Source organism: Ictidomys tridecemlineatus, chromosome 5 (assembly GCF_052094955.1).
Source record: "Ictidomys tridecemlineatus isolate mIctTri1 chromosome 5, mIctTri1.hap1, whole genome shotgun sequence".
NCBI classification, from domain to species: domain Eukaryota; kingdom Metazoa; phylum Chordata; class Mammalia; order Rodentia; family Sciuridae; genus Ictidomys; species Ictidomys tridecemlineatus.
The window spans coordinates 55,910,356-55,972,578 of record NC_135481.1 but is presented as its reverse complement, the minus strand read 5'-3'; the positions used below and the strand labels follow the sequence as shown (position 1 = coordinate 55,972,578).

General features: G+C 36.3%; 1 protein-coding gene and 1 long non-coding RNA gene across 2 annotated transcripts; both read right to left on the bottom strand.

The window, feature by feature from the left end:
* Positions 1-21,081: 21,081 nt before the first annotated feature.
* Positions 21,082-21,975, bottom strand: LOC101957706 (V-type proton ATPase 16 kDa proteolipid subunit c). The gene is given in 3 exon segments (XM_078049040.1): positions 21,082-21,285; positions 21,287-21,636; positions 21,928-21,975. Coding segments are annotated over 3 exon segments (531 nt in total). The 3' UTR covers positions 21,082-21,152.
* A 5,232-nt stretch (positions 21,976-27,207) lies between these two features.
* LOC144377542 (uncharacterized) lies at positions 27,208-31,405 on the bottom strand. The gene is made up of 2 exons (XR_013438533.1): positions 30,996-31,405; positions 27,208-30,745 (listed from the first exon to the last, which is right to left on the bottom strand). It is a non-coding gene; the product is annotated as an uncharacterized LOC144377542 (long non-coding RNA).
* Between the last annotated feature and the right edge of the window lie 30,818 nt (positions 31,406-62,223).

Below are 62,223 nucleotides of genomic sequence, written 5' to 3'. Positions count from 1 at the left end.
GAACACCTGTAATCCCAGCAGCTAGGAAGCCTAAGGCAGGAAGATCCAGAGTTTAAAGCTAGCCTCAGCAAAAGCAATGTGCTAAGCCACCTGTCTCTAAATGAAATACAAAATAGGGCTGGGGATGTGACTCAGCAGTCAAATGGCCCTGAGTTCAATTCCAAGTACCAAAACAATAACAACAACAACAACAACAACAAAAAACAAAGTCACACACACAAGTAGGTATATGAAATAATAAGCAGTCTTCTCTTCCCTACCTGTGTCCTACCCCCACTGAATCTTGTCTCCTAACCCCCATCACCACTGAGGATAAATGCCATTCTGTTATCTTTACAACCTGATATTTTGATAGATGTATACTTGTGAAATGATTACCCAAATCAAGCTAATTAGCATATATATCATCATAGATATTTATATTCTTTTTCATGATGAAAAAATTTAAAATCAATACTTTTAGCAAATCCAGGTTTACAATGCAGTGTTATTAACTATAGTCATTATGTTGTAGATTAGATCTCCAGAACTTTTCATCTTGCCTAACTGTAACTTTGTGTACCCTTTAACCAATATCTCCCGGTGTTCCCCACACCCCAGCCCCTGGTAACTGCCATTCTAATCTCTGTTTCTATGAATTTTACTGTTTTATATTCCACATATAGATAAGATGATTTTGTCTTTCTGTGCCTAGCTTATTTCCCTTAGCATTATTTCCCTTAGTCTTCCAGGTTCACCCATGCTGTTGCAAATGCAGAAATGACAGGATTTTCTTCTTTTTAAAAGATGAATAATTGTGTGTGTGTATCACCTTTTCTTTATTCATTCATCTGTCATAAAACATTTAGATAGTTTCCATATCTTGACTATTGTCAACAACACTACAGTGAACATGGGAATGCAGATATCTCTTGACATGCTGATTTCATTTGCTCTCTGTGTGTGTGTGTGTGTGTGTGTGTGTAAAAGAGAGAGAGAGAGAGAGAGAGAAAGAGAGAGAGAGAGAGATAGATTGATTGCTAGATCACCTGGTAGTTCTATTTTTAATTTTTTGAGGAATCTCTATACTGTTTTCCATACTGACTATACTAGTTTACATTACCATTTTTCACAATGACTGTACTAGTTTACAGCGAAAACAGGTCCCCTTTCTCTAATTATTTGCTTACATTTGTTATCTTTTGTTTTTTAGTTAATAGATAAGCCTTGGCAGGCTTGAATGGCCTGGAGCCTGGGGTTGTGGGTACCACTGGCCTGGTGCTAAGTAGACTTGGAGCCTGAGTCCAAGATGGGCTGTGAGTCTATGGCTGCAGGGGTAGGCCTGGAGCCTGGGTCTTGGGGGAGCCTGGGGTTAGAACAAATCTTCAGAAGTGGAAGTCCTGTGGTCAGTACCAAAATTGAGTGCTGAATTCCCATGCACAAAGTATCTCTCTGCGCTGTGAAACTTAGGCTTGGGAGTAGAATGACAAGGGCAATGCGTTTTTTTCTTATTTCTGTGCTTCACCCAGGTACTGTAATCTCCCATCTGGATTCCTTTGCTCTTGTGAAGCTGTTTTCTTAGATAGTTGTTCAAATTGATAATTCTGTGCAAGGGCCAGCATTGGAAACTCCTGTTGTCTTACAAGAAATATTTATCTTTGACATTGAAATTTAGACAGTATTTTGAACCTCTTAAAGATACTTATTTAAATTGAATTGACTTTCTTAAGCATTCTCAAATTGTACCATCACTATGCAGAAATCACTTGACTTGTTGTGGAGTGTTTGATTTAGTGTAGGTATTCACACAATTCACCATTAAACTGACTACTTTTTTCAGTGTTCTATTAGATTTTTAATCATGTAATTTATATCAAATATAAAGCTAAGGGAATAGAATAACTCTGTACTTGTATGTTGTAACATCAGTGTTCTTAAGCATAGTCAGAAGATATAAGATAGTCATAGCTATACTGATTAGAACAGATTGCAATGTGTAGATTCACATTATAAAAAGCAGTACACAAAAAAATAAATAAACAACAGTAAGCAGTTTAATACCGTGCTGATTTAGAGTTGTAAATCCTTTTGATAAATGAAAAGTAAAAAATTGACTTTTAAATTTTTTAATTGGTACATAATAGTGGGATTCATTATACTATATTTGCACATGTATATAACATAATTTGATCAATCTCATTCCTCAGTACCTTCCCTTTTACTCTCCACTCCCCTTCCCCATCTGATTGTTCTACTGTACTGATCTCTATTCTATTGTTGCTATTTTAATTAGTGTGCTATAATTATATAAATACACATAAATATATATGGCATTCATTGAGATACACAGAGCATAATTTGGTAGATTTTAATTTTGTGCCTTCCTATGTCCTCCCTCTCATTCCTTTTCCTGTACTCTATTGGTCTTCCTTCTATTTTTGTGAGGTCTTCCCCTGATTTTTTATTTGTTTATTTTTTTCTCTCTCTCTAGCTTCTGCATAGACCCTTGATTTCTTTTTTTTCTTTTTCTTTTTTTTTTTTTTTGCAGTGCTGGGGATTGAACCCAGGACCTGTGCATGCGAGACAAGCACTCTACCAACTGAACTACATCCCCAGCCCCTTGACCCTTGATTTCTGACTTTATTTCTCTTAGCATAATGTTCCATCCATTTACCCACAAGTGACATAATTCTTCTTTATGATGGAATAAAACTCCATTGTGTAAATATACCACCTTTTCTTTATTCATTCATCTGTTGACAGATACCCAAACTGGTTCTGTAACTTGGCTATTATGAATGGTGCTGCTATAGATATTGGTTTATATTTATCTCTGTACTATGCTGATTTTAGATCTTTTGGATAAATACCAAAGAGTGAAATACCTGGGTTATAGGGTGGTTCCATTCCTAATCTTTTAAGTAATATAAAGATTATTTTTTTTGTTTTTTCCAACTGTGTAGCTATTAGAGTTTCAGGGGCTTGAATAGGTAACTGACTAGAGCATTTATTATTGCTAAAAGAACAGAGTGTTAGTAATTTTAAAGGGCTATTATTGCAATTTTAAAAACAAAAATTTCTGACCTTTTGAAGAAATGAATGGACAAGTGATGTATAATTTAAAGATGGTAAACCTGGCATGTTAATACATGGCATTCCCTTTGACTTTCAATTGTAGTCATATAACTTGCCTTAGAGGCTGAATGGCTCATTTAGAAACATCTCCATTGCCTTGCTTTACATTTTGCCCTTGATTTCTCCAAAGTTGACACAAGTCACATGTAATCAAATTTATTTTCCTGGTGGACAGGCTTGTCCTAATATTCTCTGACTCACACCCATGTTCTTTGCAGCTCAGCAGTTCTGCTTTGAAACCATCATTTTAATTTTTAAAAGCATATTTAATAATACCATCAGATTTGTGTTATATCCTATTGGTCAGAAAAAAAATTTTTTTTAGAGCTAAAATGTATTTTATGTGTAATGTGTGTTCAACTATGTCAAAAAATAAAAATGTAAAAAGATGGCTATGAAATGCCAAAATATTAAAAGTAAGTGTATTCTGTATAATAATGTTACTGTTTTAATTTTATTTGTTTTAATTTATAATATAAATTGTATATCAGATAATATTTTTATTTCAGTATTATATTTCTTAAGTGTGATAATGGTATTATGGTTACACATGAGAATATTCATATTAAAAAATACATATGTGTACTTTTAAATGGCTTTTTATTGGCATTAATTTCTACTTTTTTTGGTGTGTGTGCAGAAAAGTGAATCCTGGGTCCCATGCATACTAGACAAATGCTGTACCACTAAAATATATCATCAGCCCCTTTTATTTTAGTTTTGAGACATGGTCTCGATAATTGCTGAGGCTGGCTTCAAACTTGCAATCTTCCTGCTTCAGCCTCCTGAACAGCCCAGATTATGGGTATGTGTCACCATGACTGACTTCCCCCATTTTTTTTTATTGTGTTAAAATACACATAAAATTTACTATCTTAACCAACATTTTCCGCCTCATTATTTATGATTTCACTTTCCATGCCAACACAATTGAAACTGTGTGGACATTACCAGAAATAATTCATAAACTTTAAATTGTACTCCCCCATTCTGAATAGCTTAAAATTCACACCATCCTGCTGTTTCACCCAGGGCCTAAATCATCCCTTTGTCCAGTGTATCCATGCTATATATGCTAACTGCCTATTAGTCACTTAGTAGTCATCTTAGGAAAAAAGAGTCCATATTTGTGTAACATTTATTATAATACATGGTTGTAATTGTTTTTATTGTTATTGCTAGTGTTAATGCCTTGGTGTGATTAATTTATAAGTTAAACTTTACCATGTGTATGTACATATAGGAAAAAGCATAATGTATAAGGTTCAGTAGTACTTTGTAGTCTCAGACATCTCAGTCATATACTGGAGATCTTGGAACATATTCCCCTGGGTGAGGGGAAACTACTTCATTGTAAGTGTACAGTTCAATGGTATTAAATTAATGGATAATGTGTAACCATTACCTTCATCATTTTCCATAATTCTTCATAATGTGAAACTCTATACTCATTAAGCAATAACTCCCAATTTTACCCACCTACAGCCTCTGATAACCTCCATTCTGTTTTCTGTTTCTCTGATTTTTGACTACTTTAAGTACCTTATATAAGTAGAATCATAATAGTATTTGTCCTTTTGTGACTAGCTTATTTTACTTGGCTTAATGTCTTATCCATGTTGTAGCATATATCAGCATTTTTTTCCTTTTTAGGATTTAATAATATTCCATTGTATGTATATACCATATTTTGTAATCAATTTATCTATTGATGGATACTGGGGTAGTATATCTTGATTAATATACTTTTATGGTAATTTTGAAATTCGGTAGGGTGAGTCTTCTAGCCTTGTTCTTTTTCAATATTGTTTTAAGCTATTTTTGGTCCATTGAAATTCCATGTGAATTTTAGTATAGTTTTTTCTGTTTACATGAAAAAGTCATTGGGATTTTGATTGGGATTTCAATTGATCTGAAGATCATTTTAGATAGTACTAATGCCTTAACAATATTGAGTCTTCCAATCCATGAATGTGGGATGTATTCTCATTTATTTACATCTTCTGTAATTTCTTTCATTAATGTTTGTAGTTTTTAGTGTAACCTCTTTGGTAAGGTTTATTCGTAAGTATCTGATCTTTATTGATGCTATAAATGGAATTGTTTTCTTAATTTACTTTTGGATTGTTCATGTTAGTGTGCAGAAATACAACTGATTGTTACATGTTGATTTTTGTATTCTGCTACTTTGCTGAATTCATTTATTAGTTCTTATAGTTTTTTGTAATATTTAGGGTTTTCTATATATAAGATCATATAACATATAAATAGATAGTTTTACTTCTTTTTTTCCAATTTGGATGCATGCATTTCTTTCTTTATTTCTCTCTTTTACTCTTTCCTAACTGTTTTGACTTGAATTTCTGGTGCTGTTTTGAATAGCAGTCTTATTTTGTTCTTGATTTTAGAGTATATACATTCAGTCTCTTGTTACTAAGTATGATGTTCCTATGGGCTTTTCAATACAAGCCTTTTTTTACATTTAAGTAGTTTCATTCTACTCCTGGTTTATTGAGTTCTCTCTCTCTCTTTTTTAAATCATGAAAGTGTTGAATTTTGTTATTTGCTTTTTCTGCATTAATTGAGATGATCATGTAGTTTTTGTTCTTTATTCTGTTAATGTGGCTTGTTACCTTGACTCTTTTTTTTTTTTTTTTCTCCATTGATTGGTTCATTGTAGGTTGAACTGTCTATGCACTCCAGAATAAACCCCATTTGGTCATAGTGTATAATCTTTTCATTATGTTGCTGAATTTGGTTTGATGGTATTTTTATGATTTTTACATCAGTGTTCTTAAGAGACATTGGTTAGAGCAGTGTCTTTGTCTGGCTTTGGTGTCAGGGTAATTGGGGCTTCATAAAATGAGTTAGGAAGTGTTTCCTCCTCCTTCTCCTCCCCCTCGCCCTCCCCCCTCCTCCTCCTTTTTTTTTTTTTTTTTTTGCAAAAATTTGAGAAATATTGGTGTTAGTTCTTTAAATATTTGATAGAATTTACCAGTGAAGGCATTGTATCCAGTGGGCCTGTTCTTTGTTGGCAGATTTGATTGCTGATTTAATCTCCTTACTATTTTTAAGTCTATTCAGATTTTCTATTTCTTTGTGATTTCGTCTTGGTAGACTTTGCATTTCTAGGAATTTGTCCATTTCTTCTAGTTTATACAATTTATTGGCATAAAATTGTTCGTAATACTATCAAAGGATTATCAATCATTTTTGTCTGTAGAGTCAACAGTAATGTCTCTGCTCTCATTTTAGATTTTAATATTTGAATCTTCTTTCATGTTTTTTTAGTTTATCTAGCTAAAGTTTTGACAATTTTTGTCAACTTTTGATTTAATTGATTTCCTCTATAGTCTGTCTTTTCTTTATTTATTTCTGCTCTAATCTTTATTATTTCCTTCCTTATGCTAGATTTTGATTTTGTTTCTTCATAAGGTGTTAAATTAGGTTGTTGATTTGAGTTATTCTTGAGCATTTATAGCTATTAATTTTCCTCTTGTACTATTTTCTCTGAGTCCCATAAGTTTTGGTATGATTTATTTTCATTTTTCTCTAATTACTTTCTAATTTCTCTTATGATTTCTTCTTTCACCCATTGGTTGAACCTTCAATAAGTTTATCAGCAAATTTCTCATCAGTAACCTCAGAGGCCAGAAGGCAGTGGGCTAATATATAAAAATGCTATAGGAAAAAATCTTATCAACCAAGACTCTTATATCTAGTGAGACTTTGTTTTAACATTGAGGAAGAAACTAAAATATTTCCAGATAAATAAAAGCTGAGGGAGATTGTTATACCACTACATCTACACTGCAAGAAATGTTCAAGGGAGTCTTGAAGGGTAAAATGAAAGGACACAGCTGGGCATGGTGGTGCACACCTGTAATCCCAGCAACTCATGAGGCTGAGGCAGGAGGATCATAAGTGTGGTACCAGACTCAGCACCTTAGTGCCCTATGCAACTTAGTGAAACCCTGACTCAAAATAAAATGTAAGGGCTGTGGATGTGACTCAGTGGTTAAACCTCTGGGTTCCATCCCCAGTACCAAAACAAAATGACACTGGACAGTAACTTGAAGCCATATGAAGAGAAGATCTCAATAAGGATAAATACATGGCAATTATAAAAGCTATTATTATTTTTTGATATATCAAATATTTTTAGTTTTTATTTATTTTTTTATTTGTAATTGAACACAATACCTTTATTTTATTTATTTATTTTTATGTGGTGCTGAGTGTCGAACCCAGAGCCTTGCATGTGATAGGTGAGCACTCTACTGCTGAGCCACACCCCCAGCCCCTCAAATGTTTTTAAAAGCTAATATTATAACTGGTTTGTAACTCAACTTTTTTTGTTTTCTACATGATTGAAGAGACAAACATATTAAAAAGACAAATAATACAATAATATTAGCTAAAAGCTAATATTATTATAATTTATTTGGAACTCCACATGTATTTTCTACACATTTTAAGAGATTAATGCATTTCAAAGAATTATTGGTTTGTGTTTTGGGGCACACAACATATAAAAATGTAATGTCCTATATATATTTTTTATGATTTGTTTTATTGTGGGGGGTCTCACAGTGTTGTCCATGCTGCCTTGAACTTGTGAACTCAAGAGATTTTCCTGCTTTAGTCTACCAAGTAGCTAGAACTACAGACATACCACTGCACTGGCTTGTATTGTTTCTTCTTTAAATTTGCTAATATCTCCTTCTGCCTGCTCATATCTGCCACTGAATCCCTTTAAAGAATTTTTCATTTCAACTATTATACTCTTATATTCCAAAAAGTCTCTTTTGGTTTATTTCTGGGTTTTCTCTTTATTGGTACTTCCATTTTATTCATACAATGTTGACTTTCTTAACTTCTTAATTCTTTGGGCATTTTTAGGACAATTGCTTTAAAATATTTGTCTAATAAACCTGTCATCAAGTTTTTTTCAGGGACAGTCCCTATTTATTTATTTTCCCTTTGTGTGGGCCATATTTTCCTACTTCCTTGTATGACTTGTGACTTTTTTTTTTTTTTTGGTCAAAAACTAGATATTTGAATCTAATTAGGTGATAACTCTGGAAATTAGATTCTTCCTTTCTTGGGTTTGCTATACTTTGTGATTGTTTTGTTTTTCTGATTATTATAGGCTGTCTCATTCCAAGGATCAGTGTGAGATAAAAACTTAAGATTTTCTCAGGTCTTTTCTAAGGTTCTACCTTTCTCTAGGCATGCATGTTTGCTTTCTAATTTTCCCCATATATGTGGTTGTTTTAAATATCCTGGTCTTTAATTTCTGGTTCCCAGAGGGGCAAAAGAGAAAAATGATACTGATCTCAAGTCTCACTTCATGGTCAGTAAAGATACTTGGATCTAAGACTTGCTTTGTGATTTAACATGCCATCTGTACTTGAGAAAGTTTGGTATATTCTTAAGAATATGTATTGCTTTTAGGTTGGATATTCTGCATGTCTATTATTAATTTTATATTTTATTTGTCGTTAAATGGCATGTTGATTAAGATTCTGAGATGGAAGGAAGAGACACCCAATTTGGACTGGTTTATACATGAAAGTAACCATAGATTTGGTGTCAGGTCTGGGGAAAACCATAGACTTTACTAGTATTTTCACTGGATTTATGTGACTTCCTCAAAAAGCCCTTCTGTCTCTCAGATTGCTAGTATGCCTCCTCTACACTGACATAATACTCTGCATACCTCCTTCATATAATTGATCACAATTTTAATTATACAATAATATATGCTTTAATGTTTGTATCTACTACTAGACCACAAGTTCCGAATGTAAAGGGAAAAGTCTGTCTCATTCACTACTATTTCCAAAACATCTAACAAGATTTTTCACATAATATTATGTGAAATACTCTATAAATATTTACATAAGTTATTAATTTTTTTATAAAAATTACCAAAACCTATAGACCAGAAAAACCTAGGGAAATATGCTTTAGAAATTACCATTTAATTGTTTTTTAATAATGGAGCGAGTTCTTCTGTTTTTGTTTTTGTTTTTTTTTTAAATTTTTTAGTTGCCATTGGGCCTTTATTTTATTTATTGATACGTGGTGCTGAGAATCGAACCCAGTGCCTCACATATGCTAGGCAAGTGCTCTGCCACTGAGCCACAATCCCAACCCTCTTCTGTTTTATTTAACAAGAAAAACATGTGACTATGGGCAAGCCTTTTCTTTATATTAGAAGAATTATGCCTTTTTGGAAAGTACAAGTGACCTGAACCAAATAAAGAGTATAGAAATTACAATGATGCACTCTCTTCATATATACTGCTACAGTTTACTTTTTTATCATGTCTTCTTTCTTTTTCTTTTTTTATATTTATTTTTAGTTATAGGTGGACACAATATCTTTGTTTTATTTTTATGTGGTGCTGAGGATCAAACCCAGTGCCCCATGCATGCGGCGCGAGTGCTCTCTCTCTGAGCCACAATCCTAGCACCTACAGTTTACTTCTTAAAAACTTTCACCTAGTACATGTATGAAGACTTGAATTGGGTGTCAACATACCTTATATACAGAGATATGAAAAATTGTGGTATATATGTGTATTAAGAATTGTAATGCAAAAAAAGTACATGTATAATGGCATAAGTTGATGTGAACATACTTTATATACAGAGATACAAAAAAGTGTGCTCTATATGTGTAATAAGGATTGTAATGCACTCCAATGTTGTCATGTATTTTTAAAAAATAAAATAAATTTAAAAAATAAAAAAATAAAAAATAAAAAAAATGATTTAAATTTAAAAAGAAAAACCTTTCACCTGTACTTAAAAACTTTCACCTGAGTATTATTTGGTTTAGAAAACAAGGAGAAATTTTTTAAAGCTCTATAAGAGGATTCATTTACATAAATTAATATTTTTCATGTTCTGATTCTTCCTTTTCTTTTTTTTTAATATTTTTTTTCAGTTATACATGGGAACAATATCTTTATTTGGTTTATTTATTTTTATATGCTGCTGAGGATTGAACCTAGTGCCTCACATATGCGAGGCAAGCGCTCTGTCACTGAGCTACAACCCCAGCCCTCTGATTCTTCCTTTTCTTAAAACTAAGACCAATCCATAATAACTATTTGAAATTTCATGAGGCCTTATATTTTTTTCCTTTAGTTCCTAGAGGAAATTATATCTTAGAATTAAGATCATCAGAGACTAAACACAGAGGGTAAATCAATTGTAAGTACTAGCATAACATAACACTATTTGTATTTCTGGTTTTTGTCATTTATTGCTGCTTGTTAGTCACAATGATTCCTTTGACAAGGGAATGCTGAAGGCTTAGCAATTTTTTCCAGGACTTCAAATATAGTTATCTTTTGTCTAGACTATCATTATATGAGAGATGACATTTGATGGTCAATGCTTTTACCACATCTTTGTAAGTTATGAAATTGGATACAAATGCATGCATTTTTATTATGTTAATAAGCACAGATTTTTATCTCTAAGCCTAACACTATAAACACATAAAATGGAAAATCATACCAAATGTGACCAGAATTAGTTTTATATACAAGTAGTTTAAATCAATCTCTCTCTCTCTCTCTCTCTCTCTCTCTCTCTCTCTCTCTCTCTTTCTATTATGAGTCAACTATGAGAACTGTTTTGGGGTAGGATATTTTTGAAAACAATGAATTGGCTATACCTAGGAGTTAGAAGTAAAATATTATAATGTATTTTTTCAGATTAATATTCAAGAAGGTTATATTCAATTTAAGTAAATGTTAATCTACTAGCTTGAGAAATGCCTGATTATTGTTTTCCAAAATGAAATGCTTACTTAAATTTTTTTCAGAAAACAGTAGACAATATTGTATTGTATCTTTTACTGTATCTTTTACTCCCCTCACTCCTCTCTTTCTTCAACTCTGGAGTCAAATCCAGGGCCTTGCACATATAGTCAAGAGCTCTATCAATTTTGTACATCTTATCTAACTGTTACATTACAGCATATATATAGTCAAATTTAATATATGTTGCAGTTATATTTATGCTATCTACTTGCTGTAACTTTATTGATGTACATAAAATAATACATATGTATCAATAGCAGTTATACACTAAAATAGTTGGTATATGAGTACTAAATTAACTATTATGAAGGATATAAATTTAGCTTACCAATCAAAGAAGGGAGAGTTTGAATTTCATATATCACAACTTTCCTCTTTGTTAATTTCCACTCGTTCAGGTAAGAAAATCTAGAAACAACCTTTCTCTTCTCTTTTACACGTATATCTTAGATTTCTAAGCAATAGCAAGTGACTTCAACAATATTAAGCCAAAACCAGATTGAGGGTAAAGATTTATTGGAGAGCTGGGGATGAGGCTCAAGCGGTAGTGCACTTGCCTGGCATGCACGGGGCACTGGGTTCGAACCTCAGCACCACATAAAAAATAAAATAAAGATGTTGTGTCCACCGAAAACTAAAAAATAAATATTAAAAAATAATTCTCTCTCTCTCTCTTAAAAAAAGATTTATTGGAAAAGTGGGAGTAGCTTGTAAAATTCAAGTAAAAATTGAACAAATTAAACCTTTGTAAGAAAAGAAACCAGTTTACTACAGTTTACTTTTTTTTATCATGTCTTCTTTCTTTTTCTTTTTTTATATTTATTTTTAGTTATAGGTGGATACAATATCTTTGTTTTATTTTTAAAACAGGGATCTAAGTCTATTCAGGGTTCTGATAATGAAATGAATGAGATCCAGTCATTTTCCCATCTTATATTACTTACCTAAGATACAAAATTCCAGGAAAAACTGTTAGCATAACCTGGTTCATATATTCTCCTTTGCATCTGATTGATAGTTCTAATAAGATAGCATGGAGTTGGTAGCAGTTATTTCCAAAAGGAAAAGTGAATTGCCATTCTAAAAGAAAGAAAAATAGTTGGATTAGCAAAAACATTACATATCCATGACAATATATAGCACACATGAATTCTTGCTAGTAGAAACTTTTCCCAAACAGCATTTTGTTCTTGTTAGAATTTACTTGTATATGGTAGGCCATTCAAGGTGTAAGGGATAACAGAATAAGCAAATAAACAATTTGTTTCTACATGGTACAATAAGTGCAAAAATATCCATCTGGCAAATTAGAGAAAGAAGAGATGTATTGAACATGCTCCATCAACTCTCCCTTAGTCCTGTATTTAGTTTCAGGATAGCTGTTGCTGATCTTACACAAGACATAGCTTTAACTATGCCCTATTTGTCCAAGAGTAGTAAACTGGAGATCTGAAGATCCTGTTGGTCCTATGCATCACTATAAGCAATTTGCTAACATTAAAAAAATCAGAACAAATAAGATATGACTAAACACATTGCGGAATCTGGATCTTGTCTTAAAGAATATTAGTGAAACAATTGGATAAATTCAAAGAAAGCCTGCAAATTAGCTAATAACATCATATCAATATTAATTTCTGGCTTTAATTATTATACTATAGTTATATAAGATTTTAACATTAATATGAATCCAAAATTATTTTTAATAAAGGGAGTACTAATAAAACTTAATTTCTGGATTCTCCTGAAAATGGGAAGATCTTGACAAGACTATTTGATGGAATGAATGATTTTCTAGGAAAATATAATTTACTAAAATTGACTCAAAATAAAAATGATCATGTAACAAGTTGAATTTTTATTAAAATTTACCTCTATAGGATGTTTCAGGCCTTAAGCATTTGAATGATTATTGCTATCAAATTATAAAGAAATAACTCATATGCTTTTCAAAACATTTCTGAGCACAGAAAATATAAGAGCACCTCATCTCATGTTAATAATCCTGATATGAAAATCTGACAAAATTCACAAAGAGAAAACTACAGAAAAATCCATGAACATGTAATACCTTTTAAATAAAATATTAACCAATTAAACTCAGAACTATAGTGAATAAATAAGCAATGCCAGTAGGGAGTTTGTTTTCTAAAATGCAATGATGGTTTGATATTAAAGAAATCTATTCATATGCTATATCATGTTAACAGGTCAAAGAATTAAATGTTATGTTTATAGATGTCAAAAAAAGACCCATTAGTATTCAGAATATTTTTCCTATAAACTATACAAACATACCTCTGAAACAAATCTCAGATGTGTAACCCACACTGTAGTCAACTGTAAACCCTAGAAATATTAAAGAAATAAAATATGGATGACTGAGAAAACCAGTATTCTTTAATATTATTTTGAAAGCTGAAATTTCAAGCTGTAATCAAAGGAGACAAAAATAAAAGAAATAACAAACATACAAATTATAAAATGGAACCCAGAGTTTTATTTTCAACTTATATGATTGTTTACCCAAGAAAATCAATGCAAAGCCTATCAGAAATAATAAGACATTTCAGTATGGGGACCAGATATAAACAGAAATTAAAAATGTACATCTTACTGAGCACAGTTGCTCACGCCTGTATCCTAATGGCTCAGGTGCCCCTGAGTTCAATCCCCAATACCCAAAAGAAAAAAAAAATCTTACATATTACATCTATTAGAAAATGTAGGGCTGGAGATGTGATTCAGTGGTAGCACGCTCACCTGGCATGCGTGCAGCCCGGGTTCGATCCTCAGCACCACATACAAACAAAGATTTTTGTGTCCGCCAATAACTAAAAAATAAAATATTAAAATTCTCTCTCTCTCTCTCTCTCTCTCTCTCCTCTCTCTCTTTAAAAAAAAAAGAAAATGTAATGAACCTTAAAGAGGATATGAGATAGCAAATTCAAACAGTGAAAGAACACATTGAAAACAAATTACATAAACAGATAAAAGAAGAAGTTAAGCATCTTTATCAGGAGATAGAGATTATAAAAAAATCAAACAATAATTCTAGAAATGAAGGAAACTATAAACCAAATTAAAAACTCAAATGAGAGTATCACTAACAGAGTGGAGCAAGTAGAAGCCAGAACGTCAGATAATGAAGACAAAATATATCATCTTGAAAAGAGTCTAGCCAACTCAGAAAGGCAGGTAAAAAATCATGAGAAAAACATCCAAGAGATATGGGATAACATAAAAAAAAACAAACTTAAGAGTCAGTGGGATAGAGGAAGGAATAGAGATTCAAACCAAGGGAATGAGTAGCCTGCTGAATGAAATAATTACAGAAAACTTTCCAGAAATAAAAAAGGAAACAGATATACAAATTGTAGATGCATACAGGACTGAGCATACAAAATCACAGTAGACCAATGCCAAGACACATTGTTATGAAGATATCCAATATACAGAACAAAGAGAAAATATTAAAAGCTACAAGAGAAAGGAGGCAGATTATATTCAGGGGTAAACCAATAGGATAACAATGGATTTTTCATCATAGACACTGAAAGCAAGAAGGTCCTGGAACAATGTATTTCAAACACTGAAAGACAATGGATGCCAACCAAGAATTCTGTTATCCAGCAAAATTAAGCTTCAGGTATGACAATGAAATAAAAATCTTTCATGATAAACAAAAGTTAAAAGAATTTGCAGCCAGAAAACCAGCATTGCAAAGCATCTTGAGCAAAACACTACATGAGGAAGAAATGAAAAACAATAACAAAAACCATCAGTGGGAAGTGCCTGGGTAAAGACAGAGTGCGGGGGGGAAAGATAATCATGGAGAAACAAACTAAATTTTAAAAAAAGGATAAATAATCAAATATGGCTGGAAGTACAAACCATATATCAATAGTAACTCTAAATGTTAATGGCTTAAACTCTCCAATAAAGCGACATAGGCTGGTATCATGAATTAAAAAAACAAATCCAACAATATGCTGCCTCCAGGAGACACATCTGATTGGAAAAGACATACACAGGATGAAGGTGAAAGGATGGGAAAAATATACCACGCACACGGACCTTGTAAGCAAGCAGGGGTGGCCATTCTCATATCAAATAAAATCGACTTCAAGACTAAGTTAATCAAAAGGGATAAGGAAGGACATTATATACTGTTAAAAGGAACCATTCACCAACAAGACATAACAATTATCAATATTTATGCACCAAATAATGGTGCTGTGACATTCAACATTCATAAAACAAATTCTCCTCAAGTTCAAGAATCAAATAGACCACAACACAATAATTATGGGTGACTTCAACACACCTCTCTCACCATTGGACAGATCCTCCAAAAAAAGTTGAATAAAGAAACTATAGAACTCAATACCACAATCAATAACCTAGACTTAACTGACATATATAGAATAAGTGGATATACTTTTTTCTCAGCAGCACGTGGATCCTTCTCAAAAATAGACCATATATTATGCCATAGGGCAACCCTTAGTAAATATAAAGGGGTGGATATAATACCATGCATTTTATCCAATCATAATGGAATGAAACTGGAAATCAATGATAAAAGAAGGAAGGAAAAATCCTACATCACATGGAAAATGAACAATATGTTACTGAATGATCGATGGGTTACAGAAGACATAAAGGAGGAAATAAAAAAATTCTTAGAGATAAATGAAAATACAGACACAACATATCGAAATCTATGGGACACAATGAAAGCAGTTTTAAGAGGGAAATTCATCGCCTGGAGGTCATTCCTCAAAAAAAAGAAAAAAACCAACAAATAAATGAGCACACACTTCGTCTCAAAGCCCTAGAAAAGGAAGAGCAAAACAACAGCAAATGTAGCAGAAGGCAAGAAATAATTAAAATCAGAGCGGAAATCAATGAAATTGAAACAAAAGAAACTATTGAAAAAATTAACAAAACTAAAAGTTGGTTCTTCGAAAAAATAAATAAGATCGACAGACCTTTAGCCATGCTAACGAAGAGAAGAAGAGAGAGAACTCAAATTACTAACATACGGGATGAAAAAGGCAATATCACAACAGATGCTACAGAAATACAGAAGATAATCAGAAATTATTTTGAAAACCTATATTCCAATAAAATAGAAGATAGTGAAGACATTAATAAATTTCTTAAGTCATATGATTTGCCCAGACTGAGTCAGGAGGATACACACAATTTGAACAGACCAATATCAATGGATGAAATTGAAGAAGCAATCAAACGACTATCAACCAAGAAAAGCCCAGGACCGGATGGGTATACAGCGGAGTTTTACAAAACCTTTAAAGAAGAATTAATACCAATACTTTTTAAGTTATTTTAGGAAATAGAAAAAGAGGGAGCTCTTCCATATTCATTCTATGAGGCCAACATCACCTTGATTCCGAAACCAGACAACAAAGACACCTCAAAGAAAGAAAACTACAGACCTATATCTCTAATGAACCTAGATGCAAAAATCCTCAATAAAATTCTGGCGAATCGAATACAAAAACACATCAAAAAAATTGTGCACCATGATCAAGTAGGATTCATCCCTGGGATGCAAGGATGGTTCAATATATGGAATCAATAAATGTTATTCACCACATCAATAGACTTAAAGATAAGAACCATATGATCATCTCGATAGACACAGAAAAAGCATTCGACAAAGTACAGCATCCCTTTATATTCAAAACATTAGAAAAACTAGGGATAACAGGAACTTACCTCGACATTGTAAAAGCTATCTATGCTAAGCCTCAGGCTAGCATCATTCTGAATGGAGAAAAATTGAAGGTATTCCCTCTAAAACCTGGAACAAGACAGGGATGCCCTCTATCACCACTTCTATTCAATATAGTTCTCGAAACACTGGCCAGAGCAATTAGACAGACAAAAGAAATTAAAGGCATAAAAATAGGAAAAGAAGAACTTAAATTATCACTATTTGCAGATGACATGATTCTATACCTAGAAGACCCAAAAGGGTCTACAAAGAAACTACTAGAAATAATAAATGAATTCAGCAAAGTGGCAGGATATAAAATCAACACGCATAAATCAAAGGCATTCCTGTATATCAGCGACAAAACTTCTGAAACAGAAATGAGGAAAAACACTCCATTCACAATATCCTCAAAAAAAAAAAAATACTTGGGAATCAACCTAACAAAAGAGGTGAAAGACTTATACAATGAAAACTACAGAACCCTAAAGAGAGAAGTAGAAGAAGATCTTAGAAGATAGAAAAATATACCCTGTTCATGGATAGGCAGAACTAACATCATCAAAATGGCGATATTACCAAAAGTTCTCTATAGGTTTAATGAAATGCCAATCAAGATCCCAACGGCATTTCTTGTAGAAATAGAGAAAGCAATCATGAACTTCATATGGAAAAATAAAAGACCCAGAATAGCAAAAGCAATTCTAAGCAGGAAGTGTGAATCAGGTGGTATAGCAATAACAGATTTCAAACTATATTACAGAGCAATAGTGACAAAAACAGCATGGTACTGGTACCAAAACAGGTAGGTGGACCAATGGTACAGAATAGAGGACACAGAGACTAATCCACAAAGTTTCAACTATCTTATATTTGATAAAGGGGCTAAAAGCATGCAATGGAGGAAGGATAGCATCTTCAACAAATGGTGTTGGGAAAACTGGAAATCCATATGCAACAAAATGAAACTGAATCCCTTTCTCTCGCCATGCACAAAAGTTTACTCAAAATGGATCAAGGAGCTTGATATCAAATCAGAGACTCTGCGTCTGATAGAAGAAAAAGTTGGCTCCGATCTACATATTGTGGGGTTGGGCTCCAAATTCCTTAATAGGACACCCATAGCACAAGAGTTAATAACAAGAATCAATAAATGGGACTTACTTAAACTAAAAAGTTTTTTTCTCAGCAAGAGAAACAATAAGAGAGATAAATAGGGAGCCTACATCCTGGGAACAAATCTTTACTCCTCACACTTCAGATAGAGCCCTAATATCCAGAGTATACAAAGAACTCAAAAAATTAGACAATAAGATAACAAATAACCCAATCAACAAATGGGCCAAGGACCTGAACAGACACTTCTCAGAGGAGGTTATACAATCAATTAACAAGTACATGAAAAAATGCTCCCCATCTCTAGCAGTCAGAGAAATGCAAATCAAAGCCACCCTAAGATACCATCTCACTCCAGTAAGATTGGCAGCCACTATGAAGTCAAACAACAACAAGTGCTGGCGAGGATGTGGGGAAAAGGGTACTCTTGTACATTGCTGGTGGAACTGCAAACTGGTGCGGCCAATTTGGAAAGCAGTATGGAGATTCCTGGGAAAGCTGGGAATGGAACCACCATTTGACCCAGCTATTGCCCTTCTCAGACTATTCCCTGAAGACCTTAAAAGAGCATACTACAGGGATACTGCCACATCGATGTTCATAGCAGCACAATTCACAATAGCTAGACTGTGGAACCAACCCAGATGCCCTTCAATATATGAATGGATAAAAAAAAAATGTGGCATTTATACACCATGGAGTATTACGCAGCACTAAAAAATGACAAAATCATGGAATTTGCAGGGAAATGGATGGCACTAGAGCAGATTATGCTTAGTGAAGCTAGCCAATCCCTAAAAAACAAATACCAAATGTCTTCTTTGATATAATGAGAGCAACTATGAACAGAGCAGGGAGGAAGAGCAGGAAGAAAAGATTAACATTAAATAGAGACATGAGATCGGAGGGAAAGGGAGAGAAAAGGGAAATTGCATGGAAATGAAGGGAGACCCTCATTGCTATACAAAATTACATGTAAGAGGTTGTGAGGGGAATGGAAAAATAAACAAGGAGAGAAATGAATTACAGTAGATGGGGTAGAGTGAGAAGATGGGAGGGAAGGAGAGGGGGGATAATAGAAGATAGGAAAAAAAAAGAAAATGTAATGAAAAAAGTACCAATTGAAATATTGTTTTGCATAATACATAATATTCATCATATGCATATTAATGCAATCTAACTTTTAAAAATTTCCTTCTTCTTTGCTCTGCCATTCTTATTTCACCACATTGATGTCTTCAAGCCCCTTTTCTCCCCAGGGGAGATAATTAACAACCTGATAGTATCCTTCTTTACATTTTTCCAAGCTCATGTACTAATAAAAAGGCATATAAATTCACATATATTGATGTTGTACATCTTTTCATTTGATTATTTACATCTGTATATATTCTTCAGTAAAATATGTTTTCTGACTAAACTGTTTATGGTTGAGTTTTGAGAGTTCTTTATATAATTGTAGATACTACTAGTCCTTTTTTTGGATATGTGGAAAATATTTTCTCTTAGTCTAGTTTCCCCTCCTCCTCCGCCTCCTCCTCCTCCCTTTTTTTTTTTTTTTTTTGTACTAGGGATTGAACTCAGAGACACTCAACCACTGAGCCACATCCCCAGTTCTATTTTTTTAAAAATATTTTTTAGTTATTGATGTACCTTTATTTTTTATTAATTTATATGTGGTGCACATGCAAGGTGAAATACATATATATCATTTTACTGAATATTTGCAAATATTCTCAGTGAATTAATATATACTCTTTTTTAGATTATATAGTCCAAATACCTAATTGTGTGAAATCAAGTTCCTTTTCTACTTGTGCATTGTCAGTGTATAGAATCTAACTGATTTGTGTGTTTGCATGTTAATTTTGTTTCCTGCAACTGTTGCATTCATTTATTAGTTCTAGTAGTTAGTTTTGTAGAATCTTTAGAGCTTTCTATAGATAAGCTAATGTCATTTGTGAACAGAGATAATTTTACTTCTTCATTTCCAATTTGGATGCCTTTATTTTTTATTTTTTTCTTGTCTAATTGTCTGGCTCAGACTCACAATGCTATGTTAAATAGAGATAGTGAAAGCAGGTATCTTTGTCTTGTTCCTGATATTAGAGGAAAAGCTTTTAGTCTTTTGGCATTAATTATGATGTTACCTGTAGGATTTTCACATATGCCATTTATTATGCTAAGGTAGTTTTATTCTAGCTCTAGTTTGTTGAATGTTTGTTTTTTTTTAAATCATGAAATGTTGAGTTTTTAAAAAAGAAATTGTATATTGAGATGATCCTCTGCTTATTTTGTTTGTTTTGTTTTTCATTCTGTTAATGTAGTATGTTACATTTATCAGTGTCCACATATTGAACTGTCTTTGCATTCCAGGATTAAATCCCATCTGGTGATGGGGTATGATCCTTCCAAGGTGCTGTTAGATTTGATATGCTAATATTTTATTAAGGATTTTTGCATGAATATTTACTAGGGATATTGGTCTGTAGTTTACTTGTAGTTTCTTTGTCTGATGTCAGTGTAATGCTGACCTCATAGAGGAAGGAAGTGTTCCCTCCTCTTCAACTCTTTGAAACATATCAGAAGTTTAGATGTTAATTCTTTCTGAATGTAGAACAGAATTCTCTAGCAAAGCCATCTGGTCCTGAGGTTTTCTTTGGTGGCAAGTTTTTGATTATTGATTCTACCTCCTTACTAGTTATTGATCTGCTCAGATTATCTTTTCTTTTCTTCTCTTCTCTCTCTCTCTCTCTCTCTCTCTCTCTCTCTCTCTCTCTCTCTCCCCCCCCCTCTCTCTCTTTCCTTCACATCAGAGAACTTTATTGGACACAGCTGGGCGCCAAAACCTGGTGGCTGGCTTTCTGCCCCCAACCGGATACCAGGCGCAAGGGGAGGTTCCATCCAAAAAGTCTCAGCAGGGGGGGCCCACAGGGCAACATGTTACCTAAAGTGTACTATATAATTGGGAGATGAAGTTGCTCCACAGACACAGGAAGAGGTCAAAACTTTTATAAATAAACATCCAGTGAAGAGAAAAATGACAACTCTAATTCATCCTTACACACAGAGCACTCCAGGGCAGAGGGCGGGGGCCGGAGGCTGGCATGCTCACTGGTCAGGGGCCTGGATGGGATATGAGTGGGCCAAATGTCCACAGCATGGGGAAGAAGGAGCCAGGCCGGGCAACAGATGATGGGCACTAGGACACTGCGCATTTACAAGACCAACTATGGAGGGGGTGGCTGCCCTAGCGTGTGCCAGGCTGTTCATTCTGGAATGAGGAGGGGGTGGTCTTTACATCGTGTTCTGTGGCTGGTGAGCTTGAGGCACTACTTTGTGGAAAGTATGAAGGCCACCATGACACCATCGAGGCCAAGCAGCTCAGCGAAGATGAGGATCAGGATCATGCCCACAAACAGGCAGGGCTGCTGGGCAGTGCCCCGAACACGGGCATCCCCCACAGCCAATGGCAAAGCCAGCTGCCAGACCACTCAGGCCCACGCTCAAGCCTGCACCCAGCTGGAAGAAATTCCTGGAGCGGTTAATACCATCATTCAGGGAGTTGGCGATGAGGACTGCCACCACCAAGCCGTAGATGGCCATGAGCCCAGCCATGACCACTGCGATGACGGACTTCATGATCAGGTCCAGCCTCATGACTGACATGGCTGCAATGCCGGTGCCACTCTTGGCCTTGCCATAGGAGGCACCCAGGGCGCTGAAGATTATGGCAGACGAAGCGCCCATGACCGCCAAGGACCAAGCGTACTCGGGGCTGTTCTTGGTCTCGGACTGTCTGCGGGCGGGGTGGGTCTCGGCAAGGTGAAAACAAGGTGGCGCAGAAGCGAGCCAAGGCCTCAGATTATCTATTTCTTTATGTCTCAGTTTTGGTAGATTGTATACCTCTAGTCACCCCTTTCTAAGAATTTATCCATTTCATCTAGGTTATCTAATTTGTTGGCCTACAGTAGCTCATAGTATTGTATTATTATCGTTTTTATTTCTGTGGCATCAGATCTCACTAAATTGCTAAGTTGCTGAGGCTGACCTGAAACCTGCAATTCTCTGCCTCAGCCTCCTGAGTCAGAAAGATTATAGACATACACCACTGTGCCTGGCTTTGGTTTGTGGTTTCACAGACTTAAAGTCCATGGTTGGCTGGCTCCACTTCTTTAGGTCTAAAGTGAGGCAGAACTTTATGGCAGAAGGGCATGGCAGAGGAATATTGCTCAGCTCTTGGCAGCCAGAAAGCAGAAGAGAGAGGGAAAGCAGCCAGGGACAAGGTGAAGTACCCAAGGGTATGCCGCCAGTGACCCACTTCCTCTAACCACACCTCATTTGCCTACTATACCACCCAGTAGTCCATTCAAATAATAATGCATCAAGTAGATTAATCCACTGATGAGGTTGTAGTCCTCATATCCAGTCGCTTCCTAAAAGTCCTACCTCTAGACATTGCTGCATTTCTCTTAACACATGAGCTTTTGGGAAACATTACAGATTCAAAAAGCACTTTGTTTTATACATTGTGGATTTTCTGCTTTCAAATTCTATTTCAATTCCATTGTGATTGGAAAATATATTCTATATAATTTCAGTCATCTTGAATTTTGAAAGACGTGGCTTAACATGAGATTTATCTTATAGTATCCTTTGTCTCTTGTAATATTTTTTTACTTGAAGTCTATTCTTATATTAATATAACAACCCTGATTCCTTTATTTATTTATTTTTTAACATTTGCCTGGAATCTATTTCTGTCTTTTCAACTTTCAGCCTATGTGTATCCTTAGATCTAAAGTGAGCTTTATAGATAGCCCATATAGTAAGTTTTTTTTAAGAGCGAGAGAGAGAGAGAGAGAGAGAGAGAGAGAGAGAGAGAGAGAGAATTTTTAATATTTATTTATTTATTTATTTTAGTTTTTGGCAGACACAACATCTTAGTTTGTATGTGATGCTGAGGATCAAACCCGGGCCGCACGCATGCCAGGTGAGCGCGCTACCGCTTGAGCCACATCCCCAGCCCAAGATGTTGTTTTGCTTAACCCATTTAGCCAATCTTATATTGGGAAATAAATTCATTTGCATTTAAAGTAATTACTGATAGAGAAGGACTTACTGTTGGCACTTTGCTTATTGTTTTCTCTATGTCTTGTTTCTTTTTTGTCCTTTCTTTTTGCCTTCTTATGTTTCACTGATATTTTGTAGTGACAAGCTTTATTTTTCTTATTTTCTTTTTTTTTGTGTGTGTGTGTGTGTCTATCTCTGAGATATTCTTCTAGTTACTATTTTTCTTTAACTTTTGAAGGAGAGTTTTGTTGAACACTGCAAACTTTCTTGGTTGAAAGATTTTTGTTTTTCCCTTCAGGCCTTTGAATGTCTCATACTATTATTCTGGCCTGCAAGGTTGGAAATCCTCTGATAATTTTATGGAAGTTCATATATATATTCATATATGTGTATATTAGGATGTTGATGAAACTTTATTTTATTTATTTATATATATGCAGTGCTGAGAATCAAACCTAGTGCCTCACACATGCTAGGCAAGCACTCTATCACTGAGCTACAGCTCCCCATTATATATTGATGAATTGCTTTTCTTTTGCTGCTTTTCTTTTGCTCTTTGTCTTTGACTTTAAGCAGGTTACAATGTATCTTGATATGATTTTGGGGGGTGTTTTATCCTCCTTGATGTTCTTTGAACTTCTTGAATTTGTTATGTGCTTTTCTTGGATTTTAGAAGTTTTGCTGGATGTGGTAGTACACACATATAATCCCAGCCTCTTGGGAAGCTGGGGCAGGAGGATCCCAAGTTCAAGGTCAGTTTAGGATACTTAGCAAGAGCTTGTCTCAAAATAAAAAATAAAAAGGGTCATCTGGGTGTTGGCACCCACTGGTAATCCCAGGAGCTCAGGAGCCTGAGGCAGGAGGGTTATAAATTCAAAGCCAGTCTCAGCAACTTACTGAGGACCTAAACAACTTAGTTAGACCCTGTTTCTAAATAAAAAATACAAAGGGCTGGGTATGTGGCTCAGTCATTAAACACCCCTGGGTTAATTCGTGATTACCAAAAAATAAAAATATAGCCAGGCACGGTGACACATACCTGTAATCCCAGCAGCTCAGGAGGATGAGGCAGGAGGATCCAGAGTTCAAAGGCAGCCTCAGCAAAAGCGAGGTACTAAACAACTCAGTGAGACCTGTCTCTAAAATACAAAATAGGACTGAGGATGTGGCTCAGTGGTCGAGTGCCTCTGAGTTCAATCCCTAGTACCCCCCCAAAAATAAAACTATAAAAAATAAATTAAAAGGGCTGGGGATGTATCTCAATTGTAGAGCACCCTTGAGTTCAATCCCCAGCACTATAAAAAAAATGTGTAAAGATGGGTGTTAGTAGCTATGCATTTTTGTATTATTAGTGTGTTTTTCTGTGTATTTGGATTGTATTATAATAAAATTACATTGAGAATACATGGGAGATTAGAATATAAAGATGTGGTATGCTGAGAACTCTAGAGAAGTTTTGCTATGTAGGAGAAGAAATGAAACAATAGCTAAGGAATGATATGGAGACAAAGGTCTTTTTCCCCCTTTTTGCTTCTTCCTTTATTTATTTTTATTTTTAATCTTATTAATAATATGTTTTATTCTTTTTTAGATATACATGACAGTAGAGTGTATTCATGTATGTACACAGGAAAGTTATGTCCAATACATTCTATTGTCTTTCTTATTCCTAGCACCCCTCCTTTCTCTTCATTCCCCTTTGTCCGATTCACTGAACTTCTGTTCTTCCCCTCCATCACTTGTTGTGTGTTAACATTTGCATATCAGCCTTTGGTCTTTTGGTATTGTCTTATTTCACTTATACAATAGTCTATAGAGCCATCCATTTACTGGCATATATCATAAAGTCATTCTTTTTATGGCTGATTAATATTCCATTGTGTGTGTGTGTGTGTGTGTGTGTGTGTGTGTGTATATATATATATTCATCATCCATTCATCTGTTGAAGGGCACCTAGATTGGTTCCATAGCTCAGCTATTGTGAATTGAGCTGCTATAAACATTGATGTGGCTGTGTCACTGTAGTGTGCTGATTTTAACTCCTTTGGATATAGACCAAGGAGTGGGATTACTGTGGTTATCAAATGGTGGTTCCATTCCTAGTTTTTTGAGAAATCTCCATACTGCCTTCCAGAGTGGTGGTTTCACCAATTTGCAGCCCTACCATCAATGTATGAGTGTACCTTTTCCCCCATATCCTCGCCAACATTTATTGTTACTTGTATTCTTGATAATTGCCATTCTGATTGGAATGAGATAGAATCTCAGTTTAGTTTTAATTTGCATTTCTCTAATTGCTAAAAATGTTGAACATTTTTTCATATATTTGTTGACTTTTCATATTTCTTTTTCTGTGAAGTGCCTGTTCAGTTCCTTAGTCCTTTTATTGACTAAGTTTTGTTTTGTTTTTAATAAATAAACCCCAACCCAAACAAACAAACAAAAAAACCCCAACACTTTCTTGACTCTTAGTCTTTGCAACTGTACCTTTAGGATTAAGACTCTTTTCCTAAAATTAATAGCAGTCCCAGATTAGTATTGGTTTCCATTTTTGATCAGTAAATTTCCATAATATGAAACCACATGTAATATGTTGTAGTATTAAAAGAACAGAACAATTTTGAAACATTTCCCTAAACTCTTCTTTAGCTTTTTGAGAGAGATTGGCTTACTTAAACTTAAATCACAGTGATTTTTCAGGAACTTAAATGCAGCAATGAAAACTGATCTTCAAAGCAATTTCTAAATTTTACCTCCTTGGGCTGGGGATGTGGCTCAAGCGGTAGCGCGCTCGCCTGGCATGCGTGCGGCCCGGGTTCGATCCTCAGCACCACATACCAACAAAGATGTTGTGTCCGCCAAGAACTAAAAAATAAATATTAAAAATTCTCTCTCTCTCTCTCTCTCTCTCTCCTCTCTCATTCTCTCTTAAAAAAAAAAAAATAAATAAATAAATAAATTTTACCTCCTTTGTAACATTTTTTTCTGGATCAACCTGATCAGTAAAGGAAGTCTTTTGCTCAAAGGCTGATTTATGATGGAATTACTGAAGTTTAAGTGTTCTTTGACCTTCTTCAGGTGTATTCACAAAGTTATACTATTATAAAATTTGCAAGAATAAGATATATTAACTGCAGTCAGTTAAAGTCAGTTGTATAAGGTTTTATTGGAGTGGCCAGTGGTACTTTGATGAGGACAGTTGAGTTTGGGCACCCATTTTCTCTGAGTTTAATGGATTGTGTGGAAGTTACTTGCATCCCTATCTAAGGCATCGTCAGTGTGTTCCAGTGGCCCACTGTGCCTGCTCAGCCAGCAGTAAGACTGGAAGGTTCAAGACCAGAGTCCAGAGCACCATATGAAGGGACTTTGAAGACAACTTCCATACCTTTCTCAAGGATTCTACCTCCGGTATTCATGCCCTGTGCAATTTGCTTCCCTTGAATTGGGATGGCAGTATTCAGGGGTCCCTTCCAACTGAATAGGATGAGATGTCACTTTTGTGATTAGGTCACAAAAGAGACAGTGTCTTCATCTTTGTTTCATATTCCCTCTTGCTTACACACTCTGATGAAGCAAGCTGTCATGTTGTGAGATGCTCAGGGAGAGGCCCATGTTAAAAGAAATTTTTTAAAAAATAGTAATCATAAGAAATAGAATTTCTCAGATTTCCCTGTTTGTGACCAAACCTATAGGAAACTTAAAATGTTTAATATATCTCTTATAGCTGACATATGAAAGAAATTTGATGAAAGTTTTCTAAAATTTTCTTATAATAATGTAGCAGTAATATATTATAAAGGCATTTCAGGTAATTAATGAAAAGATTGTTTTCTAGACTTTGTAAAATTTGTGGTATATGTCAGTTTCTTAAAGCTTGTATTTTGTTGTTATTTATTTTCTTACTTTAAATATTAATTCTTATCTATTAAAAAAGTAAAAATAAAAAAACTTTACATTACTGAGGAATTTTATTATTCAATGTATTATGTTTAAAAGTGGAGTTATCACTTTTTAAGTGTTTTGAATGTTTGAGGGAAAATGTTATGAAAATAGCACATTTAATTTTTTTAAAGAGGCCCAGAATAAAATATAACTAGGGATATTTCTTTGTATATGTAGAAAGAGCTCAGATATCAGCATTTAACATGTCTGGCACATAAAATTTTCTTCACATTTATACATGGAGAAAAGAATGAGAGAATTACTCTACACAGGATCATGATCTGTCTTTCACTGCTACAGATGCATCCTCATTCATACCCTTTGTCCAAAATACTTAACACAGCACTCTGAGGCATAAACAAAAAAGAAAATTAAAGTCAAAAGGCACAACTCTATTTATTTTAATTTAATCATCAGTATATAAGGTTTTCTGAAAATAGAAAGCATTTTTGAAAAGTTACTAATCTCATAGTTGTAAAATAGCATCATACAAACAGAAGAAAAACAAACAGAATTTTATCTTTAAAAAAAAAAAAAAACTTTCCACAAGTAACATATTTGGCAAGTTCAATCAGATTTTAGGTTTTCTTTTTTTTTTCAACCAAGAGATTTTATTGGGGAGGTTGCCCAAAGGGGAAGAAAAGAGAGGAAGAAAGCAAAAAAGGAGAGGAAGAGAGCAGAGAGCTCAGACTTTAGTTTTGATTAGATGCCAGCATTATGTATTCAGAGCTATAAAACAAATAGCTGTATCTTTCTATTTGTTGTAAAGCTGCATGATGTTCGTTAATGCTGTAGATACTCTTCTGAATTGGAATACCACTTGCCTAGAACAATTTATCCAATGATAAACATAATTTCCAATGCTTTTAGAATTATATTGATTTTTACCAAGATCCTAGTGTTGATGTTCATATTGTGAAATGAATGTGAATATATTCCTTTTGAAACAGAAGACCATTATAAGCCCTCTCTTTCTTGCCTTTTTGTATCTAAATAATCTTTACCTACTAGACATGGAATCATAGTAAAACTAATAAATTTTAACATGAAACAGACATAAAATATAAGGAAAATAATAAGTTTTATTCAAAAACCCACAAATTTCTGAAAAAAAGCTGCAAAAGAATGTTGCAGGAAAATGCTTAATAATTAGTTATGTTAGGTTTTTAGCAAATGCAAAGGGAATATTAATATAACTATTAGTACACAGCTCTCATTATGCATACTTATGTCAATTAGCAGAACTTATTAACTAAAAGGTGAAATTTTAGCAATAAATTATAGACTCTGCTGCAAAATCAAAGATAATGAGCTACCAAATATCAGATTTTATTAATGAGCTTTATTTGATGCTAATTTTCTCTAATTATATTAGAAAGAAAAAACTAATTTAGTAATGGCTCCTGGAACATAAATATAACTATTCATTATATTTCTTTTAAAGAAATGCATTAGGATGAAAAGGAAAGGTATGTAATTTCTATACTTTCAAGTTTAAATTTGAATTTTGAGCTTTTTGTCTATTTTTAATGATCACAATTACCTAAATATTAGGGAGTAAGATTAAAATATTTTATTTCAGATATCTCAAAAATTTTAGTTACTTTTCCTAGAGGAAAAGCAATAGGTATAAAGGCTCTAAAATTTCCTGATTTAATGCTGTTCCAACCTATTATGGATATATAGAAATTTAACTCATAGGTTATCATTGCCAATCTCACTTTATGATTTTAAGCCAATGGCAAATCAAATCTCTACATAGCCCACTGAAAAGCTGAGAATTTATTAAAAGGAGGGGCATAGGAATGAAAATGAGAAAATGAAAAGTTATACAAATCCTTCAAATTTAAAGAGTTAAATTATAATCATTTAAAGAAAAACAACTAGAAAAAATAGGTCATAGGAAACTAATAGTAGATACCTTCTCATTTTAATAGATTAAATAATTCATTCATTCACTCACTAATTTATTGTTCAATAGTATGATGTGAACACTTCCTACTACTGTGCTAAATTCTGGGATTATAGTGGTGAACCTATAAGGCATGATCTCTGCCCTCGTAGAACTTCAGCCTCATGAGATGCTTTATCTGGAGTCTCACAAACTGCAGTTCTAAAGAGTGGCTTATTATTTGTATTTGGAGACAAATATGATATAATTTTATAAGTTCAATAAAAGTCATCACTTAGCTTTTCTCAAAAAACAAAAGAAACAACCTAGTATTCTAGTAGCCATACTTGAATTAGCAAAGAGAACTAGCAGGGAGACAGCATGAGTGTGGCCTAAATAAGGAAGATAGATCTGTACTTCTTTGTATTCCTACCATAGACTGACAGAATCATCTCAGAAAGCTAAGAAAACAACCAGGCTTACATTTTCTCACTCATAAAGTGGTAGTTCTTTATTATTTATGAAGACTTTTAAGAAAAGTGAGATTATATATGATTGCCCAGTTGAGTCATCTACTTCAATCACTATTGTACAGCACATTTGTTTATCATTGCTGGTCAACAGGAAAGATAAGGAAGTAATACTCTGAAATAAACTCAAGCTCAATTTTTGTGTATGTAAGTTCAGGTGTTCTTCATAAAAAACTGGAGCTTTTAGCTCACTCTCAGACTACCAGATACAAAAGTTTTCTAGCTGCTCTGTTGTGTTTGGTGGTGACACAGGACAACAGAGTGGGCCTTCTTTCCTCTACAATGTGATCTTATCTCCATCATCACATGCAGACTTGCAGGCAGCCACATTTCATAGACATGTATTAGAGAGAGTCAAAGGCAAAGAATTAACACCTGCAGAAAGGATGCAAACCAGGCCATCACATTAAAGAATATAAATTGATCAAATGAAAATGTAGTAAATGACATCCTAATGGTCCCTATTCTGGCTTCCTAATTCTCTGTGTGAAAGATGCTTTTATGCACCACTGAAGTAGAGCCATCACAACCTCCAACTAGCCCCAGTTAGTTTAATTACAGCCTAATGCTCTCCAAATATACCTGGCATAAAAGCCTGTATAACTGCCTTTCCTTAATTTAGATGGGTCATATTGAGAACTTTTAAAAATCCAAACTTTAGTATAACTTTATAGCATACACAAAATATATATTCTTATCAAAACTGTGTACTCAAAGTATCTTTGGTATGATAACCAGATAATTTGCAATATTAAGGAGTTTAAGGATTGAAATCATGTGACTAAACTGCTATAAAAAACCTAAATGCAAGATACTATCTAATCTCTAATTATTTTTAATCACTGTGCAGTTTTGTCTTAAGACATGGAAAAAATGAATCAGGTGATTGTTTTATCTTTTTATCGATATAATAATAATAGCTAATAAGCACTAATTTCTCTACATATGACAACTCATTTAATTCTATAAAAAGACATATAATCATAATGAGACAGAGACTATTATCACTATTTTAAAGATGAGGAGACCAAAACATAGAGGGATTAATTAAATTACCTGATATCAAACAACATGTAAGTGGTATACTTGGGATTTGAACTTGAGCAGTCTGTCTCCAGGTCAGATATTTTAAACTACTACTTCAGACTGGCTGTACAAATATGTAAACACCAGTCAAGTCCTACTGTACCAGTAAGAATTCTTAGATTATGTCTTAGCACCCAAAATGTCCAGGAAGGTCAGAGAGCCAGGTATGGAGTCATTCATCCAGGAACAGTATTGAAAAGTCTGACAAAGACCTGGTCCCTTAAAGTCACCTTACTTCTCCCTCTGGGTACAACATCACATGTAAACCACTGACATTAGCCAAACTGAATTCAGGCTGCTGCTGCTGCTGGAATTGATTCTGCAAAATCCCTACTTATTTGCATTAAAGTCTTGCATCCAAGTCCAATCTCCATAGCTGATGATGATCACAGAGAATATATCCTGCAAAGATATTGGAGGCAAAACATTTGTTTTAGATGAAACAATTATATAAACAATTATATTTTGTTTCTGAGAATGAAAGCAATTTTAAATTGTTTATATGTGTCACCACTGAGAGGAATTTAAAGTCACCAAGAACATTTCAATTAATTAGGCACAATCAAGTTGTAGAGATAATGGAAAACAAGAGTGTTTCCTCAAGGATGTATTTTCCATTCCGATTAGCAAAAGTATCTCTGAAAATACTTACAGGAAGTGAGAGAATAGCTACTGGGTCTACATCTTTCTTTGCACGGCAGAACGTTTCACCTCATATGACGCTAATGGAGAAAAAATAGTTTGTTGTTTGAGTGTAAAGGCTAAATAATGATAAATTGGTTGCCTGAAGTGCAGTAAAGAAGAAACAAATGGATGTGTGGCATTAATAGAGTTAATTATAGATGCAGATTAAAAGGCAAGATTAAGTAGTGGAAGAAAAGCAGAGAGTCACCTTCGGCCCAGACCCGCCAAGCAGCAGCGGTCAGTCACCTAGCAACAAGTTTCCTATCCCCGCTGCGCTCTTTAATTCAGCAAATCTGCTCAGGATGGCGGGCTGTTCTCCTGACAAAACGCATTATGTAGGAGACGGAGGGATACAAAAATCCACTGTACACAGCACTCTGCTCCCTATTGACCACTGATCCTTTCTCTCAATCCACAAAAGAGGCTCACATAATGCCCTGAAAGGAGAAGAGTCTCCACAGAGAAAACATTTGCTTGTAATTGAGATTGACTACATAATGAAAATGATGTTCTTTTTAAAATTCTGCTTGTTGAGGCCACACTTTTTGTCTCCTGGCACTCAAAACACATCCCTGCTGGGAAAAGGGGCAAACATTGTAAAAACTCAAAACTGTGATTTTTTTTCTTGCATTGAAAACACCCATTCTGTAACAAAATGGCCAGGTCTCTCTCCTTAGAACTTAAACAAGTGATAAGAAGGTAAACAGGAAAACTTCTATTCAGAGTTGCTGTCACAAACACTTGCTTTGCTGAAGGCACACAGGCGATGCATGCTCATTGATTTGCACAACTGGACAAAAATGGCAGAGAATTTTGATTTCTTGATTGTGCCCTCTATGAAGAGACCATAAATTGCTGGTCAAAACTCAGTCTTCACTTCAAATATGGGGATTTAAACACCCGTTAAAATTTTAACTGGGCTGAAAAGAGGGAAAAGAGGGCAAGATAGCTCATCTTCTTAATCTAGAGAGAAAGAGAGGGCAAGATAACTCATCTTCTTAATCTAGAAGACACAATTAAAGTGACCTGTGTAGGGCTTAAGTTGATTTCCTATAAAAAGATTATGTAAGTGTCTTCATGAAGACTGATTCAGAACGATCACACTTCTTTTAAAACCAGATCACTATATTTATTCATTTTTAAAAATAATGAAATTATTCTTAGATTAGCAAGCATTAATATATATTTCTGTGTTCCTGTACTTCAAGGATTTTATCATACAAAATGACTTTTATAAAAAAATAAATGGTTTCATGCACATGAACAAAGTACAGTTACTGGAACATGCATTCAACAAACGTTCACCAGGCACCTACCTGTGCCAGGCATTATCCTAGACGCCAGGGATCCAAAGGCAGAAAATATATAGTCCTAGTCTCAAGAGAAACAGAAAAGCATTACACACTTACAGCGTGGACCAAAGGGTTCTAAGATAGAGTTTGGCACAGGGAACTAAGGGAACACCTAGAGTGATAATAGGGTCCAGAGTGCAGAGGAAGTGGCTACAAGATTCCAAAAAGAGAAAAAACTCTGACTGAGAATAGTTCAAAATGATTGGGAGCTGAATGGTGGAGAGTTTTGTGAGCATAAGAGGATGCACAGCCTCAGAAGTCAGGCTAAGGGCTTTTCTTAATGGGAGATTGATCTACAACATTGGTAGATCTCAATCAAGGATATTAAGTTTGCAGTGACATTAACAGGTAACTATTTGTGATTTTAATTTTCTTTTCCTAAAGAAACTGCTAGGTAAAAAGAAAAGTAAACTTCCCAGTATAGATCATCATTTAAATTAGATTATGGAGTTCAGATTTGACGGAAAACCCTGATGGGAAAACAGCATTGTTGATTTTATTGATTATTAAAGGGGAAAGATAATACTTCAATTTTCCAGGCATACTGAGTCTTAATATCACTGAGGCTACAGTACATTGGCAAACAGACTGATACAAGGCAGAAAATAGTTTAGGCATATGTACATCATGATTATGCTTATTAATAAAATTATGGTAAAGTCTGAATCTGAGCAACAGAATAAAATAAGTTATCTTCTGTCTTGACATGTCTTAAAAGTGAAAGTTGCTATGTCCTTATGATGAAAAACACTGATATTTGGTTGTGTGAACTATGTACCTTGGCAGAAAAATGCAAGAGTATATAGAATACAAAACAGACCTCAAAAAACCATTCTATCATCTACACAGAGACATGATTAAAAACACGTCAATACACAATATAGCAGTTCCCTAGAGTGTGTCATAGAAGGCAGCAATATGTACCACCTGCAACCATGAGCACCTCCCTGCCCTTTTTATACCCCCATTCTACCTTCCCACATCCTCAGAATACACTTTTGTCTAGACAAAGCACATGAAAAATCAGAACCAAAGATGAGTCAGTTCTAAATAATGATTTTATTTCTCTGGTAGATACCACATGCCTCTATTTGCCACATTGCTGATGGCACCCAATACAAGGCCCAGCACAATGCATTCTAGGTTTAGCACTTCTTGCTTGGATGGTTACCTAACTTTTTTTTTTGTAGTTGTAGATGGACACAGTGCCTTTATTTTATTTGTTTATTTTTATGTGGTGCTAAGGATCAAACCCAGTGCCTTACACATGGGAGGCAAGCACTCTGCTACTGAGCTACAGCTCCAGCCCCTGGTTACCTAATTTTTTGAATGGTATTTCAGTACTCAAGAGGCAAAAAGACTATGGGAAGTAACAATACTAAAATTCTCAGTATTATAAAGACAGGAACTGCTTTATTAACAGAAAGAGACCTCTTCCAAAAGCAAAGCTGCTCTCTCTTCCTTCACTTGAGGAGGTTTTTAAAATATATTTTGTGGTATCATTGGCCTAGAATCTTTCAAAGGCCCTTCCACCATTATATTGCAGCAGAAAGTCCTTTGAGATTTAACAGTTTCATCAAAATAGAATTTATGTTCTAGGCTTTGTTCTTGTTCCTTTCCAGGGTCTGTTGGTTCTTTATTTTGTTATTGCAGTAGAAATAAGTGGTTTCGAATATCTCTTCACTTATTTAAACAAGAACTAGTTTCTTGGGCAAAGAGAGGTTCAATTTTTACCCTGTTGCAATAAGCAGTAGCTAAACTGATGCTGATAGGCTCAGCAAGCTGCAGCATTCCCTTTCTCTCCTTTCCCAAAACATATCCTTGCAGAAGTTTCATGGTGGGTATTTCAGGGGCTACTCTACAGTGGCTTTCTTCTTTAGTAGGCAGAGTCATTGGGAAAACAGAGTCACAAAAATGCTGGCCTAGGGGGGTGGGCGGGGGGAGATCAGCTCTCTGTAAAAGGTGAATTTAAACTTCCTAATGAAACTGGGCCATATCAAGTCCACATGATGAACCACAGAGAATTTATAAGAGAATTATGTATAGAGTTATGGAAATGCAAGAGGCAGGGAGTCTCACTCCAATAATTTCTTTCAGAGAGCGCACTTAATAATTTCACAAATATTATCTTCTCACATTTATATCTAATCAGTTAAGCCACATTATCCACCCTCTTAGCTCTCTCGAAGAAGATTATCTGACATGTAGCATTCACCAGTTTTTCTGAAAAGGTTAATAGTTCACCAGCCAAAGTTAGAACTAAACAGAATTGATCATTCCTAAAACTCTTGGTTGAAATGTGAGGGCTTTGTGTTGACAGCCTACGGGTTGTAATGAGTCTCCAGTACATTCTTAAGGCCTGTTTCTTTTGCCTTGTGAATGGGGAGAATAAAATTATAGTCTCTAGGTGTTTTCCACGGTTCTTTCACATGCAGGCTTCCCAACACCAATTAAAGAGATTATGTCATCAAGTGAAAGGAAAGCTATAACTTGTATGTTAATGCTGTGATTACTTGAGACAGGGTCACAGGACCCAATAGCATAGCAGCTGACCTTAAAAAAATTAACTTTGAGCTCAATTCCTAATTAACCTTTTTCAATACAAGAAAGTGTAATTTCAGGCCATTGGTCCCCTAAAATACCCACTTTTTCTTGTACTATGAGTGTGTTACCAAAATCAATTAGTAATTGTCACAAATGTTTTCCTTTAATGATGTTATCTGTTATCTTTGAGGATGAATTTTTATTTCCACACCAAATATATTCCCTGTGTTTTTGCAGTGAATGAATCTGCAGGAAATATACTTAAATCTTCATAATTTTTGAGCATAAAAATAAGCTCATGTTGACTTGCAAAAATATCCAGTAAGTACAGTCATCCCTTGGTATCCATGAAGGATGGGGGGAAATTGGTTCTAGGACTTCCCCAGTGTGGATTCCAAAATCCATGGATACTCTGGTCCCTATGTAAACTGATGCAGTGTTTCCATATAACCTGCACACATACTCTTGTATACTTTAAATCATCTCTAGATTATTCTTTATACCTAATACATAATGTTAAATACAAAACACTGTATAAATAGTTATTATATTATTTAGGAAATAACAAAAAGAAATAATCTGTACATGTTCAGTACAAATGCAATTTCTTAATTATGTTCTATCTGTGACTGATTGCAGATCCAAAACCTGCAGATATGGAAGGCCAACTACATTGTATTTTGCCACTGCATTCCTAACAATGTAGGATTATCAATCATATAGACATGTAAATATATATAAATCTTTCAAGATAATGTTGAAATTAAAACTTTTCATGACTTGAAATTAATGTTCTCTGTAATTCTTAAAACTTAGCTCTGCTATATGAAGCATACTTTATTCCAGAAATTGCTCTCTGATAAAAGAGCTCTAATTATACTAGCTCTTAGGCCTGAAGTTAATAGCTGATGGACTCCACATTTCTTATCCTCTCTGGTGCCTCTGGCTGAACAAAAGAGCAAGTTACTTTCAAAGTAGTGCTGTATAATGCCTGAAGAGTTTTCTCCTGATGGTCACAGTTTGTCTCTGGAGATTATAAGGATTCTCTGAATAAGTGACTTTTACATCATTTAGTAATTACTCTCCTTTGACTCCTATATTAAAGCATTATTTTTCAAATTTTAAATCAAAATTAAGATTTTATATTATAGATTTAGAAAATAAATGTGACTTGAATGTAGATTCTACTAACTTATTCCTTTGACTACTTTGACAGCAGGTTGTAAATAACATGGGCCAAAATGTTGATTTGTTAATAAATTATTCAGAAACTATCCTAGCAACATGTGTATTTTTCTATTTTAGATTATCCCTAGTTTTGCTATTGCAGCACTTTTTATTTTGTTAAAATTGGACAAAGATGCAAAAAAAATATTATAATATTTAATGGAAATAATTTATAATTATTGCCCTTCTAGTTATATGATCCCAACATTCAGGACTGAAGTGGTACTGTGGTAGAAATAGAGCAATGAACTTTTTTTTTTAAAGGGCCCAACAAAAGCCCTGAAATACACTGGCAAATATGAATTTCTTACATATTCTTTGCCTCATGAACAATGTACAGAGGAATATACTGCTGTTTTGTTTATTGGTTTTATTTCTCTTGGAGCACTCATACATACCACGATTGAAAAGAAGAGCAAGGACTAATAATGAGACACAATTAAAGTATTGCATAGGTTTCGTTCGAATCTGAAAAATGATACCAAATTCATGGTAGAGAGCACAATAGAAAACAGTTAGAACACAGCTGGAAGAGTTGCCTTGATATCTAAGTATGCAATTGGCATTGATCCTTGGGCTTTTAGGATGAAAAAGGAAAAAAAAATCTCCCAGCTTTCAACCCAATCTATAAAATAAAGAACACATGATGTTGGAAAAAGCAAACCAAAAGTGCACAGTTTAAAGCAAATTTTATATAGGTATAGCATTATCTGTATGTGACCACCACTGCCCCCCCACCAAACACACACAAAACCAACCTGGAGGGGATGGTTCAGGATCTATTTATGTGTGTGTGTGTGTGTGTGTGTGTGTGTGTGTGTGTGTGTGTGTGTGTGTACTTGTCCATGGGGGTGATTGAGCACAGAAGGAGTTTAATATGGTTATAAAATGGAATTTGTCAAGGAAAGGCAGAGTAACTTTTTTATTTTTCTGTACTAGGGGATGCTCTACCACTGAACTACACTCAAGCCCTTTTTTTTTTTTTTTAATAGACAAGGTCTTACTAAGTTGTCCAGGCTGATCTTGAACTTATGATCTTCCTATCTCAGCTTCTCAAGTAGCTGGGATTATAGGTACACCACTACCTGGCAGTAATTTCTAAAATTACCCACACACTTGTTCAATTCCTGGTGGATTCTCTTGTATTGTTTGAATTGGTTCCTTGAATTAATTTAAAAAGGAATAAAGTTATGATAAAATTTGAGATACGCTAAATAACCCCCATTCTTCAACCGCTATCTGATATGAATTAAAGATAAGTAATTAGCTAACTCACACTATTAACATTTACCCTTTATTGGGTCAGCTGAAATATAAATCAACTTAAAAATGTATTACAATAAAGAACACATAATGTTGGAAAAAGCAAACCAAAAGTGCACCACTTAAAGCAAATTTTATATAGGCATAGCATCATCTAGCAATGGTCAATTATTAATATTTCTACTAAACATTAGCAGTTAAATGTGTCAAAAATATTTGTAACACTAATGTAACTTGTAACTCTGCAAGTCCTTTTGAAATCATATTTTTTCTGAAAAAAAAGACAAAGTATATGTAAATAGATATTAACATGTACCCTTTCAGTGTGCTTTTTCCTTAATCATTTGATTTATGAATATCTATGAACATATGGCGAATCTCATAAAAAAATAAACTTGAAGTAAAACATCTTCAAGTTCCTAAGTTATAATGATAGAAAGCAGGTGACACACTTAGTTCCTGTCTCTTATGATCTAGTCCCTTTTGTTGAAGTCAGAAGGTATTTGAGGCAAATTTCTAAGGTAACACAGAAAATTGGATAATCCAATGAAATTGCCATGAGATTGACCTTCATACAAAATGTATGTATACATCTATATGGGTATACAAATGCAAATGCATGTACTTATGGAAATGAGTGTATATACATTTATGTACAATATTCATTTCTAAGGTTATGTTTTAAGTAAAAATTTCTGCAAATGTTTGGGTGGAAACCCCTTCTAGTCATTATTGATCCTTACCAAGGCCGAATGAAAGCAACTGGAAAAAAAAAATTAGACAAAGGAGTTTGGGAACCTCAAGGTTTATAGCTCCTTGAAGTCACAGCATGAAAACCAGCCACGAAGGAGAGGAGGGCTCTGGTGGGGAGGGTGGCTTCTCTATCCACCTCCTTTAGAGCAGCTCAGGAGACAGCCCCCAGGAGAGTGGTATTAGAGCAGTTCCTTAGGTTAACACTCCAGAGCATTAGGCTAGGAGTTAGAAAACTGGTGCTTTCCAGTGAACACTTAATAAAGACATTCCTGGACCTAGACAGAGCTGCACTGTTCATGAACTCAGGCCGCATGCAGCTAGTGATTACAAAGAGTTCCTTGACAAGAAACAAACTTCAGTGAGTAGTAAGCCAGCATTTCTAAGTAGCCCACTGAGAAGAAAATGCAGTTCAAACAAACAAACAAACAAAAAGCCCCACAATACTTTGCAAGTGTTATTAAATTGCTAAAGGAAAACAAAATACCTGCAATGTATTATAGTCAGTGTTTAGTTTGAATTAAGTCTTTACCTTAAATATTATCATTGCTGATATTTTATTTACTTTTATGTTTATTTATTTATTTATTTATTCTAGTTGTAGTTGGACACAATACCTTTATTTTATTTATTTTTATGTGGTGCTGAGGATCAAACCCAGGGCCTCGCACTTGCTAGGTTAGTGCTCTGCCACTGAGCCACAACCCCAACCCTTATTGCTGATATTTTAATGAAGCCTCGAATGCTAAATTACTTGAACTGATTGAAAATTGTCAGACGTTAGTTTTCAATGACTTAAAACCACTGGAATGAATTTGGAAACAAGGTTTGCTCTGCCACCTGCTGGCTGTTTCGAAATAAGGCTCTCTCAGGAACTTGCCATATTCAACAATGAACCTCAGCCCCTCCTTGAAAAAAGGATGTACTATATTGCAGAAGAATTCATCTGGCCTGTAGATGGTAGAAATAGCATTGGACTGGACCTAGCATCAGAAACTCTGGGATGGAGAGGTGTAGGTGGTTTGCGGGAGTCCCAATTTTACCACTTCCTGTATGGCCAGTTGCCTAAGTCTTCAGAGACTTCCTCCATCATTAGAACTGATCTTCTTGTCCATGGCCACCTTTACCCAACAATTTAGTGGCCTTGTGTATAGGTCAGGTATTATGTGATATCTCCCTTACCTCAAATAGGAAAGTGCTTTTAAAACAATCAGGCAGTGGAAGAAAAATATATTTTTCAGAATTATGGGTGGAAATAGCATGCAGTCAGTCCCTTGGCTTCTTACAATCTGTAGTTCATTGGGCATTGTTACAAAGCTTTTTATCAAGTTCACAGTCTAACTGGACCAGTCACCTTAAATTATCTTGAGAAAAAATGGAAAAGTATAAATGTGTGCATATTTGCTTAAATACTAAACCAGTTTCCCAACTTCGGTAGATCCTCTGACCTTTAACTACTTCACCTCTTCCAAAAACACATATTCCAATTAGAAATTGTAAACATTCCTACGTTTGTGCTTTGAATAGAGTGGGAAAGCATCTGTAATCATAAAAACAAAATTACCTTCCCCATCTTTTCTAGTTATGCCAAATAGTTTTCAATGGTAGCTTTAATGGAACTCAGGGAAACAAAACTGTGATACACAACATAAAAGCCAAAATTGAATCAAGTTGCCACACTGAACTTTTTTTATAAAACAATTTCTTGATTTCCCAGCTGTGGACTATTCCATTTCTTTAAACCCTAATAAAGTTTCCCCAATTCACCCTTGTGAAGGATTCTGTTGTTGAGATTTAATACAAATTTGCAGGCATTTACAAAAGGAAGGTCAGGCAAAATCACATCCTCCCCAATTGCTTTATTCTTCACATAAATATCCCTTAAAATAGGTTGTTGGGGTTTTTTTTGGATTTTTTTTTTTTTAAATACTCCTGAGCAGTACTGCAATCAGTTTCACAAAACAAACATGGAATTCTGAAGTTAGGCAAGCCCCTGAGTTTGCTTGAGGGAGACAATGTCCTCCTTGTCACTTGGTTTTCTTTTCTTTCTTTCTTTCTTTTTTTTTTTTTTTTAAGGAAGGTTGCTTTTTTTTTTTCTCCCCTGTCCTGTTTGTAGACCACCCATGAACCTTTTTATTTTTCTCATTTAATCTGAGAAAGGGGAGAAAAGGAGACTTGTTGCCCTTAGCAGTTCTTGGGCTTTTCTCCCAATAGGGTAAGTTAATTATTTTAACCTACTGATGAGGGGTGGTCAGGTCAGTTGGTGTGGGAGGGAGGGGGAAACAGGTGTTTCACACACCTGCACTTCTAGGCTTAATTGCTCTGAAATCTTCTAGGCTCTCAACTGCATTTTCCTTTCTTTACAGAGGCTCAGAGGAGGGGTTCCATTTGTGGAGTTCTTAACTAATGGTAGCATAAATATGCAACCACTTTTGACTGAACAAATTATTTCCTTTAAAATGAACTCCAGGTAAATTTAATTAGAAAAAAAGGTGATTGACAGGTATGACTCTGAATGCAAGGATTAAAAGTCTTAACTGCTGTTAAAAGAAAAAGGCAAAGTCAGGAGTCAGCCATATTCTGTTTTCTTCTCACAGCAGTGAGTTCAGGTAAAGAAAACGAGGATCAATGGTGATGGAATTCTTCACATTGTGTGTGATATCCACCACAACTAAATATAAAAGTAGCTTTATTTTTTTCAATAGAGTGCATAGAAAAGTCAACTTTTAAAAAATGCTGAGATAGGTCTGGGGCCATGACTCAGTGGTACAGTGCTTGCCTAGCATGTGTGAGGTCCTGGGTTCAATCCCTAGCACTGCAAAAATATTAAAAAATTTAAAAATTGAGATAATTTACATATCAAAATGAGTAATTAATGTGATATTTTTGTATTCACTTTAACTGCTTTCATAGACATAGCATATAATTGTTTATCATGTACAATACACTCTAATATGTAGTTTTATTTAACCTTGACACCAACTCTGTAAAGTAATTCTGATTATTAACTTCATTTTGCAGGTGCTGAAACTAAGGTAGTGGGCTGGGGATGTGGCTCAAGCGGTAGCGTGCTCACCTGGCATGCGTGCGGCCTGGGCTCGACCTCAGCACCACATACAAACAAAGATGTTGTGTCCGCCAAGAACTAAAAAATAAATATTAAAAAACTCTCTCTCTCTCTCTCTCTCTCTCTCTCTCTCTCTCTCTCTCTCTCTCTCTCTCTCATCTCTCTTAAAAAAAAAGAGAGAAAGAAAGAAACTAAGGTAGAAGGAGTTTATTAAGTTATCCAAGGCCAGTTAGTAAGAGCTTGGGTGAGGATTCAAACATAAGCAGCACAGTCCAGAGGCTGTGACTCCTAGAATCATTCAATCTCTAGAAGTCAAGAACAATCAAGTCTCCCAACACTAAGCTATTTTCCCGGAGCTCATCTATTTGCTTCCTAAGGGAAGGTGAGGCAAGATAAAGATTAGAACTTCAGTGCTGAGCAAAAAACTCAAGAGTTCATTGCCTAGTTGAGTCAAAAGAACCACAGAACACACAGTATATTTAATAAATGGTATAGAAAAATTCTAGAAAAGGCATAGAGCTTCAGGATGTATCAGGCCTCAAGTGAGGAAATCTTGATTATAATTCTAAGTTGGAAAATTGATTATTTTGGAACTAATTCTCCTGTTCAATGAATAAGTAATCTGTGGGAGATTTGGTCAAAGTTTCACAACAGGGTCAGAGTCAGATAAAGATTGAAATCAAGAAACACTTTCTTCACAGAGTGCCTTTTAATTTCTGGGTAACCTGCTTTTCTTCCTCAGGTAAGGACAATTACACCAGTTAATTATACCAAAAATTCAACAACCTTGCTATGTGACTGACTTCTTGCCTATTGGTGAAAAGGGCAACTGAAATGGAAATATAGTCTGTTAGACTGACATGAACATTTCTCTTTGGGCAGCAGCTATTATACGCTCACTTGACACAGGAAATCAGGTGTCAACACTGGCAGATTACGTCAAGTAAATATTCTAGTCTCAGACAAAAGAACCTCAGTCCTTGCTTCCGCTTTCCTTTTTGCCTGCCCTTTTCATTTTTCCTTATTCATTTATAGGAATGGTGGAGGTGTGGAAATAGGAAAGGGGGAATCCCCACTAGAACTGCCTGGAACCTCTCTTTGCTTCCTGATGGATCCCAGAACCTTCCTTTCATTACGCCTGGCTCTGGCACCAGTTCCCTTTTGGCCATTTGTTTCCAGTTTCTAGAATGACCATAAACTCACCTTAGAAATGGACATCGCTGAGACATATTAGAATTTTAGGTGGAAGGGCCCTGGGGGAGAGGGGTGTAGCTCAGTGGTAGAAGTCGTATTTAGTATGCTAGAGGCTTTAGGTTCAATCCCCAGCACACACACAAAAATATGAATGGGAAATGGTGTGCAATTGGAACATAAGTCATCTGTGCAAAATTCCCCTGGGATACACTAGATGTTAGTGTAGGAGGCTGAAATACAGAGCAAAAGTTTCAGAGAAAGATCTACCAATGTGTTGTGAGTTACTTTGACCAATAGCCCTTATCCAAATAGAGTTGTAACCTAATTGTCTTTTCCCACCCTTCCATTATAGTACTGGGTGTTGGATAACAATACTTCTCAAACTTCAGATGTGCATAAAAGCTACCTGGGGATCTTGTAAAAATAAAGATTCTGATCTAGAAGGTTTCAGATGGGTCCGAGAGTCTGCATTCCCAATGAATTTTAGGTGATGTTGCTGATTTGTAGACTTACTTAGAGTGTCAAGGGGTAGAGTAACCACAGCAGGTTTAAAGACAAATCTGTTCCCTTTTTTTGTATGAATAAAGTTACAATTTTAAGAAAGTTATTTTTTTAAATGTTAATTTTTTTGTATGCCAGACTTCGCCTATCATTGTGTGTTTTATTATGTTCGACCTGTGTTTTTCAGATAGTTGGACTAGTTGAGAGAATTTGAACAGTAAAATTGGTAGATCTAATTTACTAGATTTACATACTTAACAAGTTTGTGTTAATTTTTATGTATAAGTCTCCCCTTTAAGTGTTCCAGGTGTTTGAGAGAATCAAATATGCTGGAATTTAAAATTGTGTTTTGAAATGTCTAAGGGGAGTTCAATAACTATGTAAGAAGTACAAAAATTTAGGAAAATTTAACCTTTCTCATTTGACACAATTAAACACTGATCAAAGAATAAGACAAAGAAATACACGTATATAACTTGTTGATCAAATAGGAAATTATAATGAAAATGAGAAAGTATTGAGAATAGGTGACAAAATACTATATATCAAAACTTGTGGAATAAGGTTAAACTTATAATTATAGAATAAAAATAATAGTAACAATATTACAGTGCTTAGGGATCAACATGGGGCCTTGTATACACTAGGCAACTGCCCTATCAGTGAGCCATAACCCAAGCACAAAATTCATACTTGTTCATAATTAGAAAAAAGAAAAGCTGAACATTAAGAGTTAGAACAAGAACAACAAGAAAGAAAGGGAATTAAGTAATAAAGATAATAGGAATTAGCTGAATAGAAAAAATAGAAAATAAGGAGAATCAACAAAGCTAAAAAACTGGCCATTTGAAATGACTTATAAATTACAAACTTTTATAAAGACAGAGTGAAAAAACTAGAGGATATATAAGTTCAATATGAAAAGGAAACAACTATAGGTGCTGCAGGAATTTTAAAACATTATGGGGATGGAACCAATTGTTTGCAATTATATTGAAAACTTAGGAGAAATGGACAGATCCTAAGAAAAAAAATATCATAAATGTCACTCACAAAAGAAAAGTTGAATGGTTTTATAACCATTCAAAAATGGAATTAGTAGTTTAAAAATTCCACAGATAGTGTGGCTCAGCAGTAGAGCACTTGCCGGGAATGTGTGAGGCACTGGGTTTGATCCCTAGCACTGCAAAAATAAATAAATAGATAGATAGATAGATAGCAATGATAATAAATAGATAGATAGATAAATAAATAGATAGATAGATAGTAATGATAATAATAAATTAAATAAATAAAAGTTCCACAAAGATTAAACACTATTCTCTGTCACTTTTAACAGTTTACCAAATATAAAAAGGTATAGGAAAAAAGAACACTCCAAACATACGTGTAAACAGAAATCCCAGGGGGATTAGAGACTTAGATGTAAAAGGCAAAACTATAAGCTTTTGGAAGATGAGTGTCTTTATAACCTAATGATGGGGAACTATTCTTAAGACACTAATGGCACAAACTATGGAGGAAAAAACTAACAATAAAGAACTTGCCTAGTATGGTGGCTCACACCTGTGGTCCCAGATACTTAGGAGCACGAGGCAGGAGGATTGAAAGTTTGAAGCCCTGGGCAACTTAGCAAGATCCTTTATCAAGGTAAAATAAAAAGGGTTGGGGATGTAGCTCAGTGGTACAACACTTGTCCAGAATGTATAAAGCCCTAGATTCAATCCCCAGTGACACATACACACACACACACACACAAAAAAAAAAGTTAAAGAATAAATTGTGATATAGTCATATAGTGGAATATTATATAATATTAAAATAAAATAATACAAACAACATGAATATTAGGAATACAGCATCATAGAATATCTAAAGCATCAGCAAGCATTTGGCCCACATTCCTCTGTCTAGCAATCAAATCATTCCATAATCCATAAAGCCAATTTAATCTATCCAATCTCATATCCTTCCCCAAAGCACATTAAGTCATCATGTCTACTAGGCACAGCTTTTTTCATAGTTCCTCATGAATGCCATGATTCTGCCTTCTGCCTTGACTTCACTTAGATTGTCGCTGAGCTTACAGTGGATGCTCTCTCCTGATTCACCAAATCCACCTGGTCTTCCAAGCCCACCCGAATCTCCACCTCCATAGGAAGCCTTCTGTAACTGCTCAAGGGTTCTGAACTCCTATTGAGTTTACAGCTGGGTCTATGAAGTTTTATGGCTAATTGTTCTCCAGGAAAACTAAATTTAAGAGGTATATACTGAACTCCTATTATTCGAAGAGCCTGTGTGAGGTGTGTCAAGAGGGCATGAAGAAGATTAATTTAAAATAGTTCTTATTCGAGGGCATGGTGGCACTTGCCTGTAATCCAATTACTCAGGATGCTGAGGCAGGACCATCACAAGTTCGAGGTTAACTGGGCAACTTAGTAAAACTCTGTTTCAAAATAAAATAAAAAGTGTTGGGGGTGTAGCTCAATGATAGAGTACTTGTCAGGTATTTGCAAGGCCCTGGGTTCGATTCCCAGTACTGCCAAAAATAAATAAATAAATAAATAAAAGTTCTTACTCTCCAGCTCTATGGAGTGATTTGTGAAAACTGGGGAATGAGGCAAAGTTCTTTAGCTAACAGCTCTTAAGGAAGTGGAGAAGCAACAGGTATGGCAGTGTTTTGGCCATGGGCTCCACAGACCTGAGTTTTGGTTCTGACTCTCCCATATGCTAGCAGTGTGATCTGGTACAAAGTTATTTTTCTGGGCTTTAGATTTCCTATCTGTGTAACATGTACTGGTGCTACCCCATGCCCTATGATGATGTGCTAAGGGTGGAGCCTGACACAGTAAGCAAAGAAAGAGACTCTTAGCAATGAAGATGGCTAGGGTTTTAGCAGTTGCAGATGGGGGAAAGTATGCAAGCTTTAGAGAACAGGAAGAGCTTGTAGGCAGCATGAGTTGCCTCTGTAAAGTGTGGTGTGCCGGGGCACAGAATTGAGGCAAGAGGGGTCCAGGGGAGGAGAAAGAGGAGGGATCTGAGAAGTGTGTGCTTAATCCTTGAGTGAGAGCATTGACAAACAAGAGACATGCTTGCCTCTAGAAAGCCCTGGGAAAAGAGAAGAATCAGGGAAATTGATTAAAATCATGATAAAATTTTACTGGTTTTGGCTGTAGTACAAAAATAATAATAAAAATAATAAAGATTTCTTGGAAAATTGGGAATGGAAGCACCATTTGACCCAGCTATCCCTCTCCTCGGTCTGTACCCAAAGGACTCAAAAACAGCATACTACAGGGACACAGCCACATCAATGTTTATAGCAGCACAATTCACAATAGCTAAACTGTGGAGCCAACCTAGATGCCCTTCAATAGACGAACGGATAAAAAAAACTGTGGCATATATACACAATGGACTATTACTCAGCAATAAAAGAGAATAAAATCATGGCATTTGCAGATAAATGGATGGAGTTAGAGAAGATAATACTAAATGAAGTTAGCCAATCCCCCCCCCCTAAAAAAAAAACAAATGCCGAATGTTTTCTCTTATATAAGGAGGCTGATTCACAGTGGGACAGGGAGTGGGAGCATGGGAGGAATAGGCGAACTCTAGATAGGGCAGAGGAGTGGGAGGGAAAGGGAGCGGGTATGGGGTTAGAAATGATAGTGGAATGTGATGGACATTATTATCCAAAGTACATGAATAAAGACATAAATTGGTGTTAATATACTTTGTATACAACCAGAAAAAAATAATAATAATACTGTCAATAGTAGTTGAAAATTGTGGGACTGGGGTTGTGGCTCAGTGATAGAGTGCTTGCCTAGCATATGTGAAGCACTAGGTTTGATTCTCAGCACCATATAGAAATGAATAAATAAAATAATGGTCCATTGACAATTTAAATAAACAACTAAAATATTTTTTAATTTAAAAATATTATAAAAATATTGTTTATATTTTGCATCAATGAAAACATAAAAAAGTAAAAATTGACAGATACTTATTGGGGATCTATAGCTCTATAGCTTTATTACAATAATGTTGTTGACACTTTTCTTTGTGTGTGGTGCTGAGGACTGAACCCAAGGGCATTCGACCACTGAGCTACACCCCCAGATCTTTTTACTTTTTATTTTGAGACAGGGTCTCATTAAGTTGCCCGGGCTGGTCTCTCAAAGTTGGAATCCTCCTGCCTCAGCCTCTTGTCTTGATATTTATTTTATTACTAAAACTATTACACAAATATAACAAAGAATTTTTATCATGGGGAAAACTGCATAACTCTCAGTTATCAGTGACAAACTTGGGTAGTACATCACTGATACTCTTCTTTATTCTAGAAATGGGCAGAGAGAGGGGACATATTTAAAACAGGAACTTAAAGTGATGTTTTGGACCAAAATAGTTTGTTTTCATGTTTAAATAGTCATGACAAATAATTTTCAAGTAATGTAACAAATTAGTTATTTAACAAAAACAGGCAAATTAATTTAAAGATTAAACTAAATGGTTTGTGGTCTTTGCAATACCTGAAATGTTCATCCAATTCACTTTAGTACCCAGACTAGACTTTAAAAAAAAAAAGGTCCCTGAAAGATTTTTCTCATCTTTATCAGTCAAGGAAGAAGAAAAAGTATTTTTCTTCTACCCGCCCCCCTCGCCTACATACTTTACTCTGGGCCTTTGAGTCTCTTGGTGACCCTGCTAATAAAGACACAGATAAAATAATTAGGAAGAAATATCATGAAATCGGTTTCATTTGTGACTTTCTGACAAGAGCCCCCTAGAGTTTAGAAACCAGGGGCAGCGATTCTGCCATTTACTAATTCTTCATGCCATGAATATAGACAATGAGGAAGATTGTCTCTTTCATAACTGATAAAGAAGTCAAAAGCCTTTTCCCTTGTCTCTAAATTCCTGACTTTTCCTCCCAACAGTTTATGGTGAAGTTTCACTCACTCAATTTACAAATTAATAAACTTAGAAAATGAATTGATTTGTTCATGATGGCACAGCCCACTCAAATAATTCTGATGGGCTGGGGTTGTGGCTCAAGCGTCCTTGCCTGGCATGCGTGCGGCCCGAGTTCGATCCTCAGCACTACATACAAACAAAGATGTTGTGTCCACCGAGAACTAAAAAATAAATATTAAAATTCTCTCTCTCTCTCTCTCTCTCTCTCTCTCTCTCTCTCTCTCTCTCTCTTTCTCTCTTAAAAAAATAATAATTCTGATGCATTCTATACCTCTTTGGACTACTAAAAACAAAGCAAAACCAAAAGTTGCTTGTTTTATATAACTATAAATTTATTTTTTAAAATCTGGAAGATTCAGTTTTGCTAAGTACAGATCTTGCTTCTTTCTATTTTCTAGGTATTACGCAAAGAATGTACAGAAGACATGAGGTTTGGTAGTACACACCTGTAATCCCAATGGCTCCAGAGGATCGAGAGTTCAAAGCCAGCCTCAGCAAAAGTGAAGCACTCAGCAACTCAGTGAGACCCTGTCTCTAAATAAAATACAAAATAGGGCTGGGGATGTGGCTCAGTGGTTGAGTGCCCCTGAGTTCAACTACCGGTACCAAAAAAAAAAAAAAAAGAATGTACAGAAGAATATTTATAGTGCATCAGGAAATGCTAGTATACATGCCAAGTCTGCAATCATATAAGGTATATAGCTTCACAAAGGAAAATATCCCTTCTTAAAAATTAGTTTGGAAAGATTTCTACAGTGTGATGCTTCAAAAAAAATTAATTGTTAATCACCATGGTATCCTTTCTTTAAAAGATATAATTTATAGATATTTCAATTGCACCATCAAATACCACAGCTTCTAAGATGGTTCAAAATGCTATGCAATTACCTGACTTCCACAAATATTTCCTGGAAATGGGAATAATGGAAGTTGATAATATTTCCTACTGAGGTGGGATTCCCAACACACTGACAGCACCTGTCACATGTGTCTGAGAAGTGGGAACTTGACAGAACCACAGACAACCTGAGGACAAAACATGCTTCACTGTGAGACAGGCTTTATTACTAATGGTTATTGTTGCTTCAATTTAAGAAGCACATACCCACGAGAACATAGAGGTATTACAATCAGAGTGCAGTCACTTAACGTTAAGAGCATTCTTTTTTGAGTGTGTTGTGAACAAGAATTTCTCCCATTTTATTCATAACAATCCAGTATGGTAGGGACTATATCATCTTCATTTTATGACTGAGGAAACTGAGGCTATGCAATAGAATTGTAACAAATGAGTAAGATACTTGGGGGCATCAAATCTAGGTCTGCTTTTGTCACACCCTGACTCCCAACTACTGTGCAGTGACCTCTGCTGCCAAATTCTGGCTTGGATTGGACCCTCACCCTGTGTAGTAACAGGATTCAGCACAGAGCAGGTAGGGCTTATGCCATCCGCCTCTCTTTCTAGAGATGGTGGGGTGTAGAACCGTCAGGCAACAGAGCTGGGACTGCACCTTTTGCTGCCCTCTCTGCCACTCTTTGCTTGACACCACACTTCTCTCTGCCTTTTACAATGTTGCTGACTTCTTTTGTAGTTACTCTAGCAGCTGTACTATGGCAAAGCTGTTGAAGTGGGAATTTTACCATTGGGTCAAATCTGTAAAATAAGAGCGTCCTCAGTTCAAGTCCCTATAGATGAAATCTTAGTGTCACAGGCAGCAACATCACTGTGACTAGTTCAGACCTTCTGTTTTGAAGAATGAGAATTAACAATTAGTTTCCCTGTCACTGAGAGATTGGATGCAAGATGAATTGTTTGCTTAGATGGTCCAAAGCATCTCCGATTTACTGTGCCATAATTTAATCATTTTGTGCGTCTGAATTTGACTGCTGTTTCTCTTTATGGCACATGAGATCTCTGGAAAGTGGAGCTAAGCCACACCCATGCTCTGTTGCTGCAGCCATTCAACAAATGATAATGGCTTTTCTCCTGGACAGCAGACAAAGGCTGTTCTTTTTTTTTTTTTTTATGTTTTTTAGTTGCCAATGGATTTTTCACTTATATGTTTATTTATGTGTGGTGCTGAGGATCGAACCCAGGGCCTCACACGTGCCAGGCAAGTGTTCTACCACTGAGCCACAACCCCAGTCCCTCTTATTTTTTTTTTAATAGTTATAATTCCCACTCTCATGGGAGTATATTTTCTGAGGGAGAGAGGCCATCAAACAAGCAAGTACAATTAAGTAAAACAACAATAAGGGAAAATTGAAGGCTTTAAGTGAGATCAGGGGAAGGGAACTCATATTAAAACTGAGAGATGCATTAGTGAAGTCTCCTCAGAGGAAAGACCTGAAACATGAAGGAAGAACAGGGATTACTCAAAGAAAATGGCCCAAAGAAGGGGGGAGAGGGAAAGAGAAGACAGGTAGAGGGAATAGCACCATAAAGGGTCAGAAGTGAGAGCCTTTATGTCTCTTCCAGTTCTCTTCCATGGAACTGGAAGAGACACCCAGAACTATTTGTATTCTTGATTAACAGAAGGGCAGAGGAGCCTATTGTGGAAAAGATTTTATCCTTGTCCAACTGGAGTTTGGAAATGCACAGCCATAATCAAAACCAAATTGCAGAAGCCAGGTATGGTGGCACACACCTGCAATCTCAGCTACACAAAAGGCTGATACAAAGGGATCCTAAGTTCGAGGTTAAGCCTCAGAAATTTAGCAAGACCCTGCCTCAAAATAAAAAATACAAAGGGCTGGGGATGTAGCTCAGTGGTAGAACACCCCTAGGTCCAACCCCCAGTACCACAGAAGAAAAGGAAAAACAAACATCTAAAACCAAATTGCAGGAAACATAGTAAGAGTTCCTAAGAAAATAGGTCACCCCCTTGCCAGCTGGAGAAGGCTGAGAAATGAGAGTTGCATGCAGATGACATCACTAGCATGGTTAGATAGGAGCAACTTCTGGAGGATGGAAGGGGTACTCACTATGTGTCTGTCACAAGATAAAAATTTATAAATTTTTGGCAATTTAATAAATTATTGCATGTCTTTCTGTTTGATCATTCTGGAAGGAAAACTTTCAACCATGAAGCATGAGAATTAGGGTGACACAGAACAAGGTCTGTATACCTCCAGATGTGTGCTGAAAGAGAAACATGGTGAGTCTCTTTGGGATATCTGTCAATTGATCTATCTATCAATTTACTTATCTATTCTGTGTATATATCTACTCCTCTTCCCTGCTCCCTCTCCTTTTATCTCTCCCTCTCCCTCCCACCCCTTGATATCTCAGTTCTGGTGATGGAGCCCAGGGCCTCCCGCATGCTAGACAAGGGCTGTACTACTGAGCTAAATTCCCAGCTCTTTTTAAATTTTATCTTGAGACAGGGTTTTGATAAGTTGCCTAGGCTGGCCTCAAACTTGCCATCCTCCTGCCTCAGCCTGCCAGGTAGCTGGGATTACAAATGTGTGCCTGGCTATTATTTTTTTTCATAAATATATTTGGACAGAAACTAAACATTTGAACTGGCACAAAATTTAAAACATTTTATATTAGAACAAACAAGACTATGTTTAGGAATAGCATTAAAAGCACATCTAATCTATTCATTCCATTAGTGATATGTAAAACTGAATATAAAATAACTGATTCCAAAGAAATTTCAGGGTTGCCGCAGGACACTTAGAGCCTCCCTCCTCTCTCCCCTCCAGGATCTACATCCTCACTGCCTTCTGCCAACAAGTGGGAGTCTGATGAGCCTTGAGGGTGAGAGTGAGGGTAATGGGGGGATAGGAGTAAAGTTTCTACCTAATAATAATAACCATTTTCTATTCAGTGTTCTTTCTAATTAATACTAATAATAACCATTTTCTACTTATTAATCATAACAATAGCAGCAAGAACAACATCAGTTAATGTTCAACAACTGCTTTCTAAATGCTAAGTACTTTTAATGGCTTCTGATTTGATGCCCCCCACCAATACACATACATCTTTTAAAGTCTATATTATAATTTTTTTAAATATTTATTTTTTAGGTGTAAATGGACACAACACAATGCCTTTATTTTTGTGTGGTGCTGAGGATCGAACATATTATTTATGTGTTGATTTACAAATGAGAAGCTGAGGTGCAAACAGCTGAAGATATACAGAGACTGTGCGGTGGAGCTGGCTCTCAAACTGATCTGACTTCAAAACCCACATTGAGCAATGGATGCTCAAGATGCCAGTGAGCTATGCTGCCCCCTGCTGGGAAAAATAAGCTCTTGCCCCTTAACCCCAAACACCTTTGGACTGCACCAGCACCTGAGTGAGGGAGCCTGGCAAGAAAATTCTGCTCCAAAGGGATGCTTTGTATTGGCAATATTTAACGATCCTGTTTGTATTTTCTTGAGGAAAGTATAACGTAAGACAATCAGAAAGATTTCAGGGGCAGAGGCAACAAGGAAACAGAGGGATAGCAAAACAGGAATAAAGAGGGAGAGGGTAATATCATCAGAAGAAAGCCAGACTCCAGTGAACCCCTGTCTAAATGATATAGTGACCAAGTCCCAGAGTTGTCCCTGAGACCTCACATCTTCTGTGGAACCTGCAATGGTGGGAAAGAGTACTCTGCTTCTCCATGAGGCCTACTAGGGACCTCTGAGATGGTCTCCTGGTTTCCTCTCTTCCCTCCCCACAAAGTGTGAATTTCAATAAACACCCAGCATAGCTGGGCACGGTGGCACACACCTGTAACCCCAGCTGAGAAAGGAGGATAGAGAGTTCAAAGCCAGACAAAAGCAAGACACTAAGCAACTCAGTGAGACCCTGACTCTAAATAAAATACAAAAATAGGGCTGGGGATGTGGCTCAGTGCCACTGAGCTTATCCCCACTGCCCCCCCCCAAATAAAATAAACACCCAGCATATGTGGTGGTTTCAAGTTCTCTTCCTTCTTTTCAACAGGAAAGTCCAACACCCTACCAATTTGGGTGTAGTAGGTTCTTGGACAAATCCCCACTGCCTTCTTCTGTTGGAACCTCCTGTTTCTTCTCAGTAAGTGAGGCAGTTGTGGTTCTCAAGTGACAGGTGGTACCGCACTGCTGAGGGTGGTGGAAATGGGGGGGGGCGCTTGTGGTTGTCACAAAGACTTGGAGAGGGGCATATTGGCACTGAGAACACAGAGCCAGCAGTGCTGAATATTCTGTAGATTCCACCAAAAATCCTGTCAAAAAATACTGGATGATTAAGAGTCTATATGGGGCCGTGGGGTGTGCTCAGCGGTAGAGCATTTGCTTGTATGCAGGAGGCCCTAGGTTCCATCCCCAGCACAAACATTTATGTGCAATTTCTTCTTAAATATAAATAAATCCACTTTAGACTTTGAAGTTCAGGTTTCTTGGAGTAGATGTTAAAGGGAAAGTGATAAATAGCTCATGATTTTTATGGAGCTTTTCAAACAGAATTTTCAATTCTGGGTGACTTTCTAAAGAAACATTTTTGCTGTGACTGGAGGATTTCTGGCACGTTTCTAATGACTCCGAGCTCTGAAGATCGAAAGCCATGATCACATTAAGCAAGATGTCCTATGAGTCAGAAAATGTTCTGTTGAGAAAATTGTATGGCAGAATTTTCCAGATATATATATATATATTTTTTCCCTTAAGCATTAGGTACCTGGTTTTATTTATCTACTACCGAGGGCTAATGGAGTATTTGATTTGGCAAAGTCTGACTAGAAGGCATGTTGTGAAGGAAACTTTGTTCGGGGCAATCACAGGTGCCTTTGCTTTTTTTGGGGGGGGGGGTCCCCAGGATCATATAGGAATCTTCTACTTACATTTTAATCATTCTTTTTTAATGTTATGGTTTCAATCTGAGATGTTCCCCAAAGTCTCACCTCTCTTTTGGGAGAAGTCTCTCACTTCACGTTTGGGAAGTGATTGAATCGTTAGGGCTCTGACCTCATCAGTAAATCCACTGATGGATTACTGGGAGGTGGGACCTCGTTGAAGGCATTAGATCACTTGGAGTGTGCTCCTGAGACTTTATCTTCTCCTAGGCCCCTTCCTCTTTCACCCTTTTGTTCCCAGCTGCTATGAGCTGAGCAACTGTCCTCTGCCACACATTTCCACCATGATGTTCTGTCTCACCTCAGGCCCAGAGCAATGGAGCTGGTCCACCATGGAATGAATCTTCTGAAGCCAAGAGACAAAATAAATTTTTCCTGTTTTTGTTAGGTATTTTGGTCCAGCAACAACAACAAAAAGACTAACACAACTGTTATTTTTATTGTATCTGAGTACCATGTATATTATAATTAACTTTGTATTTTTTATCAACTCACTTTAAAAAAATACTTGTTTACCTCTGAATTAATTTCTGTGAAGTGATAGATAAACTACGTTTTAAAATACACTTTAAAATATATGTAGAACTATTTTAAAATGTCCAGTTCTTCCATATACTTACTACCTTAAATAATCTCAAGTAAGTATAACTATAACCATATGTTATAGCAATGATAGAAAGGGTTTTTTTAAAATTAGAATTCTACACGGTTAGCAGAAGAATTAAAAAAGAATACCTGTACTGGGCATGGTGTTGCAAATCTGTAATCCCAGAGATTCAGAAAGCTGAGGCAGGAGGATCCCCAGTTTGAGGCCTGCCTGGGCAACACAGCAAGACTACATCTCAAGAAAACAAAAGTGCAGTAAGGTTAATAAATTATGGTGCTAGTGAGGTTGACTACCAGAAGCCTTGCATTTTTCATCTGACCTCAGCATTCCTAGGAATGGAGACAGGAAGTTCAGGTTCTTCAATGACTCACAGCCAAATTCCCAATTATCCACAGACCCGTATTATCTGGGGAAGATCCACATGTGGACCAAAACCCCCTCTACCAGTTAAATCAATAAAAAAAGAATTAGAACTTTTTCTTTTTCTTTCAATATGTGTTCTTTCATCCTTGCCTCTTTCTTTGAAATTACTGAATAATCTGTTCTTCATGGAAGGAGGTCCAGCAAGGTGTCAAAATTCTATGTCAAAAGGAAGGATTCTATTTATGGGAAACTAGTGCTAGTCCATTGTCAGGTCCACAATCTCCATAGATTTTATTCATTTAGCTTGCTTCTTGTAAGTTCCACATGGGCAAAGATCCTTCCCTGTTATGTTCAGAGTTGGAGCACCTAGGCTCAGCACATAAGAGGCTCTTAATCAACATTGGTTGAATAAATGAATGACCTCAGCTTTTCCCCAGTGTCATTGAAAAGTGCTGTAAGACTTTTGAGAAGACAAAGAAGCCTTAGACCCTAACCTTCTAGAATGAAGGGGTCAAGGAGAGGTGAGGGGAGAAATAGGCTTTTCATGGACTCCAGCACACAATAGCAGACAGCATGAATTTAGACACGGAATGCACATACCACCTCTTGTAGTCACCCTTGCAGCCCAGTTTAGCCCAGGAGTGCTGAAGGTGCCTATGCACCCTCTCCTTGGATAGCTCCTACTGATTTGCAGATGGCTGTCTGATGCTTTGTTGTTTGGCCTTACCTTTTTAACAGTCTTTGCAGCTAACAAATTATATAGTATTTCATAATTATTCAGGCCTTAGAACTCAATCTCTCCCTTTTTGCTCCACCCCAAGCCAAAGCAGGCAACCTGACACCTGCCCCATATTCCAGGAAGCTCTGCCGACTTCTACAGTGCTGTCCAATTTCATTTAGTTTTATGTTTTAAAACAAACATTTTAAAACATTTATATCTGAAAACAACAACTTTCATAACCTTGTAAGATTTTCCTCCATCTAAATAAATCTCCAAATCAAAAGAAATGTCACTGGACAGGTCCTGTCTTGATCTAGGGTTTGGAAAATAGGTTTACTATACTCAGTTCTTGGCTGTGACCCATTTCTCACAAAACCAACACTAGGACACGGTTGGGCATCCTTGTCGCAGTGCGTGCCTGCCATCCCTAGGTTTTGCAAGGTGGATGCGGGGAGACTGGCTCTTCGCACAGCCCAGCAGGCACAGGATAGGTACCGGCGCGGGGAATTAATTATCTCCCCTGGGAGCTTATGTTGGAGGGGGACGCCAGGTGTGGAGGTACATGACCTTGGAGGAGCCTAGCCCTTCCTCCACCCCGGGAGGCGGGGAGTGGGGGGCGGGTAGAGCGATCCTGCGTCTCAGCCCCAAGCCGCGCGAGCCAGCGGGCTGGACTCCCGGGGCTGCGCGGGAGGCAGCCTTTTCCCGGGGGTCCTTCCCTGGGCGGTGCCGTCAGAGCCCGCTGGGCGGCTGCACCCACGCCCAGCAGCCCAGGGCCTAGCGGCCGTCCAGGGGGATTTGTCAGCGCGCCCTATATAGCCGCAGACAGCTGCCATCTGTTATGTTTAGTAACACCACCGCGCGCTCCCCCTTCCCGGTGAATAAGCCCGCCTTGGTCATTAAGCCGGGAAGATATATTTTAACGATTTTCCGTTGCAAGCAGGCCTCGTTCATCAGCTGCTGAGACTGCAGCAGAATCGCCCTTTCTGTCTGCCTCCTGGGCGCTTTTTGTGCGGGAAGTCAGGTCCACGGTGGCCAGGGCCCTACAGGCAGGTGCTTACAGGAAAAGACGGAGAGCTCCTCCCTCCGTGGGCTCAGCGAAGAGAGAAAAATCTGGGATGTGTGCACCCTTTAAATGCATCGCATTTCAGTTCTGCAAATTCTAAGTGTAAATTGGGCTAGAATATGATTGTGAATCAGACCAGACGTCATGATTAATTTATCACCGTGCTCCAGATACATCAGTTAAAATAATAAGAATTTAAAGCAATGGTTCCTCCTGCCTTTGTGTTTGCTCTAAGGAACAGATCACTAGAGAAATAAAGGAACTAAGATTTCACTCTCTGCTTGTATTAGGAGAGCATGAACAGAATTAAACAGTCTCAGCCAGATTTTTTTTCACAGGGTTTGAAATTGAATCTGCCCACTTGGCATTTTGTATTAGCTGTTGTATCACTTTTTAACATCTTTTTTTGTGTGTGTGGGGCTAGGATCAAGACCAAAACTCACACTCTACCATTGAGCACACCTGCAGCCCGTGTACCTCTCACATTAACAAACGCTGAGCTGCTGGTAAACATTGGAGATGAGCAACACTGGAGATGCCTGAAGTTCTGATTCCCAAACTGATAGTTATTGATATCCAGGGCCTTGCCACTCCCAGTGTGACCCATGAAGTGGCAGCACAAGCATCACTTTTGAGATACTTGGAAATGCTGAATAAATTTTTAGCGAGACATCCCCACCCCAAAGTTTCAGAACTGATCTAGTTTTCTAAAACCACCTATACTTTTGCCCATACCTCTGTACATATTTAGTAAGCATCCCAGATTCTTACAGGTGGAGCAGTCAGGTGTGGAGGTCACTGGTCTCTAAGGTTTAAGGCTGAGTTTTCTGCTCATGACCTCAGCCAAATTTATTGAAACAGTTGAACTGTTTAGTTTTTATTGTTTAGCCATCTATGCATTACAGATGCAAGAAAGTTTATTAATTACAGCATTTGGTTAAGTGACAGCATAGTGTTCTCATTATGAAAGCTCAAAACAGGAAGATTTTCTCCTTATGTGACTCACTGCCAGACTGTAAGCATGAGAAAACCTTTTGCTGGCCATCAAAGGCCCTCCCCACCCCATCCAAGTAGTCTGACTTTATTTATAACAGTACCTTTCATTCAGAAAGAAACAAAAGTCCTTTATGCGGGTGCTCATCATTGTCGAGGGCTGTACTACAGGCCTGTGTCTAGTTCTGGACTTCTTAATAAAAGAGAGGTATGGAGATCTTGGCAGAGGTTCAGAGGAAACTCATAAAGCTGATTTTTAAATTCAAAGTAGATCTTCAAATTGTGGAACATTATCTAGAAGACAGTCATCTGTCCTGATACAAATGACATAAAATGAGCCCTTTACTATAGCTGAGATAGTTCTACTTGAAGAGAAAAAATATATATATATAGTGATGAGTGGAGGAAGGGAAAAGAATGCCCTGGGATTGCACAAGTTCTGACCTTGGCTGCACATTTCAGCCACCTGGGGAGAGTTTTAAAATCCTAGTGCCCATACAATGAGAATCTTTGTGGGTGGGACCCAGCATCGGTTTTTCAAGGTCACTAGATAACTCCCAGCTGCTTCTTCAACTATAATATAATACAATATCACTAGCATCACCAACCTAGAGAGTTTGTTAAAAATGCAGATTCTGATTCAGCGGGTATAGGGTGAGGCCAGAGCTTCTGCAATTCTATTTTCTTTTCTCCTTTTCCTTCTTCTTTTTTTTTTTTTTTTTTTTTTGGTACCAGGGCTTGAACCCAGAGGTGCTTAACCACTGAACTGAACCACATCCTCAGCCCTTTTTTCTTAATTGTTATTATTATTATTTTTTTTAAATTTTGAGACAGTCTTGCTAAATTGCTTAGGACATCGCTAAGGGCTGAGGCTGGCTTTGAACTTATGATCCTCCTGCCTCAGCCTCTCTAGGATTCCAGGTATGAGCCACCCTGCCCAGTGAGTTTCTGCAATTCTAAGAACCATTCAGGTGATTTCAAAGCTCTGATCCATGGATGAGGCTTGAGTAATAGCAAGGGAAGAGAAAAACTTGAAATTAGTCTAAACTTTCTTCTAGGAAGAGTCCATGATTTTATTTTTAGGCCAACTTAAGTCCCTATGGCTTTATGACATTTGTCAACAGCAAAAGAGATACCTTAAAACCGTCACATAAGTCAATGAAAAGAAAACCAGAGCTGGGGTATAGCTTAGTGGTAGAGTACTTGCTTAATATGCCTAATGTCATGAAGAACAATGTCTTAGAACAATTTAAAAATGGTATTTCACTGAATTGAAAATTATTTACAGGAGAATTTAAAAGATAGAATTTTTTTCTGGGCTGTATTGCCATTCCTATTCTCATGTTACCATTTCTTTAAAAATGACCTCAGTAGTAACAAAGCTGTTATATTGTGTATCTGGAGCAGATGGTCAAGTACAGGGGCACCTGGGGTGCTGGCACTGCTGCATCTATGTTAGTAACATCTGGTTCAAAGCTGAGCCACCTCATAATCTACAGGTTTCTCTGAGTTCTGGGCATAATTGAGAACCAGCCAGTTTGTCAAGAGATCCCATTCAACTGTCAATATGATGGGGCAAGCAGGTAAGACAAATTTTAATTTTTGTGTGTGTTTGTGCCCTACTGAACTTGGGTTTCACATATGCTAGGCAAGTGTTCTACCACTGAGCTACACATCCAGCCACCAATTTAAAACGTTTTAAACTTTAAAGTGTCCACAGAAGGACTAGGGATGTAGCTGACACTGGAAAAAAAAAAAAAGCAAATAAAAACAAAACAACAACAACAAAACTGTCTAAAGTCATATTTATAGTTAGTCGAAATAACATAACTTTACATGTACTATCTCATTTAGTCCTCTTACCAAACCCATGGGTAGTTACTAGTATCATCCCTATTTTACAAATAAGATCACAGAACTCAAAGCACTTGCCCAACCAGAAAGTGGCAGACCCAAGATTGGAATCCACTTCTGTTTGATTCCAGAATCTTCATCCATGTGATAATACATCTAATTTGTGATTTTGAATTTTCTATAGGTATTTCTGCTGTTATAAGTAGTGTGTCTCTATTTTTTTTTCTTAGTCTTTGATCTAAATATTTTTCAAGAACAGTCTTTTAATTTTTAAATTAGCTTGGTTCCCCAAAGATAAACTCTTTAAAGGTCAGATGTTAACTTAATCCTCTTTGGGTTATCGTTGAAAAAGATCAGCAGAATTGACCTTGACGAAGCCGCCTCGGAGGCTTGGCACGGACGGTCTCTTCCATATCAGTGAACACAGACAACTGCTGCTATGGGAAGGGGCATTTTGTATGCTTTTGATAGCAGGCAAATTTGTTTTTTGTTTTTTTTGACAAGACCCAGAGTATAAAGACTTAATATCCATCTTCAATGTGAATCGAATCGTGCCCTACTAACACTAGATCCTCAGCCCTAGGGAACACCAGGCTGGCAGCCTGGGGGCTGCATTAGGCTGGCTCAATGACCAGGAGAAGAAACAGAGCGTGACAGGCGCAGGATCACGTCGCCAGAAAGCGGGTGGGGACACGGAGCGCAAGGATTGCTAGTCTATTTAGTAAATGTATTTGAGAAATATTTTAACTATTTTCTAATCCTTTTACCTGTATCCTTCCTCATACCATTCAATGTCCATGGGAACTTTTTACATGCCCTCCCTTTAGGGGACCGTATGCCTAGAAGAAAGAAGGAAATTATTGGTGTTTGAATTCAAAGGTAAATTTGAAATCTATTGAAATAGCAGATTCAATTGACTTTCACATGAAAGAGCTAGGCACTTCAAGGTAGATATTCTTAAATTCTAAAAGCTTGTTTCTGTTTTCTGGGGGTTGCAGGATAACCAGGAATTGAATCCAGGGATGTTTACCTACATCCCCAGCCCTTCATTTATTGATTTATTTTAATTTTGAAACAAGGTCTTATTAAGTTGCTCAGGGCCTAAGTGGCCCAGGCTGGTCTCCAACTTGAGATCCTCCTGCCTCAGCCTCCTGAGTCACTGGGATGACAGTGATGTGCACCCACCTAAAAGTTTGTTTCTAAACGCTAAGAGTCAAAGACAAAAAGACCTAAAAGTCTAAAGTTAATACTACAAGCCAAGTGTCAGCAAACGGCAAGTGTAAAGTTTTTTGTAAATAAGGTTTTATTTGGTTTATTTTGGTTAAGCGTGGTCTATGGCTGCTCTCAGAACAGCGGAGTTGAGTTGTTGGAACAGAAAATGGTCTACAAAGTCTAATATATTTGCTATTTGACCTTTTCCGAAAGTTTCCTGACCCTTGCATAAACCATAGAGAAGAGGAAGAAGATAAGGAAGGAGATGGTCTCTCCCTGAAAAGGGATAAGGGTTTTGCCTATAGTGGAAAGTGACTAGAGTCCAGAGCCTTCAGGGCCCTGAAGAACAGGAACAGAGTCAACCATCCTTAGCTGAGTCCAAAAAAGGGAATAGGAAATAGAAACTACATATCAACTAGGAGGGAATAAAGAGAGCAGGAAAATCTTTTATTAACAGAGGATCTGAGGGTAACTTCAATGCTTAGTGGTCTGTTGGAGTATCCAGAAGTTTCCGTTGTTCTCTACAAAGGGAGGCAACTGAGAAGGCTGGCAGACTAGATGATGTCTCTCAGTTATGACAATACCATTAACAAATGGGCTGGAACGTACATGTGGGCAACTCCAGCTGGACCAAGGAATCAGATAGGACCAAGCCAATAGCTAAATGCCAAAGACAGAGATGTCACGTGGTCCACCCTCAATGCCAGGATAATTCTCAGAGCACATATTTCTCCCTTAAAACTTAGATAACCCCTAGAGAAGAGGAAACAGAAGATCTTTGACTAAGTGGTTTCCAAAGGGTGTTCAGTGGACTCTTGGAGAGTTTATATTAAGACAATGATACTGAGGAGCATAGTCTAGCAGAATTTTCTGCTATAATGAAACATTCTCTATCTGTACTGTCCAATATGGTTGTTACTAGCCCCACATGGCTATCAAACACTTTTTAAGTTAGCTAGTACAACTGAAAAGTTGAATTTTTGTTTTTTATTTTTTTCCACATTTTTTATTGGTGCATTATAGTTATACATTTTGATGGGATTTGTTGTTACATATTCATACATGCACACAATATAACAATATAATTTGGCCAATATCAAAACATTGAATTTTTAAATTCAACTGATGTCCATTAGTTCACATTATAATTTAAATAGCCACAGGGCTGAGGGTATAGCTCCATGATAGAGCATCTCCCTGGCATACATGAAGCCATGGGTTAAAAAAGAAGTAGAAAAATTGAAATAAACAGTCACAGACAGTATAGATCTAAGAGATCAGATTCTTTTCCAGGTACAGCATGTTCTAGCATCACTTCAAACTAAAAGGGGGTAACTGAAGAACTCTGGTTTAAGGGACAGTGAACATCTTGACCTGTTTTCTAGTCCCCCCAGCATTGTCTCTGGAGTGCTTGGAGTGTTCTGGCAGGTTCTCAGGCATAATACAGAACCCAACTGATGAAACAAAGTGCAAGTTGTTTGCCGTGACAATGCATCAAAAGCTTTTATTTTGATCCTCACCACCCATCTGGTACTGTTGTGGGAAGATGACAAGAGACATGAGATGAGTAAAAACATAGATCATAAAAAGAAAATCTGCTAGCTGCGGTGGGGCACACCTGTAATCCCAGTGGCTTGGGAGGCTGAGATAGGAGGATTGAGAGTT